General features: G+C 33.5%; 1 protein-coding gene across 1 annotated transcript; it reads right to left on the reverse strand.

The window, feature by feature from the left end:
* Positions 1–429: 429 nt before the first annotated feature.
* Positions 430–59,871, reverse strand: LOC132700802 (homeobox protein B-H1-like). The gene is made up of 3 exons (XM_060668350.1): positions 59,372–59,871; positions 32,134–32,350; positions 430–1,317 (listed from the first exon to the last, which is right to left on the reverse strand). The coding sequence occupies exons 1-3, from the start codon at positions 59,598–59,600 to the stop codon at positions 852–854; spliced, it is 912 nt and encodes a 303-aa protein (XP_060524333.1). The 5' UTR covers positions 59,601–59,871; the 3' UTR covers positions 430–851.
* Between the last annotated feature and the right edge of the window lie 12,218 nt (positions 59,872–72,089).

Consider the following 72,089-nt stretch of genomic DNA (forward strand, 5'->3'; position numbering starts at 1 on the left):
AAAGGAGTGTACGACCGTTAGTTTTTGGGTATATTTTTGCAAATCAACACGAACAGATTCACTGACATTACCGTCAGAATTTACAAATGTCAAAATTAATATAGTAGTATTAATATACTAATATCTCTGAAAAATATCGGTTCTGCTCACCAACCCACGCGGTAATTTCCCGAAAATGTCCGAAGTGACTCGGATTCGTGAGAAACGAAACTGACATGGTAAAATGACACTTTCCGCAGATTGGTGTATAATTGAGTATTTTACAGAATGGACTAGAAAAATTTTAATACCCATAATTATAAAGGTTTTGTTTTCGGTGTTATCAGATTTACTGTTTATGAATAGTCGGTCTATGGACATAGTTGAAATAAAACATTCCACATGGTAATAAAAACTTAAATTTTTTTATTCATTATTTTATATTTGTAACATGAATAAACATACTCATGGAGGATACACGCGCAGGAGCTTTTACCTAGCGTGATATAAATAAAAATTGTAAACTCGCTACGTACGTCCATTTCTCGCTATGTTACAGAAACTCTGGCCACCATCATCGGCCGTTATTTGGAACGTTTTGTATATACAAAGCACATACACATTATGTTCATATTCTACATCTCGAAAAATCCATCGTTTTTATTCTACACAACACTTAAAAGCGGAAAATAAATTAACAAAGGTTTTTATAGTACAACTTTATATCACAATAGTAAAAGAGAGTCGGCCGCTGAAGTGGTAAAACGATTTTCGCTCTCTTATTTCTGCTAACTCAACATTTTGTTCGATCAAAATCATCCACGCTTACCACTTCCACGGTCGATTTCGAAACACTGTCGACGGGATAGTCGTTACACGTGAATAGTGTCTTCGTCGTCCGATGGTGATCTCCTCTCGATCGGTGATCCCGGCGATCCAGGATCGAGAGGTACGTTTGGACTTGGAGATCTTGGAGACGGGCCGTCTGACGTTGGATTCGAATAATAGCTCGACAAGTTACTCAAGGAACTACTGGCTGCCAATGAGCCTGCTGACAATCCACCGGCTGATAAGTGTGCACTTGGACCCGGAATACCCAAACCTATACCCGCAGGATAAAGTCGGTACGGTAGAGGTTTTTGTAACGTTGCAGCAGCGGCAGCGGCAGCTTGCCGGTAATAAATGTCCGCTGGCGTTGGAGCGGCTGTGGGCCCAGCGTTCTGTGGAGGATACCAGCATCCGTAAGGGGGGCCGCCGTACAGCCTTTGAAAAGCCGCGTAGTTGCCTGCTTCGGCGAGAAGTTCTAGGCCAACGGCCGTCTGTCTTTTCCATTTTGTCCTGCAACAAATATTACGGTATAAACATAAATTTTTAAAAAAGTCATTGTTTAAACGCAATAAAAAGGAGCTTGAAACCGAATCTAATACTCAGTTGACATGATTATCCTTTTATATCGATCTTAAAGCGATAAAGGCTTTTATTTGCAGTAGAATACCAGTGCCGAATTAGGAAAATAAAGCTATGTAAAATATGTTAGCGTCAACAAACGAAGGGCTAATATATTGTCGCACTTAGACATACCAGACCTGAAATTTTTCATTTGGAATAGCAGAATCATAACCAATAGTCATTTTCCCAAAATTTTATGTTACGTCATTAACAAATGTAGGTGGACGAATTTTTGCTTGAAAAATTTGGCTTTTACGCCCACTCGAATCTAAATGAGTATTACGAGCCAACAAAAGTTATGGCCGAGTTATCAAAAACTGCTAAATATATTTTAAAAGGAAACTTAGAGGAAATTTTTGTTGTTTGTTTTTTCAGATACACATTTATTTGGAAAATTCTTGCCAAAATCAATAAATAACCATTTTACAGCGAAGTATTACATGTCGACAGGCAATTAATGAGGTACCAAAACACTATCAATGTTGTCATTGGGGTTATCAGATCTTCTGTGTATTTAGGTCGGCGACAAGAGGTTAGAGAATGTACACAGACGAATTTAGAAGGGCTGTTATTACGCCCGGTTAGATTGTACCATTGATTTTGATTGATTTTTGATTATTTTATTATCTTTCTTTGGTCACCACGATAATGTTTTGATTAAAACAATTAATTCTGAGTACTTAATGGTGGCATCTCTGTTGATGTAAGTATGCTGGATTATATTGTAAAACTTCATTAGGATAATTTAAAATTCAAAATCAAGACTTATTTATTAAATTGAAATGAAACTTTCTTTTTATAAAGAGGTGTTTGCAAACAATTCGTTCCCACTCTACAGAGTGTCAAAGTTTCAAGATATTTTCGTTTATTTTTTATTCAATTTTGCAATTTTTGAGGTCTGAGTTGCGTGGCTGGTATATTCTGAAATACAAAATGAACTTTTGTTTTCCTTTGAGAAACTTTTTGCAATTTGTAAAACACGATGCGAAAAAAGTATAGTGTAGGTTTGGACAGCTACTTTCATTTTCACTTTCTGGTTTTATATTAAAGCCTATCCATGTGTAACCATATATTCGTTGATTTTGTTTTAATTTGTTTAACATTAAAATGAAAGATGAACCATTAAACACTAACAATTAAAAAAGTGGCCACAAAAGATTGTGGAATACGCGCTGAGAGAAAAGAGTTTGTGAAAAATATGTTCTTAAGATCTTGATGCTAAGCTAAATGCACCCAAAATCGTATATACTATTGATACAGAAAAGACCAGTACATGTGTTTAGTAAATTAATGACAGTAACAAAAATTTCCTTCTCTGCCAATCAAATAATAAAAAAAAGGAGATCGTCTTGGCTATATTATTGATAATGAAAATAGTCTTTTTGTATTTCTCATTAGTCACTGTTTCAAGTGTGTTCTAAGTATAGAAATATGAGTAAATGATAACATTTTTGACAGACGTATTTGTTTATACAAAAAAGTCCGCCTGTATTCCGACACTGCAGACTATTAGAGTCCCGGTTGGGACAGAAGATTCTCGCGATTTGCCATGGTAAATTTTATCGTCAAACGCTTCAATTCATTTTATCGCATTTTGGTTTCTTTTTTCAGGCAGCGTCCGTCGACCGACGAAGAAATAGTAATTTGATGTTTGCTTAAGGCAAAACTTTGTGTGTTTTTAGACGGTCGTTCCTGTTTAAAATTCTATCATCTTTGCTGTCGTTAAAATGGAAAGTCACAAAGTCGTAAAGGATAGCGAGTTGGTCGATAAGTTTAAATATAATAAAAATTCATTGTCGATAACTTTGGTAGATGGGTATCAACATATTTTAAAAGTTTTTTCGACAATCGTACGTTAAATGATAAATAGGCTACATCAGAAGTGTAATAAATTATATGTACATAAATACTTTCACAGGCTTTATGCCCAAACTTTCGTTCGATATTTGGCATTAACCGTTATTAAATTAGACTATTGTGCTCGAACACCATATACAAGATGTTCGGTCTTTTATAAGCCGGTTTAATTAAATTTATTAGTAACATTTCGTGAGGTTGCGGCGCTACAATGGATTGAATTTTTTCTGGTTAATTTCGGATTAAATTCGTTCGTGAGTTTCGACACAATGGATCTAGGAAAAATCACCAATTTAGTTGTCGAATCTGCGGTTGTCGAAATTGGCGTTTGTCGGTCGATATTAATGGGTTCCATTGGTCTTGTACTGGCTCCGATCGACGTAATTGTTCTGCACACAAGTTTAGATTAAAATCGAGATTTAGGCTTACAAACTTCATACTAATAGGCTTATATAAATAAAACATCTAATGAAAATAACCAAAATTAACCTAAATTCAGTATATTCTTGGATGTTTAAAAAATTCAAAGGTGGTTGGATTAACAAGAAAATTGTTCTGTGGAAACATTTAGATTCAAATCAAGATTTAGATATAAATTATCAGCAAAATTAGTTTTAATACGTTTTTGTAAATGAAACACTCAATAGACAAGAACAACAAAAAATTGCGCAAAGATGGACAGATGAAAACATAGTTTAATGTGATAACTAGTTGACATTGCTAGAGAGTAGAACAGAATATCCAATGAAAGTAAGTATAGTAGAGAAAATTGTTAAATACTTATTGTTTAGTAAAAAACAAAAACAAGCAAAAGAAAGGTAAATATACTTTTCCGATAGATTCCTAATAATAATAAATAAGATATTAACAATTAACATTTAACTTTTATGACCCAATCAATGATAGTTGTGGTTTCACAAATAATAAAAACACCTTTTTTGGAAGCCGTTTTATAGAATCGTACGTTCGGCAGGCATTTTCTGTGTACTAATGTAAGGTTATTTTTTAATATATTATGTACCCCATAAAGTAGAGGAATGTTGTTTTAAATACCCGGTGTATATACTGAAGAGAAAAGAAATTTTGGTGCGAAATATTAGTAATTTTTCAATCCACAATGCGCAAATTAGTTAACTATCCCATGCGCAATATGATACTTGATATGATATGATATGTTATATTTTAAATAGCAATATAAAGTTATTGACAAACTATTTCGTATACTTTTTTAGCACATGTGAAGAGATTTGTTTAAACATGAAATTCCATAAGTTAATTATATCAACGTAACTATTATTTTTAGTTTTCAAAAAAATATATAATTTTACGTGCTAGGTAATATAAGTTCCCGATATTCTTTAAAACATTCTTTATCGTTATCGGACCAAATTTTTACCTTGCCTATACCTCTCCTAATTCGCTATGGCCGACTCGTTTACTTTGCCTAACAAAGCGTAACAACTGTGGGTTTTTGTTCAGACGGGTATTTACTTTTGACGCCGAGAACAATTTTTCCAAGTTTAAATAATGACGAAGCAGAATTTGCCGATCCGTCTATCCGATAGAAACCTTAAAAATACGAAATTTTAAAGCCCGTTTTTAACCGATAAGTGGCGGGGAAGACAAAGAATCTCCGGATTGCTGTTTCATGCCGCAAAAGCGTCGGGGGTACCAAAATTTTTCATTAACGATCAGCTGAAAGTAGCCGTTTTGTCATATAACGACATCCGCGTTTTAAAAATAAAAGCAGGATAATTGGATGATTGCGACGTGTCGCTTTAAGCAAATTTAACCTGAAACCGGACAAACGCTAAAGAAGTCCTTTGCTGAGTCGTTTCAGTGCCACCTAACAATTAATAATAAAATGGCATTTATTCGCGGCAGACATACGTTAAACGGTATTAAATATGCGCAAATTAGTTCAAGTGGCCAGAATACGATTTAAATGCTTTGTGCTTTGTAACCGCAGATACGCGATTCTCATAATAAATCTTCGGCTCGTTGACAAATAACTATTAAGAGAACCGGAGGACACACTAGAACTACTGGAGTGTTCTTAATTATCGACGCAACCCTTGTGCATAACCGGAGCGGAGTGGATCGTTCAAAACTAATTTTACATGGTGTACCCACGAATTATCATCCCATTAAAAGGGCGACTTGGAATACGCCGCGTATATTGGATTGTTAATGTCTGAGAGTTCGGGGTTGGATGTAAATGTCAACGTATTGTTGATGACAAATGAATCGGTACCTACACTTTCGACGATTATATCAATAGTTAATGAATTCGTGAGGTTTTTATTGCGATGGAAATTGGAACCAGTGAAATTAAGCAAGCGAGTTCATACATACAGATATGTTGTTCACAAACTAATTTCGGGAAAAACAAGATAAACTTTTGTCTCTTTAACGCCCTAAAAATTAAATGTCTCAAATTCCGGAACATTCATTAATAGGCGGTTTAAATTTCACAAATTCGAATTGTTTTCAAATTAAACCAAAATAAAGCTTCGACTTTTTTACATTATTTATATGTTATTAGAAATTGTCAAATAATTTTCTTAGTTGTAGTCAGTGTTTTTGTTTATTTTTGTAGTATAATTGATATGATTCGTCCACTGATCTCAAAAATGATTGAAACAATTAAAAGCAGAGCAGGGTCAAAAGCAGCCTGTTTATAAGGATAATTACTAACTATTGAAACTCTGTAGTTGCAGTTTTTGGAGTTGTTCTTTTTAATAGAATTGTTAACTCTTGCTTGTATTAAACTATAATGTCTAAGTTAATTTAAAAGTTATTTTTTAATTTAGTTTCCTAAAATCGTTTGATTGAATTCTTGCATCTTGCATTTATATAAAAACGTTTTTCATCATTTAAGTAACGTTGGCGAGATAGGCGCAACTAGCGTGATGACATGTTAGAAGGACTGATCAATAGGACCTCGTCATAGACATCGATCAGATTAGAGAAAAATCTCAAATAAAGATTCAACCAATATCAATCTGTCCATAATAGGTCGAGTTACCTCCATAAATCAATTTTGGATGAGATAAATTTGGCTAATTCGTGAATTTACCGGATAAAACGATGTATTGGTCAATAGTAAAAAATATATATTGTTAAAATTTTCGGAAATTACGTGGTTAGAAGGCGAATTCTGCTAATTTAATTTTATTATGTGACTTTTTATCTATAAAAAAAATACAAATTTCAAACTCATACTAACAAATTTTTGGAAATGGAAACGAAATATAAGAATTTAAAAACTAAAAATTTAATGCACATGAAAATGTCAAACCAGTAGTTTTTAGGAAATCAAAATCGGTTTTTCTTTTGCCACGGCAGTGCATATATTTTGCCCGAAATTCATCTTTCTAGGGTAAGTAGCCAAGAGCGAAATTTTATGTAAATTATTTGAAATAACGACAAACTATTTTTCCACGCTATTTAAGTGTCTTTACATTTTGCAAAAATCAAATTTTATTATAAGTAAAAATATTAAATTTGAAATAACGATATTGACGTTTTAGAGGCTGCCTACCACATTCAACTGTACTCCTATAATTTAACTCGTTTAACACTAATACAAGAAACGTTCTATACGGTTGCCGTTGGCGAATTCGCGTTTTAAACGGTTCATTCGCGAATTTACAAATTTCGCATACAACCTCAGATTAGAATGGGAGTTCCTATCACAAACACTGATTATCTGATAATATACTCAACTTACCAGTTTTCCAACTAAATACCTAATAATATAGTAATATCGATCCTAAAAGGGGAAACTTACTGAATGGAATTAAATCTTATTATGTTAAGCTATATTTCAAATACCAATAATTGCTTCGATGAAACACAAAATTTTATGGTATAAAATATTTTGAATGTAAAGTAATACAGAAGGCTAATGTTTTTTGAATTCTAAATGTGGTATTGATTTTGCTCGTGGTTACTTTAAGATGAACCACATTTTCTATATTTGCTAAATGTTAGTTAGGTGCACAAAGATACACAGAAATGTTTCTTTGAGCGTCTGTTAAAATTTGCTTTAATAACATTTCCATTATTGATAACTAAAACGGTTTAGGTCCTTCTGCAATAATTGATGTAAGAATTAAGTTACACATACACAGAAATGTTTCTTTGAGCGTCTGTTAAAATTTGCTTTAATAACATTTCCATTATTGATAACTAAAACGGTTTAGGTCCTTCTGCAATAATTGATGTAAGAATTAAGTTCGTTAAGTTTATACTGCAAGTGCAAACACTATTAAAATTTTTATTCTCAAAAATCAATTTTTGTAAAAGAATATTATAGTATATTCTAGTTCTGGCTAGTTGAAGATACCGATGATATGCGAATTACAGACGCAATAACAGACAAACAAATTGAGGTGAAAAATTATTTATTGTTTACCTATCGTTCGCACACATTTGTAAATCAGTCTATAGAGAGTATCGAGAAATTAAGAAAAAAATTCTACGTGCTCCCCGGAGACATTAATCGATTGCAACACTTTTTTTTAACCTAATCTAATTGTTTAACAAAATTAAACTAAATTCACATGACCAGCGAGTTTTTAACCACCCCAGACAAATGAACAGAACTGGGGTATAAATACCGTTCACATCTGTTAGGCAGCAGAAGTACAAGTAGACCCATGCAACTGCCGCTCGTATAGCGATTAAATATAGAGCCGGCACGCACTAGGACGATCAACATTTATTTAAGTAAAAAACGTTTAAGCTTAACATAGCAAATAACCGCGTTGCGATCGTACGGAATAACCGACATTTTCCATAAACTAAATTATCCATGACAGGCAATAATCAAGCAGTCGATAAGGCGTACAAAATGATACCGTACTCGTAGCAACTTCCTCTTCAAATGACATTGTTATATGTATACGTGTGTTTACGCGCCCGAATGCCTTTCTGTCGCGTTCGTTGACAAAACAGATTTTCCCGCGGAAAAACTTCGCAATTTTAAATAATCGCTGAACAGACGCGACGGCATACCTCTTAATTATTAACGACCATTGGAATAAAATAATCGCGTCCTGTTGTTAATTTGGTCTGTTAAAGGAAGCGATAATTGAATAGCAATTAATTAATATTCCGGAATTATTACTTGTTAATGTAATTATAATTTTGTCTCGCGACATGCGTGGCGGTTGACGTTGCCGAATCGTTTAATATTTTCGATTGATTTAAAGGTTTTAATGATGCCGTCGCATGGTTTTGATTGAATTGAAAGGACATTTTATAATTACGCGGTTAATGCAGAGAACGCGATACAATATTTTTTAAAGAAAATTCTTGTTCAGACGAGACCTACGCAATATGCAAATTGTGATTTTGGTTGGTGTACCTATAACAAAATATCACAAAATCAAATAAGAAAAATTTTTTTAAGTGCAGAATGCCAGAGCTAATTCATAACTTTGGGGTGTGAAGGAATAATCCGTCAACAATAACTTGTCTATTGTTTGAGAGTCATGGTCGATGTCAAAGTATTCAACAAAAGAAGAACAACGTCTTCCAACCCTTGAAATTTTATCGCGTCAACGAGATAAAGCAAAGTTACGAAGCGAAAACAGTTTATTGCTCCTAAGTTGTGTACATATTAGTTTTCCGGTGCAACTCTGGTTACTATTTGTATATAAAAATATATGGCAAACACATTCAGTGCAGGAAGTGCAGAATATTAAAGCTAATTAATAAGTTCGGAGCATTAAGGAATACTCGATTAATAATATCTTCTTCACATATTAGTATTCCCCTGCAACTGGAATATCTGTGATTGGTGTACATATTATTAGCTATAATATGCTATTATAAAAATATCCGAAATCGTATTGCACCCCTTCGAATTAAAGTCTCGCCTTTTAAATTCGTTTTTCCTTTATTTCAGTGTATTTATAGCAAAAATTAGTGATGATATGTTCGTGATGTGTAGCAGACCAATTTCAATTAACAAAACCACAAAATAAATACTAAACGACCTATAGGCTCATTGGCCTCCCGTGTACATATTTTTCTGAGAAATCCTAATTTTAAATAAATTCTCACATGGATTTAGTTGAGTATACCTCAGACGAAGATTTTCATTTAGAACCAAACATTCGGGTTCGAGTTATTAAAAGATACGTCTTAAACTAATTATTTTCAATTAAACGATGGACATTTCTAACTTGGATATTATTTATCCAATGAGAAAGATTTCAGTTCGCAAGCTATAGTTCAGCATTCGTCGGGTTCCTCGGCTTTAATATACATTATAATATAGAAAGACATTTCCTGCATGGGATTTCAGAGTCGACAAGCTGTTTATTTATGAAAAATTTAAAAAGGCAAATGTTCCATTGCCTTAGAACTAGATTACTATTCTATTTTTTGGAGGCGATCTAGTTAGAATCCTGCAGCCCTCGATCACTTTCAATGAAAACTTTATGTTGCTATTAGATTCTATCCAGGTAATTTTCGATGACTCCCTAAACCGCATTTTTAATCCAGCTCTTTTAGAGAATATTTACTTTCCATTTGAATTATTCCAATCGATTTTCCAGAAGTATGCTGCAGAAAAAAAAACTTTTTTTGTAAAACTACAAAAACTGAAACATAAGCATAAACTTCTCTTTGAAACTAACCTAAAATTATCGAAATGTTTGAAAAATATGGTATTTGGAACCGTAAGGAGGCAAGTTTATGAAAAAAAAAAAACGAAATAAATTTGCTTTGTTTGTTTACTCCTCGCCTTCATCATATGATTTTAGTGTGTTGAATAACTCAGTAGTAGTCCGCGGAAAGTATAAGTACTGACGTTCGATCGTCGCCGTATTAAACGGGCAGTTACTTGGGATTCATGACCCAAGCATGGCGTGCGAATCGCACATCTAATCTCGGGTTTCATTACTCGGCCCAATGCAATTGAAAGAGCCGTCGGAAATGTTTAAGAACTTGCCTTATCACAGATTAATAATGTATGTTAAACTACCCTTAAGTGCTGGCAAATTGTTCTTGGAAATTTCCCGGCCCTCGCTCTGACACCACGCAAATTGTTATTTATTTCTGGTGGTTACCACAGGTTTAAAGTTTACTCAATTGCTATACACGTTCCAAGGAGGTAAATTTACATCAAGGCGCTGATAAAATACAATTCAAAAAATGATCCCTCAAACTTTGGGTAGGTTTAATAAAGGACACTTACAGATATATGTTATCGAAAGTTGTACTAAGCAGAAGTAGGAACGATAACAGAAACTTTTTATAAAACTTCTAGATTCCTCCTGCGTCGCTTTTTGTTGACTCGAACTTGCTAACGTTTCGCCAATCACCCTGTTAGCTTATTCAGAGCTTGACTGAAACTAAAGAAGCTCTGAAGAAGCCAACATGATAATTGGCGAAACGTTTGCTAGTTCGATTCAACAAAAACTGACGTAAGAGAAATCCAGAAGTTTTATAAAAAGTATAACACTAGCCTGTGGAAGTTTCTTTGAAAAAAGAAAAAGAAACAACATAAAATTGAACTTTGCAATTCTCCGAAAAAGTTATTTTGCCTTCACATCAACAATGGAAAGTAAAAATAAAAAATTGATTTAGCTTAGTATTAATAGAATGAAATACAATATGTTTGTGTGGCAGTGAATACAGTTGTTCATTGCTTTTTTTAAAGAAACTTCCACGGTCAAGCTCTGAAGAAGCCACAGAATGATTGGCGGAACGTTAGCTAATTCGACTCAACAAAAACCGACGCAGGAGGAATGCAGAAGTTTTGTAACAAGTATTACAGTTGTTCATATTTTCTTTATTTTTGAATTAACGAAAAAGTGTTAACTGACAATTCAGTTGAAGCAAGTCACTGTCCTCCGAGCTCTTTTTTCAGTTGAGGGAATAGAAAGAAGTCTGTCGGGGCTAGATCTGGTCAGTAAGGTGGATGGTCAGACAGTTCAAACCGTAATTCGCGGATTTTCGACATCGCAACCGCTTGGTGAAACAGGATGTATTTTTTTTGCGAATGTGGCTGTATTTCCGAAATTTCTGTCTTCAGTTTGTGAAGTAATGATGCGCAGTATGCTCCTGTAATATTTTTTCCTTTCTGAAGATTATCTATTAATCTCTCAAAACACAGTCGCCATTATTTTGCCAGTCGAAAAAACAGTTTTTCTTTTTTCGGAGTTGTTTCCCCGTTCGTAGTTTTCACTGTATTTTTGATTCGAGTGTATCCAAGTTTCCATCTACAATAATTAATCGGTGCCAAAACTAGAATTTATGGCGCCTAAACTGCGCTAACAGATCGTTGAAACTATTTATTCGAACACGTTTTTGGTCTAACGTGAGTAAACTGTGACAAACACGTTTTTCGGACATTCTCATAACATTTGCTATCTCTCCCATTTCAATTCGACGGTTGTTTAACACCATTTGATGAAGTTTAGCAATATTATCGTCGTTAATTACAGTTTTTGGACGTCCAGAACATTCATCATCACCTAGTTCTTACGGCCACATTTAACTTCAGCTGCCCAAAATGTCACTGTGGTAAATGACGGTGCAGAGTCCCCTTAAACAGAGTCTAACTCAACTTTTATTTGCGTAGAAGTATTGCCTTTCAAAAACAAATATCTTTTAACAGCTCCATACTCAATTTTCTCCATTTTCGCGAAAACACTCTCATCGACTCATTCAAACGACTCTCAACTAAAAACCACGCTCCCAAAGTGGCTGAAACTTTGGTAAGTAACTATAAAGAGGTGCGCAACTACAATCACTAGCTCCTAGTAACTAGTGCCGCCATCTTCAGGGTGAGAGATACTTATCAAGTATCTATCGTACACCATATAGTTACTACTACTGCTGTCTATGCCGATAAAACAGGGGCTTATGAGTTAACTAAGGAAAAAAAAATGAGAAGCTTCATCCAACATGCGCATGCGCATGTGCGAGATTTAAAATCGCGTTTTTAATCGTCAATAAGTTTGGATGCGACATTTTTGTTGCAGTATTTTCTCAAAACATGCCTAGTTCTCGTTAAATCTTCTGAAAAAATTGGTCAATTTCTGGTTTATATCGTCATGTCGTAGGAGTAGTTTTAATGTTATTAGATGTAAAATTGCAACCTAACGTTCTATTTTGTTAGTAAGTTGGTTCTTGTAATATACTTGAGTTTTTCTGAAGATCTGATTGCAAATTCCAAAGCCAGTTCATAAACGGAATTGCAAACTCTATGGCATATTAGAAATATCTAATGTGAAAATGATTCTTTTCAAATTTTGGCTGTGGTCTACAGTTACTCTCTAATGATCAAGCTCTAAATTACTTTCTAAAACTTTTGTTGATGTTCTCCCAGGAATTTTTTTTTTTGGTGGATAAATTCGAGGATTAAAGTTTATTCGCTTGATGTGACAATTCAACAGCAGTAATGTAGAGCATTTTTGCAGACATTCTGAAACATCAATTCCGCCAAAAATAAATAGGTTGTCATGAAAAAAAGTGATACAACGATCATACGACTAATTCTTCAACCACCAAAAATAATAAATCATTTGACAATTTTCATAAGCATACAAATTTGTTGTAGAATTTGTTTGGAAAAGTTTGGTCCTAGGAGTCTCGAATATAACTAAATAAAACACACTAATAAAAAAATAAAAACTAAGCTAAGACAGTGAAAGGTGGAAACCACTTTCATTCCTCCGATGTGCACAAATTTTTTACTTTCTTATCGTAAATAGAATATTATGCAATGCAAGTTTGACATACGAGTGTAATAAGATGAGTGTCGGAAGAAGTTTATAGACATGTTGCATACTGATAAACTTCAAAATGAGATCAGTCGCCAAAATCTGAAAGCTTACTTCTCGGTGTAGTATTTTGTTGTTCAAATTTCTCGCGAAAAATCGATATTTTCTAATTGCAATTTTGAAGTACTAAAAAATTGTGTGAGTAAGAACCTTTTGTCGAAGATGAAAAAGAAAATAAGATTTTTAAGTTTAACGAAAATAATTTGGACGGGCCCATTCACAGACGGGGCGTTTCTCGTCGGTTACCACAGTAATTCATCGTTGGCGCCTCAAGAACTACTCAGCACTTTTTACTTTCTCATACCGCCGGTGATTAGGTGACTAAATGATTTTAACAAATAACCATTCCCAAAAACTAATAGAGGACAATCATCAGGGGCGTAGATGTTTTGGGCAAAAATAGAACTTGGAATACGATTTCTAAAAATTTAATTGAAAAATTATAAACGACAACTTCGCGTGAGAAATCGATAAATCTGAAAAATTGCATAGTTTATAATTTTCCTAATTTGTGGGGTAACCGCGGTTAGATATACCCGCACGCCAATGCCGACAATTAGGTGACTAAATGATTTTAACGCTGATCGGCAAAAGTCCCACAATAAGGTAATGATCTCCAGGTCGAGCGAAGCGCGGAGATGGTTTAAAAGAAAACCAAGGAAGGTCTAATTGCAATTAATAATTTTAATTTGATGGCTTCGCGCGGTTCGGTAGTCTTTAAAGTGACTCGGCGGTGTTATAATATTTATGCTATGTAACGATGCCGGCTACCATATAAATGGTAGGACGAGATTATCGGCTTCAATAATTTATAATTAAAATATTTCGCTACTGCATACTGATGCATTGATTTGACCTGATGATGTGTGGAGATATGCAAGCAGATACGTACCGGGTGATATGTTTGCGTCCGTAGGTTCCGCTTTTCCGCGCACTATCCGTACAGTATAAATTCTTTCTTTTTTCGTTTAAAACTGATATACAGTTAGAATTCTCCTTATAGATATATCTAACAGGCGAGCACTCTTTTCTGGAATTAAACTTTTTCCTATTAACTAACCAAAACTAACTTACTTAACTCCTTATTTTTGGTAAAAAACAGCCTGGAACCTCTCTTAACCGGAGTCATCATAGTCCCAGAATGTCATTCGTTTTGGTGCAGTCTATTTTCTTGTCGTATTTACCTACATATTTAGTTTAACGTGACTGCGACAGGTTGGGAAAATTAATGTGTTGGATAGTGTTTATGTAAAGATGCTTTAATAAAATTACATTCATCTTTATTTTTAGAAATAATAATACCAGTATTTTTGAAATGCTAACAATAAGCTGAATACAAATTAGTAAACAAATATGGGGTTGAGTAGCACCCCCAGGTGTCAATCTAAGTCGTGTAGTATAGGCTACCCTTTTTCAGTCACAGACTATAACTGATAACTGATAGATAGGAGATACGAGATAGTTACTCATATTTTAAATCAAAAATGAAAGAGGGTAGGAAAATTTTGTAAACAGCAAAAGCCATTCGGTATAAAATTTCGATGAAAAAAATTTATATTGTTGGGCTAATTGTTATAAATATAAAATAGTGTGGTTCTCTAAGCAGTATCAATCAAAAAAAGTTTGTTTTTTTTTTGAAAATTTACAAAGATTGTATGGATTGTCGTCAATGCATTGCGATGCAGAAGTGGCTAATTAATACAACAACTAGGTTTGAATTAAAATCTCCTTATTTTGTGGATACTGATTATTGGACAGTTCCAATAAACGGATAAAATCATTGGACTCGTAAATGTCAGCTTAATTTACAACAATACCTCTGTTCTATATAAATATAGACATGAACAACAGCTATCGAGACTGCGTGGATCAAGTCAATTAATCTTATCGAATGCTTTTTCGAAACGGAATACATACATACATAGATATGCAAGAACACACTTACAAAATGGAATTACCTAAATCCAAAATTCTGCAGTTTTACAACTAAGAATTTAATTACAGTAACCTCTGCACAGCACTCTCTCATGTCGAAGACATCTAGAATAAGATCTATATGTCGCACTATTTACAAAACTTCTGGAGTCATCCTACGTCGGTTGTTATTGATTTGAAATTGCTGACTTTTCGCCATTCATCCTGTTGGCTTCTTCAGAGCTTAACTTAACTCAGTTTCAGTTGGTTTCTAAGGAAGTCAACAGCATGATTGGCGAAACGTTAGCTAGTTCGACTCAACACAAACCGACGCAGGCGGAGTCCAAAAGTTTTGTAAAGAGTATAACAGTAGCCAGTTTCTTTGAAAAATCTATATGTCCCATCTCGTAACACTCAGAACAAAAACTTCAGCAACTGTTCTATCAAACCAATCATGACTATCAATCAGTAATTCGAATACGGATAACCGTAGTTTTAATTAGTCCGGATGATTGAGATTACACTGTTAAAACCTTTAGTAGGTGTAAATTTACACGGAGGTACAATTTTAAATATAAATTTTATGTCATTTTCCGAACAACTTATCAGTCAAAACTGCCAGATACTAACCAAAACTAATTTTGTGAAATCGGTTCCCACGAATCTCATGTATGAGTGCTTCAAAATAAAAATGACTTTTCGGGATGATACAATTAATGACATATATTATCAATAAATTAAAAACGAATCATATAGATAAACAAAAGCTCCGGATATTTGAAAAAACTTTAAATGCAAATTTATGGAAATTAATTTTTGTTAATGCAGTCTCTTGGCACTATTAAACGTTTCCTGGTAATTATTTAGTTTCGTTATTTTTCCGATATAATATTTTCCGCAAATCGCGCATTTGTGTGCAAAATAATGTTAATTAACGGGGAAATAAAAGTACGTGAGAAGACAATCGGCGTTAATTTATAGAAAGGATTTATGCAATAGGCATTCGCAATTTCTCCCGTCAGGCGTATTAAAACAATACCGAATATTGAGGAAGTCAATAATGGGTATCTTCCAAATTATAAAAACATTTGTGCATTTTAGTTACAATACCTTTCCCATATTTAATTCGAGTCTTTATAATTGGAAGGGTACTTCGGAATTAATAACTCGTATGGGGGCGGAGTTAGGTTTGGTGCCTGGTAGTTTTGAGGCTTAGCTCATTGGTTTGTAATATATCTTGAGCCGGTAAATTAAAATTAACCACACCACAGCCGATATTCATCAACTGCTAAGCAGATGTCCGTATCTAAATCTTGGTTTAAGCCCCCACAACTCGTTTTTCCGACTCGATAAATTTCGTTTATTCAGAATTTGAATTGCAATATATTTTTAACAAAGTATTCTATCGTGTCCCCATGCAATCGAATAAGGCATATATCCCAAAAATAAAGCTTTGATCATGGTTTTAATTGATGATGATTTCTGAAGTAAATAAATCAGAATATAGCTTTATTTTCATTATTGTTCGTAAAGATTAATTTAGATAAGTATGGCGTACTCAACTATCTCAACTGTTCCGGTGGCTCTTAGATAAATTGGGCGGTCAATAAGTTTCTGATAATATCGTCTTACTTTTCCAATTAATTGCTTAAACGATAAAATTGGTCCGAAAATATTATTGGAGATGGATAGGTCTCTAAATGGCGGAGTTGATGATACAAACAATACCTCAAAGATTACGGAAATGAAAAATTATAATGATAAAAGCTGGAACAAAAGTGGCTTAGTTTTTTATGCTAAGAAGTGCTAAAAGCAGATGAAGACTATCAACCAATGAAAATATAGATAAAGAATATAGTACAACAGAAAAAAACAAACTCGGAGCAGAATGTGTAATATGCAATTAAAAACAAGATTGATTAAGTGTTAATCGTTGCATTACATATCCACGCTTTTATTAGCTGCAATAGAAACTAGGAATAATATTACAAAATTTGTTAGCTAAAATATATTTGTTATTTTTAAATTGCACCATTATACTCAGATATTTCTATTATCCTTTTAAAAAAATCTAATTCACTCATACTTTCTACTGCTGATTTATTATTCGTTTCCTACGAGCGGCGTACACGAAGCAGTGAATGTTGTAGTAATGTTTGTATTTGGTAACTCTTATTGTTAACGTTCAATCTAGTGGGTGTTTTGAATACACATATTTCGAAAATCGGGGCTTGCAACAAAGGTGTTTTTTAGCTATTTTGGCCCCAGCATCTTTGATCCTTACCGTCCGAGGTCAGATCAGCTTCAAATATTATTTATTTTTTCTCTGAAACTTATGGCATTTCAATTATTTTTTTCTTCTTTGTAATAGCATAAGGACATTTGAAGACATTGGAAGTTCCTTTGAAAAAAATACTATATATATATATATATATATATATATATATATATATATATATATATATATATATATATATATATATATATATATATATATATATATATATGGTGTTGGTTTTGAGGAACTTTCATTTTAATTGACATAAATCTGTCAACGCAAAAATAAAAAGGCATTTTATTTTTAAGCCGAGCGGCGCAGCGAATGATAGTAGCGGATGGCTGACTCCGCGCTCACTCAACGGGGGAGCAAAATTCGCTTAGATAGGGATCGGTACGTTACACAATTAAAGAGTCCCATTTGCATACAGGTGTAATAATTTACGTGGCGCTCGGACCCTCGAATTCAACACCTTTAATTCAAACAATAATTAAGCCCCAACGGCCGTAAATAATACATTTCGAGTCGGTGGAAGTTTCGCGCAAAGCGGCGACTTGGCCAAATTGACCGGAATAGTTAATGTCTATAGCTATGTTTGTATATTTCCCGCTGTTATCGGCCAGTTTCCTCCTGCTACGATGCGGCACCGAGTTCTGCATTGCAGATTACCCTCTAATAACAATTTTCTGAATCAACTCCGCGAACATTGATGTGGTCGAATTGAAACGTTTGATTTTGCATGAGACCAAATACTAGATCCAGTTTTTTTTGTAGGAGTCCGTAAGGGCTAAGAGGACCCTTAACTTACAGAAATTTGTTCACTTACATACAACAACAAAATATCTAATCAAAACAACTTTAATAGAATGAGGAACTTGAATAATTGAAGTATAAGATTATAGAAATTACCACGAGATTTAAATTGATTGCCTTTATCTTGATTAAAGCTTACGAAGATTAGAAGTAGTCTAATTTCTGCGTAACTGAAAGTGCTTTATAAAGATCTCGAGTGATTTCGTCTGCCAGCCTCTTGGCCTTCCTCGTCGTTTAAAAACCAATTGATACAATGGTAAAATATGTTCTGTGCCGTGAACTGATAAACATCAAACATCAAACAAACTAAAGAAATCGTTATGTAAACCGAGGGATATGTCGATTGAAAGAACAATCTACCTTTAGTAATTGACAAAAATTTCGTTTCTTCTGTTTTTCTGCTATTACACAATAAGAAACTGGGTAACTATTAATGTTCTGTAATTAACAGTGAACAAGATATAAAAGGTTAAAGCAATTATTAAAAGAACTTCTATTGAATAAATCTACCTAAAATTTTTGAGGACTTCTTGGTGGCGATAAATATCTATTACGTATATTTATTATAATTAGAGAGCAATACTTCGGGATTGCCCAATAATAATGTATATATAATTAGCAAAAATAGTAACATAAAAAAAACTTAAGAAGAATATCTCGGGCGTAGAACTTCCTGATGATATTGGAGACTGACTTCCTTGGCCCTAAGTTTAGCCTTCCTATTGCACCGAGAGATTAAATATTTTCAGACTACTTTCATATCTCAACCAACAAGCTGAATTAAATCATTGAGATTTAATGCGTTCGAGAGCTACCAATTTCAGCACTAATTGTATTTAAAGCAATGCGACTAAGGTATTTCTAAAAAGTAACCTAAATATACGACCTATTCCAAACTAAATAAGACCCCTCTTTCTCTATTGAAAATAAATGCTATAAACTAATAAAAAAATCTAAATAACAAGGGTTTATAGATGAAACTTTTGTAAAAAACTTACAATTTATAACAATATTCCCAAAATATTGTGGCTTGCCAAAAATCCACAAGGAGGATTGTCCTCCCCGTCCCATTGTATTCTCTGTAGGCGTTACCACACAAAAGTGCCCCCTCATTTTTTTAGACGATGCTTTGGCATATTATCATGAGTGTAATACAGCTTAGTTTTGCTTAATTTTGGTTAGTTTCAGACATTATTATCCCGAAGTTATTGTGTTGCTTTCGAGTTACTAGTACCCCGTTACTCCACTTCTCTTTTATTATATTCACATATTTAAAAAGATTTATGGTGACTCCTTTTAGCTTATTTAAATAGCTATTTAAAATTTGTGGAATTAAGTTAGTTAAATTTTTAATTAGTTGTCTAGATGTCTATTATTATTATTACTAACTTTATTTTATATTTTTTATTGCGCTCTGCTTTTGTGTATATCGCAACAAGTTGTTATCGTATATGGCAGGAGTGGAGCGACTGCTTAATAAACAAATGACTACGCGCCATGACTGCCAGAATTCAGGAACGTCAAAATTTCATCCGTGGCTAGAATCTACCGAAAACATCCGATCGCTCCCAAACCAGTAACTAAATAACCGGAAATGTCCGAAGTGAATTGCAAAGGTGGCTACGGTCTTAAAGTGACACTTTTTGCCCGCTTAATCAGTGCATAATTGTGTATTTTTGAGTAGGGGGCGAAAAATATAATTACACTTAAAGCTTAGTACACTTAGGCGGTGTCACCTTTATAAAATTATTTTCTATATTTCTCGAAATATGCGGATTGATATTGCTGACAAGTGCATGTTACAGGGCTAAATTCCTAAAGCCCCCGTTTACCTAACGGTCTAATTAACAAAAAACAAAGAATTTGGTTCCATACCTATCTGCAGATTACGCACTGGGCATTTCGTTATTTCGTTTTGACAAAAACGTCGTTACTGTTATAGTCTATCGATATTTGAATACCATCATCTAAGCAATTACTTTTTTGTAATACGGTCCAGTTTTTTCCCGTTTAATCTGACCATAAAATATTGTTTCGAAGAAATTAAATCCTGAATAACCAAATCATACAGAGTATTTACTTTTTTTCAGCCACTCTTGTGTTTCGGTATATTAATAAATGATTTTCAGGATCGTTTGTGTTGCGAGCCGCTTCGGATAAAAACAATTTGGGAGTAAACGATTTTCTCTAGTTTCAAAAGCGGGTTCAGGTCTGGACTTAAACGTTATTTAAATGAGCAACGATGTCGGATTCTCGTAGATCAATTATAAATTTAAAACTCAGGTGTTCTCAGCCGTTTATCTTATAAATTACGAAGTATTGCTGCTGCAACAAAGCATATTCTCTGATATACAAAACCATTTCTTGTTATTAATTTATAGTGTATAAATATAAAAATCAAATACAAATTTTCTTTAACGTTTAATAAACTTCAATTACGCATTTAAAAAATTTGTGAGGACTTTTAAAATTATCATAGAGAAGGTGTCAATATTTATTAGGTTACCTACCCAAACGAACATCTACGCTAACCTATATTTGAATAATACCACCGTAACTATCACGGGAACCATGTTGCACCAATAAATTACAAATTACCAGAATAAACGAAATCAATTCGATCGCAATTATAAAATCTGATTGATTCAAAAAACAATACATTTATATTACCTACAAAGTTTCAATTTAATTTTCGTTATATTATGCATATTATTTGCTTGCTACTTCCTGCAAAAACGATTTTAAAATTTGGGTGATAAAATCTAAGTACCGCGATATACGATATTGTTATCATGTCTATAGATTTATATTTTCCGCTAGTAATTTAATAGCGTTAATTATTTAACAGTTTAACTATTACCTCCAAAACTGTCATATTTTTACTAAAAATAAATTTTTGTTAACTTATCCGAAAATATATTTTTTTAAACACCAATATATCCTGCAACTCCCAAAAGCAACTGCCAATATATCCGTATGAATTCATTTGCTTTCCAAAAAAGTAGTTTTGCAATTCCAATCCTATGAATGTCTGCGCGCATCACTAGTTGCAAATGCAACAAATTAATTTTGAGTCCGGGTCTGTATTTCATCTTACATGCTCCGTATTGTTTGCTTTAGTGAGACCGTGCAAGAAACGGCGTAGCTAATATATCCAATGGCTTTTAAGCAGCTATGAGAACAGCAGCCTTTGTTCCGCCAAACTGGTCGATCGTCGATCAGCGCACGTCAGAGGCCGCCGAAGAATTTATTTACTTTAAACATCACTTTATTCAAACTAAATGACAAATCAAAATTTTCTTTCATACCATGCGCGGAGTTGTGGGATCACATGGGGGTTTTACTTTGTATTTTATGATTTTTTTACTTTTTTAAATAACGAATACAAATTAGAAACTAGAAACCAAAAATTCCCTTAAAACCAACAGTTCCTCCCTAAGGATCTGTTGCATGTTTTATGTTTGTTCTCAAAGAAGCATCAACCTTTCTTCTATTTCCATTATCACAGTTTGGACCATGAGCTGTAAAATTTGCAGAGATCTCAAGTCAAGCTGTGGAGGCTAAATTTATCAACTATTTCTCTGGCACACAAGGGCCGAATCGTGAAGTTAATTCCCCAAGATATAGGTGGGTAAGGTATTCAGTCAGCCATAACCTTTTGCCTTAAAGTGATAAGACTGATCTTTATTTATCACAGATTTTTGAATCGATCAGAATTTTAACTTCAAAATATTCACATATTTCTAAATCAAAATATCTTTGATTCGGAATATTTTTTGTGTCAAAAATTAAATTTGAATGGAATGTTTTAATGAATAATGGGCAGTAGGTGGGTTTATACTTTGAACATTAACAGACTAACAGAAAAAGCTTTAAAAGCTTAAAGCTTTAAAAAATTTGTAATGATATAATTCAAAGTTCACATTTACAACCCTATATATGAACAAGCAAAATAAGATAATTGAAATAAAAATATAATTATTTTTCAGACCGAATTTAATTGTTACTTCTACAAAAAAAAAGAAAACCCATATGATATAAATAAAATCAGTTCTCCCATTATTGTATTAAAAATATAAGATCACCACGTTGTAAATAAATATTCCTACGCCGCTGGTCTCCCGAGAAATGTCGCCGCAAAAACGCCGTGTAAACAGAAACACTTCACGCATTAAGGTCGATTTGTTTAAATGGTTCTTCGTTGGGATACCGAGTATGAAATTAAAGACAAAAAAAATCAATTTTGTGTATTAGTTACACATTTGATTCTTTGTTCCATTAGATATGGAGCTTTTTGTTGTTTTAACTGTTGTTTGACTTTTAATCGGATAACATTTTAGACGCTTTTATTAGCATCGTAGATATTCCGTAAGATCAATTTGCTGTTTGTTGTAAGAAAAACAAACGGTTACTATTGAATCAAGATCGGCACCGGTAACTTTGTTCTACTCATTTCATTTTATTGATGTTCTTAACTCCTTTTCTGTTTGACTAGTGCGTTTTTTTGTTTCTTACTTCTGTTTATTGATTTATTTATTTATTGCCTATGGGTAGGACAAACAATGGAAAACTACAGATGTAAAAAAAAACTAACGAAAGATATATAGACCAATATCTATAATATAGGCAACTGCAGTAGATAAAAACCAAATATATACACAATATATATAGTACAAATATACAAGAACTTAGTAAATAAAACGCATTCATAAGAATATGAAGTAAGAAAAACAAACCTTAATGATTATGTACTTAAACTCTATAAATGATCTATCACAGGCGATAAAGCAAGGGTGGAAGATTGTTGTATAATTTCGACAATCTGCAAAGCAATTTGTTTGTAGCGTAATTAGTTCTACCTGAACGGATGGTTCAGTACAGATGACAATACAGAACTGTTTTGCAGAAGCTCAGGGCAAGAAAAATTGGAATGAATAGCATAGACGACCAACAAATTCATTATTAGCGCTTAGTGATTTAATGTTAAGTTGGACTAACAACGAGCATAATCTTATACGAAGAAATTTCACTTTATAATCAACATAGCTAAGGAACTTACCCTGAATAGGCTCTATCTATGCAGTGTGGGTGGTGTAATAAAAGTTCCAGATGCATATTCAAGATAAGATCTTACCGGTGAGCAATAGGAGGATTTGGGTTGAGTTCATATGGCTTATGCCTTTTGCAGAAAAAATGTTCAATGACTAACTTTAGATCGTGCATATTGGAACCATGAGTAACTTGATCAGTTAATAATGTTTTTACGTTGCGAAACACAACTGCACAACATTTAGAAGGATTCAGTTGCATACCATACCACTCTTTTCTTTCTTTCGTATGCTGATTATTCCAACAAATGGGCAAAACGTTTAAAAATTAATAACGATATCGCTTCCTCATCAAAGCAGTGTAAGTTAAATGCCCACCCTTATCACAAACAACCTCATAAACCAACGGGATATTTAATTTCACGTATAGGCGTGTATACCACGGCACTTTGTTTCACGGCCTTCCGTGATGGGAAAACGTTTTCGATTTGAGAATCAGATTTCAGGACGGTGTGTATGTGGCAGGAAAATGTGCAGTTTACGAAGTACGAATGGAAATTAGTATAATTGGTTCGGCTTTGCATGGCAAACGTTATTACCTGACGCGAAAAACGGCCATTCTTATACCTACCAAGTTAAGTTCGTAAACGTGTCTGCCATTTATGCAAAGGGTGTTTCGAAAAACGCATTTCGAGCTTACGAGGCAACGAACACGAAATATGGAGATTTTATGTGGGTTGTTTAGCCGTTCTTTTGATTGCGGCAGCTTAAAAAGTAAAATGCAAAAGACAAAGGTCGCTCGACATTCGTTGTTTCGCATACAGAGCAAGCTTCGTGGGAAACAGCTGAATTACAAATTGAGCAGCAAATGCTCAGCAAAAAGTAACCTGTATCAGATCGGCACCAAATGACTTTATCAGTGGGAATTGTTTACCAAACTGATATCTACCATACCTACCAGCACGATTTTTGTATCTGCCAGTAAAGGAAAACATAGACTTCATCCATATCTGACCAAGAGGTTAGGGCCTTCATAGAATGTGTTGGGCAGCGCTGTTTTTCGTGTTCCTGCATATATCTGTACTTGTAAAAATAATTTTCTTTTTGAAAGTTTTTATACTATTTTCTATGAGAAGTCAACTCTAACAAAATACGTAGATTCCAGCTGGTAATTCCAATATACTTTCGGTTGCTACTTTCCGCAGGAACCCATAATTCATTTCAAATTGTGTGTGTATAAATACACAAATATATGATTTAACCGAATTTTTAAATACTGAATGCTTTCGAAACTTATAAAAGCTCACTGGTTTTATAACTTTCGTCAAAATTAATATTATTTCCTGCCCAGTAGTATTGAATATTCAACTTTATACTGTAATCTTTTGCAATTCACGACTGTGGTAGCTCCCATTCTGAGGAATGTTCGCTAGAAGACAATTTTTGAACTTTTGTTCAAAATGTTTTGCCATTGGATCTTCATAGTGGTTGACGCTCAACCACAAAACATTTGAGACGCAATAATAAGATATTTAGGAGCTGCAAATCTTTTTAATGTGCCAATGAGCTTTATATGAAGCTTATGTGGAATTGTTAAAGAATTCTCATAATGTTATGTAAAATATAGAGAATATTCGGAGATGTCAAGATAGAACTGTCCCTTTGGAACCAAATATTCTTAATGTTTATTTCCAATTTATGGCATAGGAAAGTAGTGAGCATTGGTCGGTAACGAATTCCATTAATAGTGATTGCATTCTCTTCCTACCCTTAAAATAAAAATGGACCAATCACTCCAAATCTCACACCAAACCGTAACTCTATCATATTCTTTGACACGACACCTCAATATACATATCAATATACATACATACCCATAAATTGCAAAAAAATGCTGCCAACAACTTAAATAAAATCAACTTTTAGTCGCACGTTTTGCAGGCATGTCTCCTGGTCACACTTTCTCAATATATCTCTTTTACTTCAGATAGTGTGAATTTATTAGCAGTAATTTTAGTCTGAATGAGCTAGGAAACCACAATAAGCTGAGCTTACGTTTTCGCTTACCACTTCCAATTCTGCGATATCGCTGCGAGGAGAAAAAGGAAATGAAAAATATCGATTTCATCACGACACGAGTGGAATCCGCAATGCGACCGCTTTAATCTGGATTAATTTACGTCGATATCTATGCGAGCGAAAATTATCGATCTAATTGGACGGGTTTATAAGACGTCGCGCGAATTATTCGCGGTATGTGTCCCGGCTCATAACTACCGGCTCAAAACGTCGTTCATTAAAGCCTTAAACCAAAGAAGCAACGCGTAACACCACCATTAATCACTGACACCGTAAACTTTATAATATTTATCCTAATAGTCGTCTTTTATTGTATTACTTTATAGCGGTAAGTTTGCTTCGAGTCCCGACCATAATTAGTTTTCGAGATCGTTAATCATATCGCATGGACTTTATTTTGCGCTTTGATTGTTGCGTTAAGTCGATTGTGGTAAGGCGAATTAATACAAAAAGTCAATTTGGCTTTCGGGGGGTTTAATAGACTGTTATTACTGCCTGTATTATATGGTGGTCACCGCTGCGATAGGAGTGCACCTGGAAAATTAGACGAATTTCCGAATTGTTGTGTAAGGCACGGAACCATTGTTCGGGTGACGCGGGCTTTGATGGATGTTTTGGTTGGAAGCGCAAAAGACCGCGACGAATTTTATAATTATTTTCGATTACTTCGATATGTTTCGTAGTGCGACAGTTCTTCGAACCATATTTTCTCTAGTTTTTGTGTTTAATCACACACACCTCGAAAATCATATAACAGCGAATTGATGCAAGATGCTAGGGTCTATTATACTTCTAAACCGTTATATTCCTGATATTAAGCAAATGTTTTAAAAAATGACTTTAGAATATGTTTCGTCCAGGTATACAACTCATGCGTCTGATCTATTCTGCAGTATTAAGTAGTGTACGGAACCTATGGAGGTAACATGTGGATATTGGGTACATAAAGGCCGTAAAAATACTCAAATTATAACACCTTATGGGTTCTGTCAAGTCATCATATCCAATAACGCACACATTTTTTAAATCAAATACTTTTTAATGGGGGTAGATTTGATGTTTCCACACATTAACACAAAAGGATCTTCGTTTCTCCCACATTATATTATTTAAAGTTTGAACATTTATGAACAAGCAATTTGAAATTTTGCGCACCTTGCTGAAAAAAAATTATGACTTTCCAAATTTAAAAATTCCCCCCTGGCATTAACCAAATTAAAACTTTCTCGTACCATTGGAATCTCTGAATTTTTCCCAACCGATGTTAAATTTTGTGAAGTTTGCTGGGAAAAGTTTTAACGTTTCAAATATTCAAAATCTGGATTGATTTTTGTTTCATATTATTGGGGTTGTTGATATGCAAAGTGGTTTGTTTAAATATTTTACAAAATGTATAACAGCATACCAATACCCCTTTAATACCACAGCATACAAAACAAAAATGAATGTTTCAAAATTGACTTTGTGTAACGATCATTGAATTTTTCTTGTTTTTCTATGGTGATATTTTCTCCATAGATTATTGCCATAAAATGGCCTCAACTCAAATCGGATCCCACATAGCCTATATTTTAAATATTTAATCCTTAAATTTAAATGGGTTATGCGCAATTGCGCCAAATTTAAAGAATAAAATGTGGAAGATCAGAAGTTTTGGGTAATGGAAGAAACACCAAATTTACGCCCATTATGAAGACAATATTTTATTTAAAAAATGGGCGCAAAATTTTGTTAAGGCTGTGAAAAATTGAGCAAACTGTGAGCAAATTTTTAAGGAGAACGAGGACATAAAAGGAGGAGATAAAAAAATATGCAGTTCAAAACCTCCAAAATCGGGGGAAGCTTCCGTAAATCTAGCTTAAACCCTGTAACTCTTTCAACGTAAGGATAATAATTAAAAATTGATTAAAAAAAATAACAATGATTAATAGTCTAAATATAAAAAATATTATTCCTAACAGAGCATTTTACATAATGAGAAATTTGCTTTATAACATAAATAATAAAAATATAAAAAATAAAAACATATTATAAGGTTTTATTCAACTATTTATTTAAAAAAATGTGCAGTTCGAAACCTTCAAAATCGGGGGAAGCTTCCGTAAATCTAGCTTAAACCCTGTAACTCTTTCAACGTAAGGGTAATAATTAAAAATTGATAAAAAAAAATAATAACAATGATTAATAGTCTAAATTTAAAAAATATTATTCCTAACAGAACATTTTACATAATGAGAAATTTGCTTTATAACATATTTATTTCTTTATCTTTTAAAACATATTATAAGGTTTTATTCAACTATTTATTTAAAAAGTGAACATTTACTATCATATTTATCCTAAATAATTGTTTAAAAGTGGTTTTCTTCAAGACTTAGACTATCGAACAACTCATTTATTAAAAATTTTAATTTTCGAATTATTCTTTATAATTATATATCATTATTATAATAATAATTATAATAATCATTTTCACGAAAAAAAGTAATGAAACTGTGCGACGAAGTCTTTTTCATGTATATTTTGTTTGTTTTTGGAGTTTGTTAAATGTTGGCGCAATCATATTAAACCCATATGGTTTAATTAGCCAATTATTGTTACTGACAGGTGGTTTCCATAATGGGATTTTGACAGTTGTTACTGCGAGCAGTACACACCTTGAAAAGTACGTTAATGAATTTTAATGGATGATGCCACGATTAATTTTAAAAACTGTTTATGAGTAGCATACTTAATCTTGTCTTGATTTTGTACTATATGGTTTAAGATCTAACTTCACTGCTGGTATCAAATTTTTTTTCTCGCATAGTACTGAACCCCTGCGTGGCGACTGTTGGTTTGTAATTAAATGAACTAAAACTGGGCTAGACTGGATAAAAACAACATGCAGTAAGAACTGCCTCTCTAGGGCTATCCAATACAATTTAATGGTATGAAGTTGTGTTAACGAAAATCTAGAATAATAATGATATAATAGAACTCTTCTACCCTACGTCTTTAATACTACATACATGCTTTTGTCCTTGTCGAAATCAAACTTTTTTGGTTAAAAATCGCTAGGGCAACCGCTATTGTGGCCGAAGAAAAATGAAACATCCTCGTTCCATTCAACGTGTATAGGATATAATTTCACGGCACGACCGCTGTTTAAACAAATCATTTATCTCTCCGGATATGTGATTTACATAATTGTAACAAACATAAAATGCCATTTCCGTTACACATTTATAGCCATTAACCTTTCAGAATTTTTTAATAATATAGTTCCAAAGCCGGTCTTAACAATTTGATTGAAATGATGTTGCGGTAATAGGTTTCACAATAATTTGGCAAGTCCAGTATTTTTTTGGTGAATTTCCCGATTATAGCGGATTTTAAAAGTTTATCAGGAATTTAATAATTTATTCATTCTAAAACTTGCCAGCCGTGAATTGTAGAACCTTGCCGCTTGCAACTGGAAAACTATTTTCATGATACCTAAAATTTTCAAAGCGGAAGAGATTACTTTTAGCATAATCTTAAAAGAGGCGTTTCTTACAATTTCTTCACCTCTATTTCCAAATAATAACATATGCTATTTCTATATGATGCGGATTTGCCAGCACATAATTTTGCAATTACCCTGATATTTTGACTCAATTTTTTTTTTATCTGATGTTATAGTGTATACTTTTTTATTAGGTTATCTTATACAGGAGTAAAACAACTGATATTTTTTGTCTAACACCTTGTAGGAACATTGATGTGTGTAATTTTATTTTTATCTCCCTTCTGTAAAATACCCAATTATATATCTAGCGTGCGGGAAACCACGTGAGTTTCTTGTCCAACGGATCCGAGACACTTCGGGCATTTCCGGGATATAACCGCATGAGTTTGGGAGAAATCGTATGTTTTCGGAGATTTTACCGCACGGCTTGAATTTTGACGTTTGTCAATTCTGAAGGTGATGTTAGTGAATCTATTCATGTTGTTTTGCAAAAATGTACCCAAAAACCAACGGTCGTAGAAAAAGAGTATGCAACACGTTTGGTAAACTTTTTAAGTTACACGTTTGTTAAACACTCTCTTTGCTCGTGCCAAATAAACTCGTAACTCAAATGCCATTTACCACACTTGTTGCATAATATACTATTACATACTGTTTCTTGTAGTCTTTGTTGTACTCTAAATATCTCAAATTCCTTCATTCCATTATCTCATTTCTGATGCGAGCTGCAAACTTTTTATTAAACCTATATGATCAACAGCTGCACTGGTCATTTTGCTTCCTCTATTATATATATATATATATATATATATATATATATATATATATATATATATATATATATATATATATATATATATATAATAGAGGAAGCAAAATGACCAGTGCAGCTGTTGATCATATTGTCATCGTTAGTTCTTTAAGAGATCGAAGGTATACTGCTGCATAAACAAATAACATAGCTTTAATAAAAAGTTTGCAGCTCGCATCAGAAATGAGACAATGGAATGAAGGAATTTGAGATATTTAGAGTACAACAAAGACTACAAGAAACAGTATGTAATAGTATATTATGCAACAAGTGTGGTAAATGGCATTTTAGTTACGAGTTTATTTGGCACGAGCAAAGAGAGTGTTTAATAAACGAGTAACTTAAAAAGCTTACCAAACGTGTTGCATACTCTTTTTCTACGACCTTTAGTTTTTGGGTACATTTTTGCAAAACAACACGAATACATTCACTGACATCACTTTCAGAATTGACAAACGTCAAAATTCAAGCCGTGCGGTAAAATATATATATATATATATATATATATATATATATATATATATATATATATATATATATATATATATATATATATATATATAATAGAGGAAGCAAAATGACCAGTGCAGCTGTTGATCATATTGTCATCGTTAGTTCTTTAAGAGATCGAAGGTATACTGCTGCATAAACAAATAACATAGCTTTAATAAAAAGTTTGCAGCTCGCATCAGAAATGAGACAATGGAATGAAGGAATTTGAGATATTTAGAGTACAACAAAGACTACAAGAAACAGTATGTAATAGTATATTATGCAACAAGTGTGGTAAATGGCATTTTAGTTACGAGTTTATTTGGCACGAGCAAAGAGAGTGTTTAATAAACGAGTAACTTAAAAAGCTTACCAAACGTGTTGCATACTCTTTTTCTACGACCTTTAGTTTTTGGGTACATTTTTGCAAAACAACACGAATACATTCACTGACATCACTTTCAGAATTGACAAACGTCAAAATTCAAGCCGTGCGGTAAAATCTCCGAAAATATCCGATTGCTCCCAAACTCATGCGGTTATATCCCGGAAATGCCCGAAGTGTCTAGGATCCGTGGGACAAGAAACTCACGTGGTAAAGTGACGTTTCCCGCATGCTAGATATATAATTGGGTATTTTACAGAAGAGAGATAAGAGAGATAAAAAATAAAATTACCCACATCAATGTTCCTACAAAGTGTTAGACAAAAAATATCATTTGTTTTACTCCTGTATAAGATAACCTAATCAAATAATATTACTTTTTCAAATAATTAAAGAACAACACATTAAATGCATTTAAAAACTACAATATCAGATAAAAAAATGTCAAAATATGAAGGTAAATTCAAAATTATGGCAAATCCGCATCACATAGAAAGTTATTTTATAAAATGAGTTTTGGAAAATTTTGATGTGTGGATAGCTTGTGTTATCTTGTCTTACCCTTATCTTTTGTTGCTAGTGAAGCTTTAAATGCTATTAAAATAAATTTGGATTTAAACATAATTTCGCAAGTGTCCATGACTGACCTCTTATAGAATACTACTAAAACGCATATGTTATTATTTGGAAATAGAGGTGAAGAAATTTTAAGAAACGCCTCTCTTAAGATTATGCTAAAAGTAATCTCTTCCTCTTCGGACAGTGGTAAAAATTTAGGATTATGGTTTACCAAGGGTTTGTGGTTTTCTACACACGTTGGCTCCGTGTTATAAAAATCCTTCCATATGATGAAGACATTGCATTCTCTTCTCAGTAAGGAAGTCAAACTTAAACTTTGTGAAAAAAAAACTTTTATCCCATGTCTCTTATTGTAGTATATACTAAATCGAGATAAGGAGAGACTCCAACGATTTTTTTAGTTATAATCTCCGAAACTATGACTATATTTGCTAGTGTCTATCTGATTCGGGTTGGCTCAAACCGTTATAAAGTTCTGTTGGCCACCTTTGTTTTTTTTATTAAACTCTAATAATACTTGTATGATAAACTATGCACAATCGAGACACCCGCCATTTTTTGAGATATTGTGTTCATAGACACACTGCGGTAGCTTCCCTGAGATCTTTCATCTACACCGCTGTTCCACTATTTAATGAAGTACCTTATGCTGTAGCCCTCCAGCATAATAAAGTCCTTCAAACAAACATATAATTTGCTTATTAGGCAAATCAGTATCTACCAAAAGGGTCTGAATTTGTAACGTCTATTTCTTGTGTTTAGGATGTATATATTTGCGTATTTTTTTGAGATAATAACATTTTATTTTCTTAAATTATTTTGTATTCCAGGGTCTTGTGGTTGTAAGTGTAATATCTTGAATTTGTCAAAGTTAAAATCTTTTATAAAAAATATTACATAAATATTAAGTAAAATAAATACGCAAATATTACTAAAATACAGTAGTACCTTCTCGGCCGTTGATTTACGCACTCGATTTTTTTATTTGCTTTATTTTATCTTAACATCGAAATAGAAACGGACCTGGCTATGATCAGGTTCATCGTATTAATTTAAAACATCTAACTTCTTTTTACATCTCTTCAGTATTTTTGCAAAATCATGTCTAAATAACATCTTCACAATCAAAAAGAACGTAACGAAGCCAACTTACCGTCTATTTTGATACCAAGTCTTGACTTGAGTGTCGGTGAGGCTCAATTTCGCCGCGAGTTCCATTCGATCTTGAACGCTCAGGTACTTTTGTCTCTCGAAGCTCTTCTCTAACGTCTGCAACTGTAAATCCGTGAACGCTGTCCGTGCTTTTCTTTGTTTCTTGCTTATCGCGCCGTTAGAGCCTTTCGAGTTCAAAGAGTCATCGCCGTTTTGCCCTGTAAACACACGTCGATTGTTTGGATAGAATTTCGTACCCTGCGGACAACATTTTTATGGAGATTTCGAATTGGCCGAACGAATCTATTTACATACGCAATAAGTTACCGCCCACAAAATCGTTCAAATCATTCAAAAAGGAGAACCGATCGAGTAGGTAACACGCAAAAATGCATCTATCTCGCTAGTCGATTTTGTTTTCGAATCAAAAATTGCGGGCGCGAAGCCGTTCACGACCTCCCTTTATCCCCCACGTTCTCACGATCCATCTGCAAGGCAAACTTTTCCCCATCCACAATGTTCGTCGATATTAACCCGCGATTGGTTACAGCTTCGGGGTAACGCTCCTTCCCTTTGTGTCTTCTCGACGTCGGTTTGGCGTCGACGCCGACCCGACGCCTAAAACAATGGTGGAGATCAATTTTCGATTCCCCCCTGTGCAAGGACTCCATAACCGTTCGTCCCCCGTTTTCTACTACGCAAATTACCGGTTTGGTCCTTTTGTGTTTATTGTAAATTGCGACGGGGTGAATTATACCGGATCATTTTCATTTATATATTTTTAGAACGGCGAAGCTAAATGCTGTAAGTGCAAAAATGGGTAAAATTTATATTTACAAATTCAAATTCATATTCATACAAACGACGTTTTTATTAAATTTTAAGTTTACTGTTATTAAGCACAGTTTTATACCCAATGTTTGTCACATTTTGCCTCTACCTCAAACGTAATTACAGTTTATTCCAATAAAAATTGAATACAAAATCATAAAAATGCAACAAATAAACAGCTAATATTGGGTATTTTCCCCTCTACATCTTATAAGCGATTGAGATTGACATATCTTCAACTAGAAGTATAATTTTGTGCTTGATCGATATTAGTTCATATTTCCCTGAAAATTTTTCTACAACATTCAATGAGGCACGTGCTTATTCATAAACTGCCTACCCATGTGATACCATAAATGTGTACATTGGGTTGCGGTCTGGACTGCGTGGAGCCTAGACCACGGGCTCCAATATGATAATCTCTAGCTATTTAAACGTAGTCCCAAATTCGCCCAAAACATCACAGGACATCCCTCAAAGAATTCCGTTTGGCGAATGTTGAATTGGAAAACGTTCCATTTAGTGGTCGAATAATTCTTAAGCATCGGTGGTTGCTGTAGAGACAAAACCTCGTTTCACCAGTATACAAAACAATTCAGCCATTCAGATTATGTGTTTCCTGGCGAATTGAAGTCTTGTTCGGCTATATGAACTGTATTTAACTGCGATTCTGTTGGTGGATTTCTGAGGCTTAAATTCTCTTTTGACACATTGACCTGGATATTGTGAGCGTGCGATATCACAATTCGCTATCTCTAAGCAAAATGCAAAAATCTATGGTTATGGTCATTGGTTGCTTCAAAATGGCGAAACATACGCAATATTGACGAGTGCAAAATACTCAGTCTCGTAGTTACAGCTCGCTAACCCATTCCTTCTTGGATGCATTAATTTTGATGCGAAGGTTATGTTATGTGTTATGTTATACTATAAAAGGCGTATTTTAAATGGACCACCTGAAGGGGCACTTACTGATAACTTTTTGGTACTTGAACTAGTTAGCTTTTTTACTCTACAATTATGTACTTTAACCATAACCACCGGAACGGAATAAAAAAAAACATTCACATATTCTACTAAACCTTGCCTGACTAATAATATCTGGGCATATTTCAGCGGCCATGCTAAAAGGGATGTTTGAAGTACCACTATGGTATGGAGCTTGAATATCGACTTCTTATATAGTGGTTCCTGAAGTGCTAACATTTTCAGTACTAGCTATGCGTGTTCACTCGATTAGACCTAAGTGATGCTATTTATGAGACACAACAAAATTTGTAAGATTTATGGTATAGAAATTGTTGTAAAAATATATTCAACTATTCAACGTATTTATGCAGCCAGATGTTGGTGAATTTATGCAAACTCCAAAAAGATTATTAATTTTTTCTACAAGATATTGCAAGATAGACATGAATAATGCTTTCTCGTTGTGCCGCATGATCCAATTCGACTCCCAATATGGGAATCTCGCAAGACGTAAGAGATACAAAGTAAATACATAAATACAAAAAGTGAGATTTTCTTTTCTTTAACAATTTGCCTTAAAATTTAAACAGAAATCTACAAATAGATCAATTTCCGTAGCAACCGTTTCAGCGTCTAGTTTTTTCCAAGTCATGATTAATTTTTCTTATGGACACCATGTTGGAGTTTTTGTTTTGAATAGCCTCTTCTTATTAACTTTTTTTAATGACAATATACCTAGTTCAAAATATTAGTATTAAGTATTAAAGAAAATATCTATATGCCATAGCGTCTAGTGTAGTGTAGTGTGTAGTGATGCTAGTGACTCACTCTATCATTACTGGATGTCGCAAATTGGCATAGGAATTTTGTTTGTCAGTTTTGAAATCCGCATCTAAAAATGTTACTAAGACTAATTTTGATTACGTTACTATACGGGACGTAACTGCACAACTGCTCTGATCATTGCGTTACACTTATAAGTTGACAATTTTTCCACCAAGGTACAGTCAGATGATATTTTAATTTATTCACAATAGTATACTGTACATTATCATTTGAGGAGAAATCATTGAAAAAATACCAGTTTATAGACAACTACCTTGTTCCTTTAAGATAATACTTGTTAATAATAAGATAATATGAGATAATTAATTATAGATAAAATAAATTCTCAATGGGTGTAAAGCATTTTTTTCACCCACTGAACCGCAGTTAATCATCACTTAAACTTTCCAACTGGCCCAGGCGATCATACTATGTATAGCGTTTACAAGCAATTTATGTAGAGCACTCTGTACGCACGCGAATAAAATATAATGACATTTAAATTGCCAGTATTACAACGGGCAAATGCTACAATGTGCGGTAGGAAGATAAAAGGCTCGTTCGACAGTTTTGGAGTGTAATTTTCTGTAAAAAACATATTAATGCTTTGTTTCTCGCATCGTTAACGTTAAGTTGCTGTTTTAATCCGACTTATTGCTACGAAACATGCAAACTTTTCCACTGTAAACTGGGTGAAACATTAATACCTAAACAAAACGTCAGTTAGAGGACACCTTATTTTAATACTAATTAAGCCATTTGTCATTGTCTTTATTAAAAAACGCATATGACGAACCGATTAGCGTGAAGCGTGAGTCTGTTCCACTCATTTTCCGTATTGCTGTTTCCTATAAAGCTGTTAAGATTCAATGAAATGTTCTGCGAGTTTCAAGCGTAGCTTTTAGTTTTGGAAAACAACTAGAGTTTTTATTATTCATTTTTGCACTCTTTAAAACATATCCTATCTGCAATAGGAAGACTAATTAAAATTGGTCAAGTGTAGGTTTTGCATATTCGGACAAACATTTCCCATTTACTTTATTGGAAACTTTGGTACACATGGGTTAAACAAAGCACTTTCGCACGTTCTCACGAATCATTTACAGTTACTAAAAAATTTTCTATTCCTTGTTGTGAATGCATTGGGATCCGAAGAGTTTTGTGTCATCAGCATAAGCTATTCACATTAATACCATGCGGTAAACCTGAAACGTGAACCATAAACAGCAGTGACAACAGCACTGTCTCCCAGGAACTTTATTTGATATGTTCTTCCTGTATTCTAGATTTGATTCTTTTTGGCAATATTACTTTACTATGCTTGAAATGCATGAGAACATGATGCACACCGTAAGTCACACACAACAGAATTTTCAAAACAATGTCTAGAGTCCCAAAATTCCTTGAATTACGTATCAAATAAAACTAACCGTAACTAACTAAATATATCAAAAAACAGGAGAAAAATGTTCCTCCGTTACACGAGTCAACAGATCTATTTCTTGGTTCCAATCGAAATTAGAAACACCAGCCAGAAACTTCAGTTTAACTAATAAAAGAGTCTTTTGTTGGTAAGGTAATATTAGGCCCAGTTACAATTATAATAAAAATAATTATTTATTTGAAATATTGAATAATTCTCTATTATGATTATTATTCAGTGTGCGTTTTAACCTTTCATTTATCGATTTTTTTAGAAGAGTAGGTGAAAGTGGACCGTTTGAGAAAGACCCCTTGCAATTGTTTTCAATTTTTTTTTACAATGTCGCAAAATTCAAATGAATATATGACTGTTCATCCAAGCAAAATAATTAGCGTAAGCGGTTTGTTCCGCCACTTGCTTAGTGCTTTAACGAAAATACAATAAACGCCATTAATTAGTATTCCCGTGTGCTGTTTCAAGTTTAAACCCATTGAGTTGAATGAATGGAAAACATTTTCATTTATAAATTCGACGTTGACAGCCTTTTAACCCCAAAATACGGAATTTAAATTCCCCACGAATTCAAATAAAGAGATCCTTATTTGACCATTAGTGAATAAAACTACACCCGAAAGCTTTCTAAGTCGTTCTCGAAGTGGATTTAAATCCTATTAGTCCTTTATGTGCCGTTTGTGGTGATTGGATGAATAGATGGTTCGATCTTTTCACGTAAGTTGGTACGCTGATAAATTGGATAAACGAATTTTAAAAAATATTCCCAGTTTACTTTGTGTTCTTATTAATTTTGCCCGCCTAACAATACATTGTCTGATAATATTAGGGCCCAGATTGTGCGAGTTACAACTGAATTGATTTGCAATAAATTTGCACATCAGAACCAACTGTATCGTTTGAAGTGCTAAACAAGCTTTAACGGCGTGTTGAGTAATTATTATAAATCCTGACTAGGCATTGCGAAACGTTTCGCTACTTCTTCATGTGTCTTGCCCTCGAAGAACGTTGGTTAGTGTGAGTTTTACATCATTCGGTCCATAGGTTTGGAGCCTTCTAATTTAGAGAGTAAGTTTGTTCATGTCTCATTGGATGTCGAAAATATTCAATCTCTCTTGCCTTTATGTCATTATTAATGTTGCTTCTTGGTTATTGGATATTAGAGTTATTAGTTCAATAAGTGAAGTTGAGTTAAACCCAAATGGTAGTAGAAAATATATACGTCTTTATCGGTTACTAATAAAGTCCAGTTTAGTATCTACCCTAAGTCAGTAAATGGAACATCTATATTATGAATGAATGAATTTATTAAGTTAAGATAACAGCAAAGTTATAACAGTGAATTTAATGATATCTATTGGCTGCGAATAAAACTTTCAAGATAATACAAGAAACTATTTTAATAGTAATTACCTTTGGAAACACCATCAAAGGATTGCTATATATTACACACGAAGGCATTTTTAATAATTTACTGTTTTAGTTTAACTTTAAACAATTGTACAGGCATCCTCCATTTGTAACTGCCTTAAAGCTGAACAGCTTTCAAAATATAAGTTCTATACGGCATTACAGCAGCTTGTTGGAATATAGGAACTACATTTTACTTCTTCAAAACAAGGAAAAATTCTAGATTACGCTGTACTTTATAAATACCTGGTATTTTAAGTACCAGTGAAAGTAAAAGAAAGTAAAAAATGGATCTAAGTAATATGTAATAAAGCTTTGTGCTAAAATAGACTACGCTAGAATGCGACATATGCTTTTTTTACATAAAATTAAACTTTACAAAGAAATATCACAGCCATGATTAATCTCAATCCATAATGTTTGTCCGTCATAAGAAAAATACCACTGCGAGACAACTCACTTTAAACCTAATCTGACAAGAAAATAACTGGTAATTTGAAGGAAGGCCATACACTAAATAATACCATTACCTAAGTTTTTCTTTAAAAGCATAGAAAATTTAAAAAAATAAATAAATATCCAATTACGAAGTTGCGATCGATACGTTTGCGTAGATATTTTTTTTATTATAACTTTTGTTGTTTCTTCTAAAACGTATTTTTTGTTTGATTTTGTGAGTTATTCCACATCTTAAGTGTTACAACGGAAAAAGATTTTTTTTCAACATCATTGTCAAAGTTAAGAAGACACCCAAGGATTTTTAAAATCTGAAATTTCAAAATTTCAAACTAACATGAACGTTACACATATACAGGGGTGAATAAAAGTTTGCTTTCTGACTCATATACTTCCCTCTAAGAAAAAGGCAGATTGAAAGCGACACCTGTGCCGTTAAAAAATTCGAAAAATTTCAATCGAAACGCATTCGCCTATGTAAAATATGCTATCTAATTACTAACGAGAGCAAAAGAGTCAAATAACAACCCAACTATTTATTGGAATAATCACGGTCGATATAGGTTTAACGCGGTAATTGCCTGCACGATAAAGGCAACCGTAGAAACTAGTTTTTAAATGGCAATTATCGATAAGTTATGTAAAATTAATCATAACATATTAATAACTGTATCTTTTATCAACGCAAAACTGACAAGAACTTAGCGCAACGTGTTTTATTCACGGCAAAATAAATTAGGCTTTATTAATACCGTCCGTCGATGCGACTACTTAAATAAGGAAAACCAATTAACTACATTTTGCAGGATGCAATTAATGCACCTCTAACTGGTTCTTCGACAGATCGTACGGCCTCCGGTAAAGGCTGTGAGAAATTTCGATGGAAAACCAAAAATAGCGGCCGCGGGATTATCAGTGAGACATGTCAATTCCAATTAAACGCTTTTGCCGACCATAAACGAGCTATAAATTATTTATGAATGGGGAGAATTTTTCAAATTAAGTCAGAGAGCCTGAACACGCATCCAAAATACTGGCCTTACAATTAATCACCAATTGCGTGCCCACAGTGAAAACATCCCAGGAGTTTGGGACCCTGTATCAGAATTGCGGTGAAGTCTTAATTTTGGGGCACATAAAGAGCAAATGTAAAATGTAAGGCGCAATTTCAGCTGCAGCGTGGCTCGATGCTCCGCCAGTGCGTTTCTAGGTCAATTCGCTTCACTTTTGGTAACTAATTTTTTGAACCGCTCTGTATAAAGCTTTCTAGATGCAATTATTTAGAATAATATTTGATAATTTTTGAAAAACTAATTCGGCTTTCGAAAAAAAAACCTAAAAACCTGGATAAAACAATGGGTGGGAGTTTCCACGAAGGCACTTGATACGGTTTGCCATAAAACCCTTTTCAAAATGCATGAAAATTGATTCCAAAGTTATTTAGAAAAAAGGAGTAAAGATTAATACGGCAGACACACTTAGCCAGTTAAAAACGCTGATCCATTCATTACTGTTTATCTTATTTGCCAATAACATTTTATGTTTTTCGCGCATGATGCTGTAGTGATCCTTAGTACAGACTGCTGGGAAGAACTCAAATTTGTAATGAATGAATGAATGAATGAATGAATGAATTTAATATCCAGAGATCGAGTCAAATTAAATATTGGCGAATAATATAGGCAATACAAGACACATTTGCCAGAACAAATTTAAAAAACAGGTGACAAGTTTTGTTATTCTTGAATAGTTGTTCAATACGTTTTGAGGTCTGTATTTAACATTTTTATAAGTTGATGCCATCTTCGTGACTTCATGTTTCTTGTAGTACCTATATTTGACCTCAGTATCTCAAAGAATGGGTACATTTTTCAATTGAACATCTTGTTAAGAAAAGGCGATCGAAGAAGATTCACTAAAAACATATTTCTGGCTAGTAACTTCTCACTTGAGCTATGATTGGCTAGGTGAAGAACGAGAAGAGATTGGTGAAAAAATGAGCGACATTCAAAAATATTAGAATAATCTGTTAAAATAAATCACTATTTTATTTATAAACACCTATACCCTCCATCTGCGTTACTGGAGCTTTCAGGTTGTAGGAAATAGGACCTTTGTGGAAATAAAAAAGTACCAACTTTTTTCCTCTAAACCCCTTTTTCAAAATATGTAGAAAAAAAAAGATTTATCTGGCATTCTTAAGGTAATTAGCTAAAATTTGATGAAATTTGGTGCAGGTCGTCCACCATTTAATCACCGCACCACCCCTGATTTGTACTTGTTAAAGAATAAGTTTCGTCTTTGATGTTGAAAACCGTTATGGCTCTCTCATATACATTAATTGTCAATTTTCGAAATAAACCAGAAAATCGAACTGAAAATTTCAAAACCAGAAAAAAAATCCCTAATAGTTTGTATTTTAACTCCGTCACAGAGTGTTTCATAAAACGCTACTTATAGAAGGAGAAATAGAACACTAGAAAATGACGTCAGTTTGATTAATAAACATCTGTCAGCAGTAACTATTTCAGAAATAATAGAAAAAGAAAGTATTGTGGGGCCCCTTTCCGATAGATCTCGAAGGAGGCATCTTTGGAAAGATGTAACACGCGTAATTTCTTTATATTCTCTCTCTCGCAAGTTGTACTCCATTTTGAGCGGTTCTGCTACTGACATATTTGGACGGTTCTTTAACAGGACATCTGCCTCTCGTTCTTTTGGGGTCTATTTTTTCTTGAATCACAATTTTCTCCATCCAATTATTCCTTATCACTGCTGTTCTTTTATTTATTCTAGTTACCTTATAAATTAGTAGAACGTTATTTGAAACTCCCTGGGAGTGATTAGATGAGTATTTGTACTAGATCTTGCCACGCTTGTATGTCACATCCGCTGTCTTATTTTATTATTATTTCGGTAATATAGCGTTTTCAAACCCATATTCACATGAACTTTTTTTTTCTTATTCCAACGTAATCAAGACAACCCTCAGCGGCGGTATTAACGAATCACACTGTATATCATCACATCTTTGCATAAAGTGAATTCTATATTTCAACCAGCAGCGTGATAAATTACCAAATTAAGAAAATGGAATTCCGATAATGTTCCTGAAGTTAAAATACACGCCGCACCGAAATGTAGACCTTATCTGGGTACTAAAATAAATAAATACGTATTGTCCATTACATTTACCTCGGGAACAAGTCGAGTGACGGAGTCGTAGGCGCTGCTACATCGCAAAATACTTAATTGAAATAAACATTTTGATAAGGAAACATTAAGATAGGAGAATTAAACCGCATTGTATATTTTCCAGTATTATCTCTTACACGGGCTTAATTTTTAATCGATTTGAAAGGTGTACACGGACTGCGTTTAGATAAACACAACGTGGGCCGACGAGCAATATGAAAGCTTGCTTTAGGCGCATAAATTCCAAAGGACCCACCGGCTCGGTACTGCTCCGATAACGTATGGACACCGTTGAAATATTTTTTATTCGATTCGGTTTGACAGGGATGTTTTATAAGAAGGTTTTCTCGTTAATCGATTATGTTTCGAGGTATTTTTTTATTCACTTGTATTTAATCGCTTCGACGTTAGGCAAAATAAGATAAAATTTTCAACCATTCGACGTTAGCTCTCTCATGTCTCTAACAAGGACCATCCGACCTGGATGCGGAATACATCCAGAAACCGGCAAAGGAAATCGAAAACGCCAGTCCGAAAACTTGCTCATACCACCACAATACTCATTTTGGGCAGATCACCAAACCGACTTTTCTAAAGTTATTTTTAAGCGGCAAGAGGCAGTGCCTGCCAAGTGCAATGCTTCCTTCCATCCGCGGCTTCTGTTTCGAGGTTATCGCGAGTCGGATTTGAATGACAAAAAATGTACGTAAAAAAACCTGCACAGATAGTGCCAACATATTTAACAAAGAATATTTTGTGTAAGAGATTAACAGCATAAAATGGAAACTTAAATGTTATTCTTTACTGGAACAATGCTCTAGAAGATATAATTTAAGTTTTGAAGATTCAGTCTCTTAGTTTCTCCGGGAGACAAAATAATTAAAATTTTCAAATTTCCTCTGTTTGTAATTACAAAGATATGCGGAGGATGGTGGTATCGCTTTTACAAGAAAAAATTCTTAGTTATTAAGTTATTTAAATAACAAAAATCAAATTATGTATGTACACCGTGTGACAAATAAAACGATCTGGAAATCCATAGGAGATACGAAAAAGTTTCCTACAAAAGTTTCTTTACTCTCCTGAAGATTTAAAATATTATAATTTTGTTGATACAGGGTGTCCTCAGGACATGAACTTTGTTATTTTAAATAGAACATTCTGTATATGTCGACATTTTTGGAATCCTTGGTTAAAATAAAGGTCACTTTCTCAAGAAATTTCTATTCAAATTTTGCATAGTTTAATCAGAAATTAAGGTTATGTGTTTTTTTTGTATCATTTTTTCATTGCCCCATATAAGATTGTGTTATGACCAGGTATTTAACGAAAATTTAAGCGCAGAGTAAGGAGATGATGCACTACTCAATCAGTTTGACACATGCGATTCAGCTTATACTGGGTGTCCCTAATAGGTGGTTCGGTTTTGGCGAATTCAATTAACAAAACCCAAGATTTTCAAATGAAACACGCTATATTTTTATTAAGATATAATTTCTAAGACAAAAAATAAGGTAAGTTTGTAAGTTATCTTATATTTAAGTTTTATTTACTTTTTGAAATATTCGAGGTTGAATTTAGCACCCGTATAAATTTTTGTTTAATTTAAAGCTGCCCACATTAGATCATTTGTTGGCAATATTAGGTATTTCTTAAATAGCAAAGACATGATACTACTTCTTTTAAAGATATAATACTCCAGATAAACGAATTAAACCTATTGGAAATTTTGAAAAAATTCTACTCTATACTACACACTTTAACAGATTTAATAAAACTTCAGAATTCATATTTAAAGAAACTTTTTATAGTGAATTATCATCTAACTTGATTGAAAATACCTAATAAAAAAAAAGTTTATAGACTAAACAAAAAACCAAAAAAAAAAGAAACGAATAACTAAAAAAAAACTTAAATATGGTGCATGTATAATGCAAGAATCTCTTCTCTATTTTTTTTTTAAGTTCCCCACAAAGAAAAGTCGATGGGTGTAAAATCAAGACTTCGCGGTGGCCACGCAGTCCCCATTTTTACCAATTATATTTTGGAAATTTACTCTTAAAAAAGTTATCACTTGATGACCACAATGATAGGGCGCGCTATATTGCTGAAATATAATGTTCTCCCTCAAGTTGTCGGGCAGGTTGTTTACGTTTGGGATTATTGTATTATAAAGCAATAATAAAAAATTCTGTCCGGTTAAATAGTTTTCAAAAAAAATGGGGCCTACAATTCTATCCCGTATAATACCGCGCCACCCTTTAACACTCCGATGGCCCTGCTTTTTTTTTCATTAAAAACTTATTCTCTGTTGAATAATAGTGGCAATATTTTTTATTGTACATGCTGAACGTCATAAAAATCGCTTCATCCATCCATAATGTTTTGTTAAAAATGTCCATTTCAAAATGTTCGTCCATCATGGCCATGCAGAAGTTTCGTCCGGCATCAAAATTATGGTGAAACAAAAATTGAATTGGTAGAAATCTAGAAGCTTTTATTTTGTTGCCCTTTAAAATACGTCGTACAGCTGAAATAGTTGAGTAAGGTCCCTGCTTGCATCTCGCAAAGAATTTTCGGAAAATTCAGTTTCTTCTGATAAATAGGTGCTCGGTTTCTCCCTTTTTCTATGTCACTGTGATTTGACAGGTCCTGAATAATTCTATTAAATATTTTTTTTGTTGGTATTTTAGCTTCCGGAAACTTTCTTTGGTACTCCTTTAATGCTAAGATTGCATTTTACCATTGGTCAGCTAGCATGCATACAATTTTAGCCGTTCCTGGCCAGAATATTGCGGCATTGTAACCAAAAAACTATAACTTATTTGAAATACAAATAAAATATATACTAACAAAAAACTTGACAACTATGAACATTTTAAACAACAACAGAAACAAACAAAAATGTCAAAGTTTATTTATACCATAATCCGTCAAACTAAAATATGGTGATATCATAACATTTTTCGCTGTTTTGAAACGAGCATTTCAAGAGTAAGATTATTAACTAAACTTTATGGTGCGAATTAACGAACTCTTTTTAGTTAATTTTTTGTTTTATAGATTAATTTATTCAAATTTGTTACCTTGTTTAGTTAGCCTATAAACTTTAATTATTTATTCTTGTTCTTAGGTATTTTCAATCAAGTTAGATAATTAACTATTAAAAATTTCTTTAAATATGAATTCTGAAGTTTTATTAAATCTGTTAAAGTGTGTAGTATAGAGTCAATTTTTTTCAAAATTTCCACGTACTAATGGACATTGTGTATTGTCATCGATAAGTTTTATTCGTATATCTGGAGTACTATATCTTTGCAAGGAGTAGTATCATGATTTTGCTTTTTAAAAAATACCTAATATTATCAACAATCAATGTGGGTAGCTTTAAATTCAACAAGAATTTATACGGATGTTATCTTAAACCTCGAATGTCTCAAAAAGTAAGTAAAATCTAAATATAAGATAAGTTACAAACTTACCTTATTTTTTGTCGTAGAATTCATATATTTGAATAAAAATATAGTGTGTTCATTCTAGATTTTGTTAATTGAATTCGCCAAAACGGCACCACCAATTTGGGACACCCTGTATAAGCTGGCAAACTGATTGAGTAGTGCATCTCCTTCTTAGTTTGTGGCTAAATTTTCCCTTGCAATACCTGGAACTGTAGCGTCACAATGTAATTTTTTATGGGGCAATCAAAATATGAAAAAAAAAACACACAACTTCAATTTTTGCCTAAACTATGCAAAATTTGGATAGGAATTTCGTAAGAAAGTGACGTTTATTTTTTGACGAATGGTTAATAAAAACCAAGGAAATATATATATATATATATATATATATATATATATATATATATATATATATATATATATATATATATATATATATATATATATATATATATATATATATATATATATATATATATATATATATATATATATATATATATATATATATATATAATAACAAGGTTAAGATGGGGGGACACTTTTGGGACACCCTGTATCAACAAAATTATAATATTTTAAATCTTCAGGAGAGTCAAAGAAACTTTTGTACGAAACTTTTTTCGTATCTCCTATGGGTTTCCAGATCGAATATTGGGTCCTTTTATTTGACACACGGTGTACACACAGATTTCTAAATGTTTTATATTTTCAACATTACGTATATATTATTTTAAAAAACGAAACAGAAATCGAAGCCATCTAGATGTAAACCATGATACACACACAAGAGAATAATTGTAAAATTAAAACAGAAACAAGAAGCAATGAAAGAAAGTAATAAAAGCTTAGCTGTAAAGAATTGTTCTACTGTTCTATTGTTCTTCCTCCGAATTCAAATTACGCCACCCCGTATATTTTCTCTATACCCATATACAATTTCCAAAAATGGCATTACTTTGATATTGTTTGCAAGACTAACGTGACAAAGTTTTGCGCTACCGATTTTTTTGTTCTCAAAAGTATATCCGAGAGATATAAATCTAGAAAATCGACCGGCGATATGGATACAAGGTCAAAGTGAGAACGACGTTGGAAATATACGAACAAAACGGAAAACTTATCGGGCGGCAATTTCTCTTTCAGGGAAAATTAACGCGACAAATAAATCTTAGGTAACGATTTTGAACCAAATCTGGCGATTAGTCCAGGTCGCGGTATTATCAGATAAAGCGGGGCAATTGTAAAAAGCCACGAAATGATAGCAAACACCGACACTTAGCGGCACGCGAAACACTCATAACCTAATTGCCCCCCATTAATGCCCCGTAGGGTGGGAAAAGCCGGGGGATGCGTCCGCTGTTACGTTGACGTTTATTATAATGCCGAATTGCTAATCTAACGCTATTACTTTAGCGTCTGGGGGGCTAGTTAAGGGCATTCGAGGACACGCAAATAAAAGTTTTATTTATTTCGGTTGTTTCGATATCGTGAATGCAAAAGCATCGTTTTGTAAAATTTGAAAATATGTTTTTTTTCCGGTTCATAATTCCGCAAAAAAGTACCAATTTTGAAAAATAAAAGCTGATAATCCAACAAAAAGCAAGTACATTAGAGAAAAGTCGATAGTATACAGGGTAACTGTGGAAATATGGAAAAATGCAGCAAAATAATGCATATTATTTTATATATCACTGGATACTAAATTCCATTTGAGCAAAGTTTAGTTCAATTTGCACGATAATAGTGTTCAGAAGAAATGACTTTTTTTGCAGTAATCACTCCTGTGTAACTCAAATAAAAGCCTTACGGACAAAGTCAAACAATTTTACAATAGTTTACTATTTCTTATTGGCCTTAATGATAATATTTGTTTGTTGTGAATTGTTTATTCAGCTGGTTTTTAAAATTATTATTGTTGGTTACCAATGAGTTTTTTTTATTGGAATTTCAAGCTCCGAATAATAGGACGTTTTGTAAAATTTTGCTTAATTGTTTTAATTATTAATTTAGAGAAACTTTCTCTATATGTATCTGTAAATGAATCAGCCACAGCCCCCTCGTCCACGACGACATGTTTGGCGTATCACCAAGTCCAATGATTCTACGTAGGTGGTTATTATTTCCAGAATACCTGGGGCTATATGTAACATTTCTTCGCTCCAACACAGCACTTTATAAATTGTTTCTCGTTTTTCAAATCATCATCGTAGATGTTCATTAAGTCTGATTCATTAGTACTGATCATATAGTTAGGTATGAAATAATCTTCCTGTGACTTTAGTTGTGGAAGAGTTCATCGAATCGCTCATGATGATGAAACACACCTTCATTAAAACCACCCCTATTAGGTGTGTGTCGAGAGCCGTAAGAGCTCCATTAAAAACTTGGCTAGTGAATTTTTATTACGTCTGTAATGATTCGTTTTAATTTCCAGAATTGTTTAAAAGAGTCAAGTAGAAGTGGTGGACAATTTTATAGGAAAATTTATTGAAACAACACATTTTAAAAAAACTTCACCTTCCAAAGCTTAAGCTTAGCTTCCCAATCATGAAACCCAAAAAAGTTAGAATGGGTAGGTAAATATCAAAACATGTTCTTCGATGTACATCGAGTATAGCAGAAGAACATATAAATAAATATGGGTGTTACAGATTCAGATATATCAAAAGGAAAAGAGGAATGTCACAGCAATAACAAATTTATTATGGATTTTAATCGACAGTGGCAGTGTCAGACGACTGTGGCTTATTGGCATTCATCATTATCACGTAACCGAGTACGAGATGGAGAGGTTGAACTGGTGAAACAGACACAGAAAAGCTTCTGACTCCAACACCAATAGAGAAACGTTTAGTGATAATTTAGAGACAATTAGTGTAATACCATGTCATTTTTATTTTTATTATTTCAGAGTATTCCACTTCCAATCTTTTTTATCTCGTTTTCAGTCTTCTTCCTTTCTTTTCATCTTCGTACTTATTAAGACTAAGCCACGAATATTTATTTTTTAAATTTTCTGACTGTTCATCTACAGCATACCTTGCCTTGCGAATGAAACTAAATAATAATAATAATAATAATAATAATAATAATAATAATAATAAAAAATAATAAAATAATAATAATAATAAATACCAATAAAATTAATTATTACCAATGAAAGATTCCGCGGGAACTGAAAAAAATAATTTTAAATTAGGTTTCGAATAGTTGCTTTTGTAACGCGAGTTGAAGGAGGTAATAAAAACACATTTTTCGATTAATTTATGCCGTCGAAAAGCAAAATCGATTCAACTATCGCAACTTCTTAACGGGCATGTATTAAATACGTATTTGGTCGAAACCGCTCCATTTTTCGATATGTGCCTGCTTGACAGCCTGTAATTTTCTATATAGTTGAAATTCTAATGGACAAAAATACTCATTGAAAAGAGTTATTAAGGATATAAAAGAAGAACAAATTGGACTCTCGCCAGGCTAAAAGCTGCGCTATCGGTTCATTGTTAGGAGTTCACGCTAATCGTGCTGCTTTGAGTATTCGTGAGGCATTTCACTAAAACTGATTTTGTTCAATTAATATATTTAAGCGATTATATTGGCACATTAAATCGAATTCACATCGTAAATATGGAACTAAGCACTATTTCATAAATAATTTTTGTATGTTTGTTTTTCTCCTGAAGAAAAGGTTAAAGAAAAAATGCTGTCTATAGAAGATATTAAGCTGTTGTTTATTGACGTCGGATGTGGTAAAATATAATGTTATTATAACTGAATCAAATATACTGGACACGAAAGTAATTTGCCACTTGTGAAAAAGTATTTTCAAAAAGACTTACTGACTCCACCTTGAATTTAAATTAAGCATTATTTCTTTAAGAATCCAGTTTCAATTCTAATACACTATTTTTACTAGAAAGTGTAAAAACTGTTTTTCAAAGATGACTAGTTCCTTGAAATAAGATATTTTATAATAATAAAAAGGGAATAAATGAAGTTATCAGAGTTACGGTTTAGATTTTTGCTCCAACCGGGCGACCTTTTCTGAAGGACGGCCTTTGACGTCGCCACGAACAGCATACCAAAATATAGTGAAGGGAAGACAGCAGAAATCTGATAATTGAAGAAAAGTATACGGACTGAATAGTGAAAAAGAAGATTTAAAAGAATACATATATCAGACTGAATTCTGTTCTAGGGTGGTAATTTTTAACACTACAAGCTGTCATCAAAACGACAAACATTAAACATGACACGAATAGTACATGAAATTGCGAGCCAAATAGGTGCTTACATCAAACTAAAAAAAATATTATTAGAAAACTGACAAGAAAGAAAGAAAAGAAGGACTACCCCATTACACTGGAGTCTTTTAATCACCAAATGCCAACAAAAATTCCATAACACACTCATTCCATAATAAAGACAAATATATCAAAAAATATAAATTTCACAAGTCGAAAAAAATGTTTTTGTGCCCGTAAATTATAATTATAATTCACATAATTACCCATAAATTGCAATTAAAATAATTATAATTATAAGATTTTCAGTTTAGCCTTTCGACGACGGCTTTTCGATTGTACTTTTTTTTTTCTAGGAGAATTTTTCAAAATTAGGTAGATCTTGATGCATTTTAAATTTTATACTTAGAAAATAATGATCGTAGTGACAAAATCATCTTTAATGTGATAAAAATGGTCTAACATAACCATCAGAACGTAAGATTCTACAAATTCGTGTTTCTCGTTTTGTACATAAATTAAGTAGTTTGTCTTTTTAAATATTTCAATTGGTAAATTTGTAACAAAAAAATAAACGAAAAGGTTCCCGCAGTGGTGTTATCTAAGTACAGACAAAAGATTCAAAACAAAAACACAAAATGACGTCTAAGAGCTAAAGGAAAGGCGTCGGAAATAGAAATAAAAATGAAGCAACTAAAAAAGAATGGACAGATATTCGTCGCGTTCATTCTTCAAATACTTTATGGCTCTTACATAATGAGATACCATAATTGTTATAATAAAACCTGTGACTTTTCATTTTTTTCATTTCAGAAATAGGTTTTTCAAATATAATATTAAAAATATAGTAACTTTCATAACGAAAATGTCCTGAAATCTGTATGTCTTTTATGTATGTAATGTATCATGTCAATCTTTTAATAATTCCAAGAATTTTTCTTAGGACTATCTCATAGTAAATGATGTTTTGAGCACTCACAAGCTTCCAGTCATCGCATTAAGCAGACCCCCGAGTACAAGATTCAGCGCCGAACAGAAGGATTGAATAAACATAACCTCTCACATACCTGTACCTAATATTTTATAAAAACACCTAGATCTCTGAAAATTATAGCAAAAAGTGTACGCATAAAGGAGCTTAAGGTTAGAGCAATCGAGAACTGCATCATGGCTTTCAGAAAATATACCCGAACAGCAACTTCTCCTAAATCTGTGCGAGGTTCTTTGTGACGACACAATTATCAGAAAATGTATCAATCTCGAAAAGTTATTCAAACCTTCCCTAGACTCATTTATTAAGGAACGATAATCAGATTTGGCAAAAGCTCTACCAGCCGCTAACAGTTTGTTTGCGTGTGCGTCACGATCATTTGAATATCGGTCGGATCAAACAAATGGAACGACCGTTTTGTTGGCTCGAAAAATATCTCGGATTTCAAAAGTCCGCTTTTAATAATACAACTGTTTGAATTAAGATGTTTATCGACACACGGTTTTTACATGTACGTAGCCTAGCGCGTGTTAATCACAACATAACAATGGTAATTTGGGCCTAATAGAAAATCGATGCCGCGGCGGTGTTAGTCAAGAGCTCTTGACGGGCGGAGAAGAAGCTTTTGTTGGCGGTTCGCTTTCAAAAGATCCTTTGTGCGAGATTTGCGCCACGGTCATAATGGCTAAGCCTATTAAGCGATAAGCCTTTCGTATAGTTTCCGACAAAACATTCCTTTCTCTTTTTTTGCGAAAACCGAATGTTGTTTTTGGGAATTATTAACTAACCAAAATTATAAACGATACTTTTCATAAATCTGGTGCACTTACCAACAGATTTTGTGTTTTTTGTTTTTGTTATTCATCTCAATTTTTGTGCTTTCAGATAACAAAAATGAGGAAATTTGCGTCCATTCATAACTTTATAGCATCAAAAGAGCGCCGATAGATATAAAAAATATTATTGCAACCTGTTGTTGAGTAGAAATTCATCTTTGTTTCACACTATTGCTAGTAAAATATAGGAACAACCCATATTTCAATTCAGATTAATTTTTTTAGATTAATTAATGCGTGAAATGGACAGACATGCGCGGAAAATCATAACCTCTACGAACATATCAATGCATCCTGCGGCAGCTCAATTTTTACCGTATATATAACGGGTGATTCAATAAGAGTTTTCACATTACAGTCTGAAATATTTTTGAAACGCCACTATATTTGTTTATTATCAATGAGATTTCTAACCTCAAAACATAAACAAAATTAGTCATGCGACCTTCTGAGAGGACAATTTGGAATGTGGTTCAAAAATTTGAGCAAACTGGATCTGCAACTAACCTCAAACTCCCTCAACGTGCTCGTGCAGGTCGGTCAGATCAAAATATTGCCATTGTTCGCGAAAGTGTAGCCGAAGGTCCAAACACATCGATTCGTCATCGATCGCAGCAAGTGGGCCTTACGTATTCAACCATACAGCGTGTTTGCAGAATGGATACGAGAAAAAGGGGTTCATTTTTCAACGAAAATCATCTTTAGCGATGAGGCACATTTTCACGTTGGTGACTTTGTAAACAAGCACAATGCTCGTATTTGAGGATTAGAAGATCCAAGAGAGATTGTTCAAAAAGCAACGCATCCTCAAAAAGTAACTGTTTGGTGCGCATTTTCGTGCGGAGGAATAATTGGCCCTTTTTTTTCGAGGATAATGCGGAGAACGCTGTTATGGTTAATGGTGTTCGCTATCGAAACATGATATCTGATTTTTTCTATGAGCAGTTGGAAGGTATGTATTATAAAATCGCGTTTTCGCCAAGATAGGTCTCCTATGCCGCTCCAAAATTTTCCCTCACCAACATGAAGATTTGTGGTTACAACAGGATGGAGCGCCACTTGTCACACATCCAGAGAAACGATGCAATTGCTGCTGGGCAAGTGTCCTGGTCGGATTATTTCACGTAAGAACGATATCAATTGGCCGCCGCGATCATGTGATCTTACTCCCCTAGATTTTTTTTTGGGGTATCTAAAAAGCAGAGTGTATAGAAATAAACCAAACACTATTCCAGAGCTGAAACAGGAGATTAGACGCGAAATAGCCGGCATAGAACCTGAATTGTGTCAAAAAGTGATAGGAAATTTCAAAACGAATTACGTCATGCCACATGAGCCGCGGGGGTCATGTGATTGGCATCATCTTTCATACCTAATTGTAATACACTAATCTAAAATGGCAAAATAAAAATGTTTGTATATTTTTATATTCTTCATAGTTGTTTTTATTATTTTAAAGTGGAAACCCTTATTGAATCACCCTTTATAATATATCCATAATATCTAATAGCTGTCTGTCTGTCTGTCTGAACTTATCAGTAATCACTGAAACGAACCGAAATAAAACAAATTCTAATTTATGCTAGAAGTTGTTGCGTGAATTTAAAGATCCACTTGCTTTTTGTCGGAAAATGGATTTCCATTATAATTACTTATAACCATTGAATTAAGGTAGATATATAAGCAAAATACACAGTGTTTCCTAACGTGCACCGTAATTGCATTGTATTACTTACAATTTATCCAAGTTACATTACATTAGATTTGGAAAAGAAGAAAGAAAAAATAAATCTATCGAAAACAAATGTGAAAGAATGAATAATTGAAATGATTGCAGCTGGTGAACCGTTCAAATATAATATATAAACAAAATAAATAAATGAGTATATAATATAAATAGCTCGAAAAATAATGATTAAAAAAGATCCTGTCAAGTTTTTCTTTGTAGATTGATTTCCAAAATAACATTCACAAATTCCTGTTATTCATTTTATTATATCCGAAACATTTTGCTTCCGGTTGGTGTCGTTTAAAATATCCCATACACGTCGCTAAGGCGTGCGATCCATGGCAACAAGTTTGACTTTTTAAAGAGTTCGTAACAGCTCAATCGGTTAAGCAGATTAAGACTTTTGAGATGAACGAGAAATGTGCCAGCGCCCGGAATTTAATCCTATCAAAAATTGACGTTTAAATGCTGCAGCGCTTAAGGGTCGTTAAAAGAACGCCAAAAACCTACCGAACCCACTACCGGCTTTTACGTTTCTCGTTTGTCCTCTTCGTGTTCAAATTTTTGGGTCGTTTGGGGCGTGATGCCCTTTTTCGATCTACGGAGGTGATAATTTCGTGGATACGCGTTCATGGGAATATAGGCATTTACTGCGGCTTAACCCGGTGTTTGGTTTTGAATTATACCGTTTGTCTCAGTAAAGACAAGGAGACATGGTATTAGGGAAACCGACGGCCCTAGAAATTAAAATTAGAGTTTTAAGGAGCTTTTAATCGTGCTACGAGTGGAAACGATTTCGATAGCCTACTTACCACCCGATGGCATTTTATGACATAATCGCAAAAAAAAATTAAATAAACTGTAAGCATATGTCTTTCTTTACATCATTACGTCAAACAAGGTCCTAAAAATCCAGTGAAAACTATCCATCCATCCATCCTAACCAAAAATTTTAATAAAAGAACATAAAGCTAAAGAAAAATAAGTGATAATAGTTAATATTTGAAAACTTGTACGGGCCATCCGTTTTACTAATACTGTTGTCCTTACTGGAACACCCGGTACAGAGCGGCCCACTTTTTGTTTTCTTTTTCCTTACTCTTTTTTATCTAAGATCCCTTTCTCTTTTTTGGAGATAATGAAAAGGGTCGTTTCACCCTTTCTCTCACCTATCTCTTCCAGGACAACCCTTAATAAAGCACCACTACAAAATTCTCTGTTTTTACTTTGGCATCCAACGCTCGCATTGCACGCATTGGAGTCAATTGTCTGTTTGCTTCAATTATTGAGAGCACTCACCACATCCCCATAATTTTGATGGTTCTCCAATAAAAGTGGCTCTTTAGCAATTCCATTTCTAAATTTATGTAGGTACATACCGATTTTTTAGACACTCTTGTACACTTTAGGGATACTCCACTGAACCAACAATTCAAATGCAATATGGAGCTAATTGTAATCCCTCAGTTTGAGAAACTGCAAAAACAATTTTCTACATTTTCCAACTCCCGAGACACCAACACAATGGTATACAAAACTATTGCGAGGAAAAGCGGAATAGTTTTACCGACAGTCTTTAAGTTATTTTTTAAATATTCTTGCACTCTGGAAGCAATCACGTTGATCAGAAAAACGATTCGCTAGTGCAGCTGACCTAGTAACAAAAGAACTCTGCCCATAGTTAGTACGATGGAACTCCACCTGGAAGGGATGGTTTATTCTGGTCTGGGAGTGGAGGGGGGGACACGAAGCCCAATCTTACATAACAGCTCAGGTCCATGGGAATTTCAATGGAGTAGATTATAAAAAATGGTAAGATTTGTAATTGTAATTTTATATTTTATTTTGTTCTAGAGTAGTAAATACTGAAAATGTGATAAAACGGTGGTTTATTTAGCCAAAAAAAGCTTTCTAACAAATAGTTAAATGAAAGCCAAAGTCACAAGTAAACATTGATTGAAAATTGCAAATTAAATGTAACCACCAAAGTTTGTACGACAAAAAGTTCAAGAGGCTTAATAAAAACAATACGTTCTAGATCTGTTGAAAATGCGAATTTTGAGGCAAACCCAATTTCGAAAAGTACGAGACAGCAAAAGGTTGTTTTTTTCTTTGTACCCGCAATTATAGAAAGATTCTACCGACAATGCATCGAATTTTAACAATAAAATTTTGCCCAAACGTGGCAACCATATTTTCGGGACATGATGGTTACCTCGGAGCAAAATACTACAAGCGGATATTAATATTACAATTTCAAATTAATTGGCCCGCGCCTGCATAACTTAACTGTACGTTAACTTCAAACAATGTATTGTTAAAACGAAAAAACGGTATCAAATTGTCTTAATAGGAGCTACGAGCTTCTCATAGTTAACGATAATTAGTCACCGGAAAAAAAGCTCCTATCTGTTTACACAAATGGATACCTGCGTCGTAAAATTACACTTTATTGTGTTTCGCGTGTAGAAAAATTGCCGGAGTTAACAGTTGATGGAGTCGTTATATAGCATTTCTATCCGAAATTGCATTTGTTTTATTTGGTGTCAATAGAACCGACGATGAGAATAAATTGAATGGAATAAATAAGCATAATCTCAGGCTATAAACAATGACAAAGTTCAGAATGATACTATAAACTAATATGTCATCGAATACAAATACGGTATAGTATAGCTAGTAAAAGTTCTTAAATTGTTACAATTACATTTCTGTCAGTAAAGAATGTGAATATGGCGCATCTAAATGAAATTTTAATTTTTAGTGGATATGGAGACAACACCAGAACTCAAGAAGTTTGTAATTTGTTTAAAGCAAAATTTCCAGAAAGACCCCTTACAAGATTCACAGTGAGTAAAATTGAAAGAAAATTTATAGAAACCAAAGATCGTCTACTACGAAGTCGTCCAAAAACATTTTATTAGAAATTCGGGATAATCCTCATTGTGCATCTTGTAAAGTAGTTTTAAATAATAATGTTAGCCAACGAATAGCTTTGCGTGTACTAAAAGCGCAGACTACAATTTTGCGAAGCTATGATGGAAATGTGCAACATAAATCCATTTTCGCATCGTCAGATACCTTTTAGTAGTATACACCACAACATCCACAAAAAATACAGGTTTGGGAAGGGATTCTGAATAACAAAATTATTGGACCTTACTGGAGCCCGATATTTACAATTTTCTCAAAATGACTATTATCCCAAATCCAAATCAGTCTGATATGCCAGATGGACAGATTTGGTTCGTGCTCTGGTTTATTTTGCTCGTGTGTTACTTTATATACGATATTTACCGGACACTAGATTGATAGAAGGGGATCAATAGATCAAGATTTCGAGATATTACTAGACTGGATTTTCGCTCTAATAATTCGGATAAAAAATAAGTACCTATCTACCCTTTTACTTTAAATTTAAATGTATCAGTAAGTAATTATTTCAACGTTAGAAAGAAAGGGTACATTATTTACATCTCAAATATTGAAGAATCAAAGTCTTTAAATGGGGGGGGGGGACAACCTCTAAAAGAAGCCCCAAACATATTTACTTACAAAATCCAGTACGGTGCACAGTATCTATACATTTCCCGCCAACTATGACCAGAAAAAGTGAAATAGACCAATATCATTAAAATAATAAAATGCAGTGAGCAGCTACGATTTGGGTTAAATCTTAATATTTTGAACTCAAAATTCAATTTATATAAGTATTTCCAATTATCACGTACACGCTTTTTGCCTGACAGTTAGACAATTATTCTTATTTGATCTATTATAGTGTGTGTATATTTTTCAATAGGGAAAACAAAAAATACTAGTGTTTTTAAAATGAAAATGAATTTACAAAACTCGTATCGCCATACAGTTTTGTGATACTTTAGATAAAAGACATTGCTTGACAAGTGTGCATTTTGTAAAGGTACTCCATGTCAAATAGGCCACATGCAATAAATCAGCGTTGTTAAGAACTAACTAAAAGTCAAAAATAATAACATATAAAGAGGCGGCCTCATAATTACTTTTATCCACATACAGTTAAATAATGAAGTCCGTTGAAAAGAGGCGGAATTGAATGGTGGTAATAAATAAGTAAACAAATAGAGCTCGCCGGGGTTGGAGGGAAGGTACGTAAACAAACCGCAAATCAAAGAATCATAATTTATTCAAAATTCGATTAAGTCCGTTCCCGATGGTTTGGATCAACACGCGGGTAAAAGACTACTATTAGCAGAGTAAATATTTGATCTGGTTATAATGGTGTGTCATATCACGCGAGTCTAACCTTAAACGAAATCGCTCATATCAGAAAATAAATATAGACATTTCATGACGCGGTTTAATTTTGTTTTCACTCATTTAAAAAATGGAATTAATTATGCAAATAATTTGAATAATTGCAAAAAGAAATTGGTTTGTTTATTTCCTGTTTTTTAAAATAACTATAATTTATAAATAATAAATAAAATTCCAATAAAAATATTAAATGGTTCTTAGGTTTCGTGTTTTTCACTTAAGTTATTTTAAATTGTCCTTATCTTATCTTTATGTTAAGTTCCAGAGTTTATTAAATAAAGTAAACAAACCAGACTCTTTTAATCAACTTCCCTAAACATTTTATCTCACTGTGTCCAAAATCCTGAAAAAATTCATAAAGCAACAAATTCAGTCACATGTAAGAAAAAATTCTTGTGAGCTTTCAGTCGTCCTGTGACAAGTAAAATGCTCTGATGCAGTGTTTAAATCAAACTAACTTTTACAGAGTTCAGCGATTGCAGAACTATTGCCTAAGACTAACATAAGGTATCCGATATTTAACTACTTTCTGAGTGGTACGCAATTGATATAAAACAACCTAAGAATGTTGAAAGAATGAAAGAATGCTTGCTCATTGCTTTATCTTAAAAGATGTAATGCAAAAAACAAACTGTACCGTTGATCCTAAAGAAATTTATACATTTTTATAATTATAAATAAATATAAAAATTAGAATTAAGATCTTTACCCTCTTTCTCAAATAATCTATAAAATTATCTTACACTTTAATTGAGAAAGTCTGCTATAGTTTGCAGGAATATTGTTGAAATGGTACTTTTTAATACATAATATTATTTTGTTAAATTAATTATTTTATATATAAGAGAATTTGCTTTTTTATTTTTCCTTTTTATGATTGTACTTTAATTATGTTTAACTCTTTTCTAGCTTACCTATACCTAATTTACCAGCGAATTTCTGATGCATCCAGTCAATACTTACGATTTCACGATTGATTTTTTATTTTGGCGGTACCTAGAATACTACTATTCCATTTCACTATTTCCAACAATAATTCTGAACATATTTACGAATAAAATGTATGCTATCTCGCATTGTTTTTTTAATATGCCGGCTTTAATTACCTGTCTACCTATATCAATAATTATCATTTAAGAATTTTCAACAATACACTATGACGAGACTAATTGAGCGGAGGTAAAACATCTCACTACTTGAAATTAATCTCATGGATTATAAGTGATTCATTATAAGTTGCGGATATCGCTGAATAAGAATGCCAAATTTAATTAGTTTTTTATGTCATTCTACTAGACTTTATCCGCAACTTCCGCAACTTTTGATAAGGGCAAATTATAACCAAAAGTTTGCTCCTTATTACATTTTTTTTCCTTGCAAACCTCACTTCCCTGACAATTAAACTTTGGTTTAAGTTGAAAACTTTTTTCACCAACCTGGATATATCGGAACTAAAAATAATAAGAGTTATTGAAATATGTCCTTTGATCGGATATTCTGTACTGCCTATAGAGCCGGATATATTTCCTGGGTGTTTAAAAACCAATGTTGTAGTACCAATACAAAAAAGGAACAACGCCGTGCACTCCCGGGGTTTCAGACGAATAAATTTGTGCCGTCTTTTTATACTTATAAGTTAGTTAGGACAATTATATTTTGAAGAATATAGATCCAAATTTATAGTCGCATGAGCGTAACAAAAGGTTAGAAGCCGTAAATGCGCCGATGTTGACTATTCTATGCCTCTTGCAGCTGCCACACTAGTTGCCACGCGTATACGTTTTTCTTTTGTGGATGTTTTGGTACATTTTTCTGTTGGTGCTGAGCAAGTTACATACTTCCGCGATCACAAAGCGAAGTACGCTAGCAGTAGTGGATCCTCCTTGAAAAGATCTACAAGAGCTGATGTAACCCACTCTCGAGGTCAAAGTCTTGACTGGAATCTTCGGCACTGCACTAACACACAATAACGCGTTTTACCACAAACCGAAACTGTTTTAATCTTCTCCTGAAGATGCCAACTTGGTTGGCGAAACGCGCGTCGAATATGTAAAATTGAGTTTCGGTTTGTGGTAAAACGCGTTATTGTGTGTCACTCTCGACCGTCAAATCACTGTATTATTGTATCAAGTTACTCTTGTGTAACTATCGAAATTTTACTTCTTGAAGATCAGTCGGCAATTAACAGAAGTTAGTCATATGAACCAGCGATTTAGCAAGGTTGGAGAGAAGACACTAATAAGACTAGTGTTGTAAGTGAATTTGTAGATTTGAAAGGCGCATTTGCAACTGTCGCGAGAGACGTTTTTATAAACAAATTAAAGTTGTTGAGGTTCTAAAATAGATTAATAATTATGATAAAGACATGTATCAAAAAAGAAGTCTACCTGTCTTCGGCCGCATCTAATTGGTATGGAGGGAAAAAGATATTCTTTTCGCAATTGCTTAAAATTGCATCATATACATTTAGACAATTCTTTTCTCCATTTCCCTCACATCCGTTTTAATAGTTAACATCATATACGAACTGTAATAAAGAGAATATAGACAAATGGACTCACCGTTTGAACATATACTGGAAGTATCGGGATGACCAGAACTGTCCGTATCACTGTCATGTACTGGGTTGGAGTGTAACGACAAATCTCTGGGGCTGGGACTTGGGGACCGTCCCCTCATAATAGCCGCCGCTCCACCATCTGCTGGTCCATTCAAGATGTCGGTGATCATAAACCGCGACCTGGTAGCTGCAGTTTGCGGCATCGCCCTTGATTCGTCTTGCACGGTCATGCCAGTCACCGTACTCGACACTTTTTCGCCTACACCCAACACTTTGAATGTTTCAACCGGTACGGAATAATTTCTTTGCTAAACTGTTTTTGCCCGATTGAGTAATGAACACTTTGTCCTGTAATAGTCCGGAAAATTTGATATATCGTAACACTCCGCTCCAAATTGACGTAAGCCTATGTTTTTTATTTTTAACCAATCGGCAGTAATACCCCGCCAAAAAAACTACCAGCATAAATTCATTAACTCTCACGAAGAAGTGTTGAGCTATACTAACTCTAAAGCAGTGCTCAGCGAGCCTAACAGGCAGTAAATCAGCCATGTTTTCTTCCCCTCCCAAGGGAATGCCCCTTCCAGCGGAACACAACCAATCGCCGCCCGGCCGATATAATATGACGCCCAATAGATTCGCCGAGGCGTCGTGGATTGCCTTCTTGTATTTATTTTATGGGCCGGACTTCGGAAGAGATTTTATTAGATTGAGTATTTAGGAAAACAGTTTTATGTGCTAAAGTACTTCCATTGGTTATATAATGGGCCGGAGAAATAAGCTGTGTTATTGTGCATTCAGTTTTATTGGGTTTATTATACGGAGTTTCTTTGGGAAATCGCTCAGAAGTTTTGACGACAGACGATATGATAAATTGCCTTTTATACGTTTTATGAGTTTCGTAATTACGGATGTTGATGAATCGTTTTTTTTTTTATTTTCACGCTACGTTGCGATTTAAAGGACTGAATTAAAGTATACGTGGTGGTACAAATCGTTAGGAATGCTCTTTTTTAAGGCATATACCGAATCAGTTTATATATAAGCACGATATACGATAACGTTCGCGAAGACAGTTAATATTTCTAATTTTAGGGAAGTATGAAGCACGACAATTTAGATTCAGAAATGCACGGATGAGATATTCATCGACAGACTGACACTTTTTTGATAACAAAAATGTTCCGAAAACTTGTCAAATGCTGCAATATGATCTTAAGATAACTCATTAATATTGAAAGAGACATTTAATAGAAATATTAAAGTTTCTTATGAAAATGAAAAAAAATGCATTTATTTTTCAAAAACAGTGTGTCCAACTTCTTTCATACCCAATATCTTACTGAATTCTGAAATGTCAAACATATTTGCACAGGATGCTTTAAAATTCAGTACCAGATTGTTGAAGTTTTTGCGATGTTCATATCAAAATAATATAAGATTATTTTAAGATTTGTATCTTAGGTGATATATATTTTGACTCTTTGGTTCATTGAAACTAGTCAATCGTGTTCAGTATAATTATGCTGTCGTCTATCAACCTTCATAAAATTATGTAGACTTCTTAGATGATGATGACCCCTTCACTGTTATACCCGCAGTCGTATTCTGAAGGTCCACTTTTGGTCTTTGCTCTGTCTTGGCATATTATATCACTTTTCTCACTCTTCAGTACCATATCCTGCCATCTCCTCCTTACCCACATACAGTACCCGAACATTTAATTAATTATTAACAATTAATAAATTAATGTTTGACTTATTTTTTTTTCATTCATAATTAAAAAGGAACAATTTATGAGGACTAAAGAAAAAAATACAACACTCTGATAATCTTAAAATAACGCAAACGATTGAAATTGAAATTCCACATCAGACATATGTAGCTCTCATTTATCAGCAGAAAAACGTGCATGATATGGTTATTGGTTAGGTTTAGAGATTCTCTGCATTTCATTTTTCTTATAACAATGAAAACATATTTTTGCGTTTAACAATTATTATCCGCTCACAAGTTAGTAGATATTTTAATTTTATCTTCTGGCAACAGAAACAAACAAGCCTTAAAAATGCTCTCATATTTTTTTTTGCAGATATATAATTAAAAAAAACAATTCAACTAAACTGATGTAGGACGATGGTGTTATTTTAAGGACATTAGTAAAAGCAGATGAAATATTACAGACTAGTTCTATCGACTTCTGCAGATCAGCACCTTCTAGAATAATACAGCAAAACGAAACAGGAATATAAGATTTAGTGAATTCGGCATAATAAAAGTATCTATTACTTTGATATCTATATAGGCACTCCTATGAAAGTCGAAGTACAGTAGATATAATACTTTACATACCGCACAAAAATGTTTTGCAGATAAAAACTTTTAGTTTGAACTCGACATCATTTTGTATTTAATAATAAAAGTGGAAATAGACCAGTAAATCTGGAAGCAAAAAAATGATTTTTATTATCATAAACCCGGCACCTAAAATGACAAATGCGTATAGATAAGCATCGTCGGACCAGTCACATAATACCCAACCTGAAAAATAATCAGATTGATGCCATTACCAGCACTTCGGTTAAAAGAGGAAACAGATGGTGTCACTGTAACAATTATGTTGAAATTAAGCCCTCTCGCAGCGTTAGGCATGACCGCGCACCGCAAAATTTACTCCTGAATCGGTGGGCGTTAATGTATACCGAATTCAGTGTCGTACGTTTATTATGCTGAATTCACAAAATGTTGTCTTCCTATTTTGTTTTGCTGTCTTATTCTAAAAGGAGCTGATGTGTAGAAGTGCGGAAGAAGAAGGTACTTGATGAAATTAGTATATGTTTCATCTGCCTTTAGGCGTAATAATAACAGTTGTTTTGTTTTGGAAGATATTTTCTAATTTACCCCGTATTACTAATGTCCTTAAAACAAAGCACCATCATGCAACATCAGTTTAGTTGAAGTTTTTCTTAATTTTGGCGCAATTTATATAGAGCTTCAGAGCAAAAGGGTGATAATACTGCCTGATTCTTGATTTTTGATTTTCTAAATTTATAAGTGTATTTGTACCATCGCACCGTTATAATATTTTATATTTGATTAGCCTATTTTGGGTTTTTTCGTCGATTGCTACAGACTCCACCTATTACCATGAGATTGTTCTGATGAGCATGCTAATGAAGTAAACAAAGTTCTATTTAAGGTTATATTATATTCGTTTGCTGTTTTATTTTATTATAAATGTAAATATATTGTTTAGATAGATACTGTTATTTTGTCGTGTTAAATTACCACCGACTTTTAACGTCGGATCCTCTATTACATTTCAAGAGCCTCTAATTGTCAGCTATTAGTACAAGAGATTTGAAAGAAGTTCAAACATATATGATTGAATAATGTTCTTGTAGCAAATAATTTGAACCAGCACGCCACTGGGTAATTATTCCGTCGCTAATTCACACTAAAAGAGCGCGTTTTCGTTATACACTGACCAAACACGAGATCCCAGTCTGCATGCCGTGATCGCGTATGTGTGGCGTATAACGTATATAGAAGGGGGAGAAAATACACTGATAAAACAGCCGATAATCAGATAAGGCCAAAAAGGCTTAACACAATGAGCCTGGGGCTCTCTCACCTACGGTTTTTACAAACAGCACTCACTGGGAAAATGGCCATTTAGGATATCCTGCTTAGATTACGATAAATTTACGTGTCCAAGAACCATAAAAATTAACAAAAGTTTTAATATCGTTTTCGGCGATTGAGCTGTTTCGTTACAATGATTTAAGTTTTTTTTTTCAACCAACATTGCTAAAATTGGAATTTTCGAGCAATAAATTAAATAGCATAAATAACGATTTTTGCGCAACGCAAGACGATAACAATACACAGGGAATGTCGACATGTCGACGATGTATATGAACGGTATCTAATCGTATCGGACAGGTAATTTATTCTTAATTAATTAAATAATATTTTTATTGTTACGTCACCAGCGCGTTCATGGGGCAATTAGTGTAATGTTCTATTAAAACTATGGTTACCTAATAACCCGTCAAACAATGCGGAAAACTCATAATCTTTTCCTGAATAGCGGAGAACAATAATGAAACGGTGCTTCTCCACAATTAAAAAAATTGAAAGCTAATAAGTTTAATTATTAACAGAAGGAGAAACCGATTTATAAGAAAAGGAAAACAATAGCCGGCCAATTATTAAATAGCGGATGTTTATAAAAGATTAGACGCCCCTTTGTTTTAGATTCCATAACAACTTTCGCCTTACAATATTCAAGAATATATATATATATATATATATATATATATATATATATATATATATATATATATATATATATATATATATATATATATATATATATATATACAGGGTTTTTCACTTAAAACTCCGCACGCCAATAAGTCCAAAACGAAAAGAAATATTTAATTTATGTAAAAAGTAGTCAAAGTGGGGGGTCAAGTAGATATTTCCTAAAGTTTAAAACATTCGACGCCTGCAAAGAGCTGGGCGTCGCGACGCGTCGAAAAATTATTCGATTGCAGAGACTTTGGAAATACGCGCATACAAAAGTACATATTATTTAAAAACTTTTTTGTTATTTACTCAAACTTATTTACTTTACCCGTTTCTAAGTTATACCGATTTAAAGTAAACATTTCTTGATTAATAAAAAATGTGATTAACGCTTATTTTTACAAGTATGCCATGAATGTTAGTTACTATGGCAACCATTGTTAACGCAGTTGTTTTAAGTGCAATTACAAACGTAAGTTGTTATTGCTGTATCAAAAAATTGTCACATTTTGTCACAAGAAATATCCAAATTTGTTCGGTTAAAAAAAAACTAAGAATTATTATGTGAAAATGGTGCAATTTAGCAATGAGGAAAAAGTAGACATGTTACTGGTGTTTGGAGAATGCAGATGCAATTGTAGAGAAGCAAAAAGAGTTTACGCACGGCGTTATCCGCATAGAAGAGTCCCCGATGCAAAAACCTTTTCAAGTTTATGTAAAAACTTAAGAGAATATGGCAGCTTCATGAAACCTAAAAGAGATAGGAACAGGACGACTACAAATGATGAAAATACTGCTGCTGTAATTCAGCAGGTTGATAATAACTCCAAGATATCCCTATAAGAGATAAAAGAAAATACCGGTGTTACCATAAGTTCTTCGTGGAGAATTCTACACAGAAACTCTTTTCACCCGTACAAAAGTAAACTAGTTCATAAACTAGAACCAGGCGATTATGCTTGAAGAATGTATTTCTTAGCGACATTGTCCGATTTGTATAGCCAAGATGCAAATTTTCTCTCGAAAATTTTATGGAGCGACGAAAGTCGATTTCAAAATAATGGAATCGTTAACAGACACAACTGTCGTTTTTGGTCCGAAAACCATCCTCGTTGGATTACAGAAAGAGGTAACCAACGAATTTTTAGTATCAATGTTTGGTGCGGCATATTAAATGGATTCCTTATTGGACCTTACTTTTACGAAGGAACTTTAAATGCAGATCGCTATTTAAGATTTCTTCAAACTACACTTCCGGAACTATTAGAAGAAGTGCCTCTTGACACTAGAATGAATATGTGGCTACAGCAGGATGGAGCGCCTGCACATAATGCCCAAATAGTAACGAGGTATTTGAACCGAGAATATCCCAATAGATGGTTTGGTACTAATGGACCGGTAAGGTGGCCGGCGAGGTCCCCGGACATTACACCACCAGATTAATTTCTTTGGGGCTACCTAAAAAACGTTATCTATGAAGAACCTATCGAAGATATGGCTGATCTCATTAACAAAATTAGTGCAGCGTGTGCCGCTATCACAAGAAGGACTCTCCTACAAGTGACCCAAGCTCATCTGTTAAAAGTTTTTGATAGTTGTGTTCTAGCAGATGGACATAATTTTGAACAAAATTTTTGAAATGTCTTATTATGTAGTTAATTGCAATAATAATTTTGGTTATTAACTTGTAGGTATTTTACTGTTTTTTCATTTATTTATCATGTTATCAGAACTAAATCGATAAAAAATAATAAATACAATCATACTAAAATAGTTGAAATCTATTGTTTGTAATTGCACTTAAGACAACTGCGATAACAATGGTTGCCATAGTAACTAACATTCATGGCATACTTGTAAAAATAAGCGTTAATCACATTTTTTATTAATCAAGAAATGTTTACTTTAAATCGGTATAACTTAGAAACGGGTAAAGTAAATAAGTTTGAGTAAATAACAAAAAAGTTTTTAAATAATATGTACTTTTGTATGCGCGTATTTCCAAAGTCTCTGCAATCGAATAATTTTTCGACGCGTCGCGACGCCCAGCTCTTTGCAGACGTCGAATTTTTTAAACTTTAGGAAATATCTACTTGACCCCACACTTTGACTACTTTTTACATAAATTAAATATTTCTTTTCGTTTTGGACTTATTGGCATGCGGAGTTTTAAGTGAAAAACCCTGTATATATATATATATATATATATATATATATATATATATATATATATATATATATATATATATATATATATATATATATATCTCACATTTCGACCGCCATTTATCTTTATTCCTCCACTCATCTTCTTTAATTGCTCTGTCCTTCATTATATTTCTTACACCATCGTTCCATAAGGTCATAGGTCTTCCTTTATTCTTTCTGTTTTTTGGGGGTATATTTCAGTGCTCTTTATGGCCATCTCTCTCGTTCATTTTCTGTACGTGCCCATACCATATAAGTTGTCTAGTTTCTATTCGGTCAGTGCTGGTATGTATTCTCCCTGTTCTTCTTCATATTTCTTCATTCCTGACGTGTTCTACTCTCGACACTTGGCATGCTCTTCTCAAGAAATCCATTTCTACTGTGTCGATAACTTTCTTGTCGTTCTTCGTCATTTGCTAGCATTCCGCGCCGTACGTTCCGTACGGGTTCCACAACTGCTTCATATATTATAATTTTCGTACCTATTTTAATACATTTGGACTACAACAAGGAATTAAGCGCTTGAGTTGCTCTTCTTCCCTGCTGAGCTCTATTTTGAATGCCTGTTTTTGAATTACCTTCTTGCGTTATGACGCTTCCCAAGTACTTATAATTTGTAGCTCTTTTTATTTTTCTAATATATAGTTCAGGATCTTCATCTTCGTGTTTTCCCCCTACTTTCATATATTCAGTCTTCTGCATATTCATATTCACTCCCCAATTCTTATAGTGTTCTTTCTGTTTTCTCAGCATGTAATCTGCGTCGTCTTCATCGCAAGCTATAATCACTTGATCGTCTGCAAATATTTGTCATCTAAATCTACCCCCATACTTGCTATTTTTCCCTCCACTCTCTTAGGGTTTCCTGAATATATATTTTGAATAGAGCATACTACAGCCTTGTTTTAATCCTTTGTTCACTGAAAAACGGTTCGATGTATGTACTCCCGTCTTGATTACACTCGTCGCATCTTTATATAGGTTCCATATGGCTCTCACATATACATTGGTGAGTCCGGTTGTCATTAATACTTCAAACATTTTCTTCAAGGGTACCGTGTCATATGCTTTTTCAAGATCTATAAATACGAAATGGGTAGTTAAGTTGTGGGCTCTACGTTTTTCCACTACTTGTCGCAAGACAAATATATTATCTATACATTATCTTCCCGTTCGAAAACGGCTTTGTTCTTCTATTTCTTCGAAGTTGTCTTCTATTCTTCTTTTGAGTATTCGACCGTACAACCTCCCCATTGAGCTAATAATCGTTATGCCTCTGTAATTATGACACAATTTTTTATCTCCTTCTTTATATACAGAACTAATATCCTAAATTTCAGTCCTATGGTATTTGATCTCCGTGTATACGTTTATTGAATAGTTCTTCTAATAGTTCTAGTAATATATCTGGTGTATTCTTTATTAGCTCTATGGGCACGTGTCCGGGTCCAGCGGCTTTTTTGTTTTTCGATTCCTTTAGAGCTCTTTTAATTTCTGTTATTGTGATTTTATGTACATGATCGTCTATGTTTATGTCTATACCGTCCATCTAGAATGCTGGCCTATTTTCAGTTAGTAGCGTTTACCAATTACCAATTACGTTTAATTTACTAGTCTCCTTTGTACTTTTCCTTAGATTCTTTATTATTTTCCATGCGTCCGATACTTTTGTGCCGCCCATGAATCTACCTACGCATGTTTTTTCGCAGCGTTCATTTTTACTTCTTTCAACTAGTCTTTTTGCTTCTTTATTTAGTTCTGCGTATATCTCTCTATCTTCATCCCTTTTAGTGTTTAGCCAGTGGTGATATGCCTTCTTCTTCTCTTTAATTACATCCTCCACTTGTTTTGTCCACCAGTCTGGGTTGTTCTGCTTTTTCTTTTTGCCGCCCAAGGCTTCTTCTGATGCCTTGTGTATATATCTTTTTATGTCGTTGTACAGTTCTCTCGCTGTCTGTTCCTTTCTTACTCGTTGTAGTTTGTTAGCTAACCTTAGTTTGTATAAAAAATGTGTAGATTCCTCTCGAAAGCAGTCTAACTTATATCTTCGTTCGACTTGTGTGTTATTATTTTTTCCTCCATCCTTCCTTTTTATGTAGATTTTTCTTCTGTAATTTACTACTAGTCTTGTTACTACTAAGTGATGATCTGAGCCGCATTCTAAACCCCGATATACCCTTACGTCCAGATTATTTATTCTAGATTTTTGTTTCATAATTATGTAATTAATTATTGAGGAAAGCTCTCTAGTAGGTTGTGTCCATGTGAACCTGTGGATGTTTTTATGAGGAAAGAAGCCATTCATAATCTTCAACGACATTCCCTGGCAAAGGTCAATTAAGCGTTGTCCATTGGAATTAGTTACTTGTTCACCATATTTGCCAACTGTTGTATCGCCCTCCTTGCTGCCTGTACGTGCATTTAGATCTCCCATAATAACTATTTCATTATCATCCTTGATGTTCATTAATGTATCGTTAAGTTTTTCATAAAATTCGTCTTTATTTTGTGTGCCAGCATCTTCACTAGGGGCATATACTGTGATGATGATAATGTAATGTCCATTTATTTGTAATTCTAACTTTAGTATTTGTTCATCTATTTCTTCCCATGCCTTAATACTTTTCTTGAGTTTCTTGTGATCTACGATAGATACTCCTCTTTTAGCTCTAGCATGTTTCTCCACTCCACTGTAGAAGTGAATATAATCTCCTACTATTTCGTTTCCTTTACCCTTTTTCTTTGTTTCTGTTAAGGTACAGACATCCATTCCTTTCGATTGTAGTTCTTGGAAGACTTCTGTATATTTAGTTCTTGGACCTTGTATATTCCATGTACCGAATCTTAATGTTTTTTTTCTTTGCAATTTTCGTCGTCGTTTAATCCTGTCTTGGTTCCGAGGCAAGTTGTCGAAATTTTTAGCTATAGTTTTTTTTCCGGGGGATAGGGAGCTGGCCTACCGCCCCAACCCTCCTCCTTTATCCGGGCTTGGGACCGGCAGTGACTACTGATGAGCTACTCAAATCACCCACCAGCAGCCTCAGGCGGAGTTAAGACATTTTTTAAATTTTAAATAATTTTTGTTTCCTAACAATGGAGCATTAAATGAAATTGAGAGTAACGAAGTTGTATTAAAAAATTTGAAAGAGTGTTGTGGGAAGTTATAGGAGAATTCGTAGTTCCAAGATAACGGGCTTGAGCGGCCAAAAGGTTGCTTCAGAAATGAAGAGAGAGTATATCCCCAAACAGAAAGATGTTTTATGCTAATACTTTTTAACCATGTATGAGATGGGAATGCATAGGCAAAGGCATATGCATAGAAACACATAATGCTAGAAAATGAACCCCATTGTATTGTAGTCAGAATTAATGTCGGACACAAAGTCACTATAAGCGACCTTGCAGGTAACGGAGATCAGTAGATAATAAGAGCACAAGAAACAACGTTTGGTACAACCGGACCAGTCTGCATTTGCAATATTGACCCTGCTAAAGTGAAAGAATAACAAAGACCACGACACGAAAACTAGGCCACTTAAGCCAGTGAAACATGGGACCATGAGCTTACAACAAATTTCGACAGAAGGATCCTGGTATATGAACATCCCAGGATCCTAATAATACCGGCCGTTTATATATATATATATATATATATATATATATATATATATATATATATATATATATATATATATATATATATATATATATATATATATATATATATATATATATATATATATATATATATATATATATATATATATATATATATATATATATATATATTATATTGATATTATTTAAGAAATAAACTTTATAAGCAGACTGAGATGATTCGGACACATACAAGGAAGTTAGAACTGGTATAGACCACAAGGAAAGACTACATCAAATAGGATCAACTACCCTTAAATTAAATACACAGAAATTGGGAGACTTGATCCAAAACCGTCAACTGGGCGTTGATAGTCAAGCTGGCCAAGACTCACAGTGAGTTGCAGTGCTATCGAGTCGTATCTAGTACTAATAAAACTAAATTTGAGGTTTATTATAATCAATGCTAGCAATAAAATCAATTGGAACAATATAAAAACAAAGTTTTTCTGAAGTTGTAAAATTAATTTAAATTTGACTTTATGATAATAATTTATTTCCGTATGAACAAGATCTAATAAAGTTTGAACTGGACATAAAAATGGAAAGATATGAATAACGGAAAGGTTCATCAAATTGCTGAGTAAATTTATTTTTGTACTAAAATCAAATAGTGCATTTATATTGAAGTCTAAACATAGAAGAAAGAAAAAAGCCTCCAAAAAAGTTGAAATCATTGGTTATCATTGTAAATATTACCCGAGAGTGGATAGGGTTCAAATTTGTTAATTTATTATTCTTTTCATATACCACAACATTAAAAAAAACGTTTACTTTTAAAATAAAGGTAATCTGACAACTACAACGTCTGTTAAGTTGGTTTTAATTCTAGGAAAAGTAACACCAATTCGTAGCTAATGCCTATGAGACTAAGTATTTCTATCTAGTGGTACCTAAAATAGAGAGTGTGACAATATACCTATAAATAACAATTTGTAAAAAAGGTATTTTAGTTGATTAACCATTTATTCCTTATTCTGATGAAATGAGCTAATATTAGTTCATCTCACTATTGTATCAATCTTCCAATCGCACCTTCAACTTTTTGGAGAGCTGAGGTAAAAACTTGCATGTTTCTAAAGAAATATTTCCTCCGAAACAAGAAGATATTTGTTTTTAGATATTTTGAATAACTAACTTTATTATTAAAATTTTTGTTATTGTTATTTGAAGAATTCGGCAAGATTTTTAAGTTCTTTAATAGTGTTCGATGTGAAGCCACAATTTAAAAAACATTCCTAGTTAAAAAAAAAGCTGACTTAGAACGAGTAGATTTTTCTGTTGTTTAAGAAAGGATAATTATAATCTGATTTAGTTAGGTGTACGAGAGAATACAGCTGAGTTGCACAATTAATGGCATTCAGCACAAATCACACAGTATTCCGAGTTCGTATATACTACCACCAAATTGCATTCCGGAATAATTGAGAACACTAAGATAATAAGACGCTGTTCTTAGTCCTCTGGTTGTTATTTAGAGCCCTTGCTCAGAATACAGAGAATGTTCATATACAGAGGAAAATGTCTTGCTCGCAAGTGTGTAAAATATCTGTGTTTAACCGTTCCTTAACAAACTATTGTCTCCTAAGATTCTGGGTAATTCTCCTTCTGGGTTAATTAACATGCAAATAAGCGGTGGCGTGCTTTAAGGAAGCGCCCGCTAAATATAAATTTAGGTCGAAAACGTTACAGAAATTTGTCGCAAAAGCAAGCTTTGCCGCCACTGTATAGTGGTAAAAGTGTCCATGTGTTGCCAAAGGGCAGCACCAGTTGCCGCTTATCGCCCCAGCCGATTTTATCTTCCCGTTCCCAGCACGACAGGTTGCGAAGAAATTATTTACTTCCTTTTTGAAACGAATTTGCTGTTTTCTTGAGTATTTACCTATAAACCGTAAACGCATTTCACGAATATTTAGACACGGAGCTCATCCTCGAGGGTTTAACATGCGAAAACGAAAGTTTGTCTGTTACCATTCCAGAAACACATCGACTGAATATCGATGATCGACTGAATATTTTTGACCAATGAATTTTTAAAAATTTTCAACTCACTATGCAACAAAATAACACGATGGTTAGATGGTTAGAAATATATGGTACTTACATACTTTTCAACTTAATGAAATAATACAGGGTACGAGTCGAAATGATGGGCGAACCCTTTATTGACAGATTGCCTGTGTCAAAATATAACACATTTTTTTAATTTTAATTGACAATAACAAAAAAGCTAAACAAATTTGAATTAAATGATTCGCGTGTCTCCCTTTCTCGTTAATATTTAAAAAAAAGAAATGTAAGGCATCATTTAAAAGAAATCTTTCCTAATCGGTGGATTGGCCGGGAACACAATGCACCAAAGCCAAAGCGTTTCCTGAAATCTCGATTACAGTTTTTTAGGGTTTATGGAAGATGCTCTTTATGTGGTTGCAATTATTAGTGAGCACTTGGAGTCTGCTGGGGAATTTAAAGAAAATCCCTTTTTTTTTAGTTTAAAGTGCGCTCATGTAAATTAACGGAGAGGGAAGACACGGAGACAA

The sequence above is a fragment of the Cylas formicarius genome, unplaced genomic scaffold, assembly GCF_029955315.1.
Source record: "Cylas formicarius isolate icCylForm1 unplaced genomic scaffold, icCylForm1.1 PGA_scaffold_4__25_contigs__length_36172078, whole genome shotgun sequence".
Classification (NCBI taxonomy): Eukaryota; Metazoa; Arthropoda; class Insecta; order Coleoptera; family Brentidae; genus Cylas; species Cylas formicarius.

Coding starts and splice junctions, on each gene's coding strand:
- LOC132700802 (XM_060668350.1), bottom strand. CDS start 59,600: ATGACCGTGCAAGACGAATCAAGGGCGATGCCGCAAACTGCAGCTACC. Junction 32,351..59,371: donor TTCCAGTATATGTTCAAACG/GTGAGTCCATTT, acceptor GTGTGTTTACAG/GGCAAAACGGCGATGACTCT. Junction 1,318..32,133: donor ACTTGGTATCAAAATAGACG/GTAAGTTGGCTT, acceptor TATTTGTTGCAG/GACAAAATGGAAAAGACAGA.